Genomic DNA, 71,881 nt, shown 5'->3' with positions numbered 1-71,881 from the left:
CATTATTGGTGATAGTGGATTTGAAGCGGCTCTAGTAGTCCCGTGGTTTTTTACTTTCGCCTTGAGAGGTTTTCCACGCTAAAAATTATTGTGTCATATTTATTTTTATTTACCCTATTTGTTTGCATCCTCATTGGTTCATTCGGGTCGGGAAAAAGTTTAGCCAAACGAAGTTTAATTCCGCACTTTTTGTTTACCGTTCGTGACTATGTGGTCGTTTTTCCTAACATGTTAAGTCCCAAACTATATGTGGAAATAAAAGCATAACGTACAAATATAGGACACAAGCAAAAAGAAGACAAATCTACCATGTGGAATGCATGTTTTTATATTATTATTATTATTATTATTATTATATTTGAAAAATGCATGAGTATTGTTTTTTTGTAGTCAAGATAGCTACACACAACCCTAGAAGCCGAAGAGTCTCAATAATTAAACGAAAGTTTGAAATTCAAAAATGGATCAATAACATGATAGAATTTTTGTGAATTTAGTTACGATGGGTTAGTAGTGATTTCTTCGGTTTACTGGTTCGGTCAAGAGAGCGTCTTCAATGAAGATCTCCGGAAACACCTTCACAACCCAACAACCCCTTCTCTCTCCTTTCTTTTCCCTCACACCGCACACCATCGGTTTGCAACTACAATCTCTTTATTCTCTCGCTCTCATCCACCTAATAGCCACATACGATACAAACAAGAGACAAACTCCCCATTTGAGTTCTTCTGAGTTAATCAAAGTGATACAAATAAACCAATCATTTTGAGTTAATCAAACAAAAAATTAAATTCAAAACCGATTACAATAACGTGGCAAGCAAACGGGCAACAAGCTTTATAGACCGAACTCACTGGTTGATCCGGTGAGTCACTAAAACATTCAAACCGGTGAGTCACTAAAACATTCAATTTAACAACTAATCAGATTTTCATGATAATGTTTACTACACATGTTATCTTGTTAATTAAAAGGAAAAAAAACATTGTTATAAACAAGGAAATACTCAATGTTATAAAGTTTTATCTTGAATAAATTAAGTATGTATGTTTCACATATTCCCCTAAGCATTAATTCATATTTAAATTATGAGTTAATTGCGCAAATAGTGGATGTGATTTGATTCTAGTCACACATTAAGAGTCAAAGCTAAAGAGGTTCAAAATTCAAATCATATAACTCAAACCTCAAATTTAAGAGATTTGTGCTAAGACCTTAAACATATAACCTTTTTTAATAACTGAAATTCAACAAAAACATAACATGCCACTGAGGCACTGACCAACCTTGTTGGTTCTATACGTTCAACATAAACAAGGTAAAACGAGAAACGACAACCCAATATATGTATGAGATAAATGTAGATCTTTCAACTCAACTAGATTGAAAGTTAAACCCGTGTATTGATTTGTCTTTCACGCGTTTTTTTGTTTGTTTTTTTAGGTAAGTATTTAGTAACACATATAGATTCTATATGATTTGTGTATTCTCCTACATTATACGTGCCCTAATTTACATCGTACGTTCCTATTTCACAATCTTCTTAGGAAAGATATGCTATATGATTTTTGTCATAACTTGTACCAACATACCCCACAACACCATGTGCGTGATAGGTTTTTGACTATTTATGTTAATAATTGAACAAATCAAAATTCCATCTATGAATGAGTGAATTAAGGAACAAAAGTTTTTTCCATTCATTCAAAGAGAATTAAGAGTTGAGGGGTTTCGATCAAATCAAGCGTACTCAATTACGATCAAATCAAGCGTACTCAATTCAGCTTCATTGGTTATTAATAATGTCAAACTAACTAACTAACAAGTTGTTAGTTAGACAATCAATAACAATTCAGTCCTCAATTGCGTAACTATTACAATTAAGTCCATATACTATTGTATAAATAACAATTGCTGCCTAACGAGTTTTCAAAATTGGTTATATTATTGTTTTGTAACAAAAAAAAAAAAAAAAAAAAAAAAAAAAAGCAAAACTAAATATTCAACCTGAAACACTTTATCAAAGACTCAAACTTTTATGTCTCTTGACGGAAGGTTTCATGAAACCTATTTAGAATTAATAATTCACAATTTTTATTTTACTAAAGGAGCTTTAATTCGTAGTTTTTAACGATATATATATATATATATATATATATATATATATATATATATATATATATATATATATATATATATTGTTATGAATCTTGTTTAGGGTTGTTAATCGAGTCAACACGTTTGCGCTTTGAGTTAATAGAGTCGGGTTAGTTGGCTTTTTTTAAGAAAAAACTCACTCATAACCCGACCCTACTAAGGTGTGGGTTTATTGGGTTTCGGGTTAGCTGAGTTCCAAAATTCATCATCAAGAGAGTTATTTTACTTCTTGTGATTGCAATATCCGTTGTTTGCTTGCACAAATTCTTTTCTATAAGAGTTAAGTGCCATTTTAGTACCTGTGGTTCGGTCAACTACGCAACTTTAGTACCTAATCTTTATTTTGTACAAATGGCTACCTCAGTTTCAGAAAACTTGCATTTTTAGTACTTTTTTTCTAACTCCGTCTATTTTTTCCGTTAAGTCAGAGATAATTTGGTAACTTCGTTATTTTCTTTGTTTTTTTCTTTCTTTTAAACTCTTATATCTTGTAAACCTTAAATCCCCAAATTATAACATCAAAATCCGAATCCTAAATCCCCAAATATCGTAAAAATTCAAACCCTATGATGATATGGAGAACGGGTTTGAGGATTTAGGATTTGGATTTTGATGTTATAATTTGGGGATTTAAGGTTTACAAGATATAAGAGTTTAAAAGAAAAGAAAAAAACAAAGAAAATAACGAAGTTACCAAATTATCTCTGACTTAACGGAAAAATAGACGGAGTTAGAAAAAAAGTACTAAAAAATGCAAGTTTTCTGAAACTGAGGTAGCCATTTGTACAAAATAAAGATTAGGTACTAAAGTTGCGTAGTTGACCGAACCACAGGTACTAAAATGGCACTTAACTCTTTCTATAATAACTTTCTATTTATTTTAAGATTTAGTAGGTAGTATATTCTGAATCGCCACCGGAATATTCAAAATTCTTTTATATATATATAGAAAACAAGACAGTTCCAGTTATTTGCAATACATTTTTATAACTAGATAAATGAAGCTGTTATTTTTATTTTATCATTTTAACTTTTAAGTATAAGCATATATGTAAAACAATTAGTTAATTACATTTTTGTATCATTTTAACGTATTTCAGGTTAACCCGATTAACCCTATTAAGACTTTTTAACCATATTTAACCCAAACTTAAATAGCTTATTCGGGTTTAGCTTGAGCCAGGTAAAATTGTTAATCGTTTATACTTTATAATAAAATATATTACTTTATTAAACGACCAAAGTGGTAATAAGACAATAACAGTTAGATTCGGTTAGGTAATAAAGTTTTATCACCTACTTGCATTTGATTTTACTAAAAGAAGGTATGTATATGTAAGAATGAAGAAATAAGAGAATATTTGTGGAGCCAACGTGTCAAATTGTTGTGCCATGTCATCAATGGTGGGTGCCTCTAAGATTTCAAAGCCTAAATTGACGGGATTTGACCATTGAAGGAAGGGGGTGTTAGCCTGTTAGGGGAGAGATCGTGTAATTGACGTTTCTCGTATGTTTGTATTTACGAATTATATTTATATAATACAAACAAGTTTGGTGCCACATAGTTCCAATTTGGCAACTTTGCGACACCGTATTGATCCTTTTTGGTTTGTTTTAGTTTCGGTCCGTAACAAAAACCAACGGAATGTTTTTGTTTTAGTAATGATATCGTAATGAACATGATGGAAACCGATCGAATTCGAGTAAACTCAACAGGTTTTGTTTTAATTCTAGTATCGTAAAAAATGTAACGAAAATCGACAGAATGCTGATTTTGTTTGGTTTTCTTGTTTTAGTTCAGTATCGTCACGAATGTGACATAAACAAACTGAGTTTGCGTAGACTCATTGCCTCAATGCCCGGGATTAACAACGATCAGGTTTTACCAACGTCCGATTTTTACCGGCTGACGCCACCCCATTGGTCCACCTCAAATTTTATTTTATTCTTTTATTTTTGGTTTTAGTTTTGGTACAATAACACACGTAACCGGAAGCAACCGAATTCGCTTCGACTTACCGCCTCAACACTTGTGACCGACAACGCTTGGGTTTTACTATTGCCCTGGCGCAACGCGCCGGGTAAAACACTAGTTATAAATAATGAGCATACATGACCATGTAACTGTCTGATCGGGTTTTGCCTTTCTCATAGTCAAAACCGACTTCAAAATCTAAAATCTGTCATCTTTCTCCTCCCACGTCTCATACTTGTTAATTGATTTTTCTTTTATTACTAACTTTTTTTTTAACAAAAACGTTCATCATTCATCTCCATCTATTATATTATACCCTTTACCCTAAGCTAAAAAATCTATTATAGATTTTTAAACTATTAGAAGATGTTGTTATCCATGTAAGTATAGTTGTTTTGTTATCGTTGGATAATATTCCAACGGGTAGTTTTACAACTAGAAATTGTTTTTTTAACTATCAAAACTAATAATATGACGCATATGTTAGAGTGTACTAGTAGTGTGGTGTTGTATGTGGCAATATATGTAAACGTAAGATCTAGGCCGCACATTGTAGTCAAAAGCTCTTTAAGACTGCGTAAGCTTCACATCACTCACTTACCCTCTCTTTTTCCACCTCAATCCTTCATCCTCTTTCACACTCGTTAGCACGTTAACTAGAAGCACCTTTAATGCCCAAGAGGGTGTTTAAGGTCCATTAACATGCCTCATCAACTCTAACGCACTCATGAGAGTATATAGCAAGATTAAATGTATAAATGAGGTCTTTATTTAAATAAGTTTATATATGATTTATTTATATTTTTGTTATGATTCAGATTTCTACTTTAGGTTTATTGAGTTTACCTAAAAAAATCATAATATTCAATCCAGATTTATATAAGCATGTTTTAAATTCTAAAGCATGATTATATAATCATATATATATATTTGCCTTTTGAAAATTATATCGAATCTTTGGATTCATTGTATGGTTTATGTGGATAATTACCAGAGGTTTTCCTGTCAATAACTTATAAAAATTGATTTTCTTTATAAAAGTCGCCGCTTTTATAAATTTGTTTTGAGTGAGTATATTACTTTGTAAAATCCCCTAAAATCCTTTAAAAAACTAAGGTATAAAGTATAAACATCTATTTGTCTTAATTTGTACGAATAAAAGTCTGTGGTCGACCCATGATCGAATCATAGGATCAATTGGTCATGGTTCGTCTGTTACTAGGCTTTCTTTCTTAGTTTGCGTAGTAGCACAGTTGTTATCATGGATGAGACGTTGATCGAGCAGCTACTTAGAATTAATTTTTGGGTTTTTATTGGGTGTGGTGGTTGGTTGATCCATCATCTACCGTGTATAATGTTGTTGATAATACTAGATTTTGTTAGGGCCTCATATGGTCGGTATTAACCTCAATAGTTATGATTACATATTGTAATTTGTTTTGTATGACATTAATCATGTTTTAGTAATTTTGATAACAAATGGTTGGTCAGAAGGATGGGCTCACTTGACTAATCAGTGATCCCTCCGTGGGCCAGCCTAACATTCTAACACAAATGTCCTTGAAATAGGGGATTAGTTGATCGGAATGCTTGGACCGGAGTAGGACATTTCAAACACATCCGGTTTGCTAGCTTCTTAAATACTATTCTTTTAATTCGGGACTTGGCATGAATTCTAAGGTTCCTTGTTCTAGCTGTAAAGCGGAAGAAGAGGGAAGGCACAACCCCACAAGTAACCACGTTTCCGATCCGAAAGGAATTACAAATTTAAAAATAACAAAACGTTCATATAATATTTGTAAAAAAAAATATTATAATTTATCACTCATGGAGCCACAATGGGGCTTGGCCGCACAGTGGGTATGCTTGTTACTTATCCCGGTTAACTTACGCTAATATAATAAAATCGTTAAGTTGTTAAACCGGTATATATCATATCTAAGGAACATCTTTATCGTTATAAAAAGTTTAAAATAAACTAACAATTATTATAATAAAAAAAGTTAAAGCTAATTTAAATTGCCAAACTATACCATTTTAGCTAGTTTGATTCCCGTCTTTTGAAATAATAGTTAGAGGGTTGTAGCTAAACTTTTTTGTTTGTAATTTTGTGACGAGAAACGTAATTATCAATTCTGAGTACTACATCATAGAGATTAAATAAGAACATACCCCATAAGAAGCATTAAAAGAAATTAATTATTTTTGTGTTTGCTTATTACTTTAGATATAAAGATATTTTTTTATCATGTCTCCTATCAAAGAAATGTTTCTATTACATATAGAAATTATAGTCAACTTCATTGGAATATTGACATGGTGTTGTAAAATATACCACAAAATAAAATGCCTAGACGTGTGCTATACAACAAAATACATAGCGTAAGTACTTAATTTAAGTAGCATACATAAATTAAATTTCATATAGCATTAAACAAATCACTTGAATAAACCCATTACACAAGAACTTGACAACAAAGATACATTTTATAAAGTAATACTAATACAATTCCACATTTTAAAATATATAAACAAAATTTAATAAAGTCATAAGATGAATTCTAATAGTATGGCAAAAATAATACTCTTTTAAGTCTTTCTTCGTAGCAATGCCTTTAAAACACTCACGTTCTTGTGTTACATGACAACGACATTGTTGTTTGGCCGGTTCGATATGACCAAGAGTATTTTGTTTCATCCATAATCCATAAGTTACGATTTTATATATCTTGATATTCCCATAAATGGGACCCGATGAAGTATACCCAAAACCAAAAAAAGGATGTATGAATCGTGTCATTTTAGATAATTTCTTTAGGCGGCGTCATTGTCAGGCAACGATATGGACCCTGATGGGGTCAAAGGTAGGGAAAATGTTTAGCCTATAGAGAAAGAATTTAAAATGTCATTTTTAAATAGCCGGCTTTATAAGTTTACGCGTTTATAAATAGAGATAGAAGCCACAAATAATAATTTTCTTTCTAGCACGTATAAAGTCGTTATATTAACTACACCCTGTATGATGTGAACATGACAAAGTTGCATCAAAGAGGTTATTGTGCTACTAACAGGACAGGTGCTTTTAGTTGTTTAGGGAGAAAATCCATGTGAAACAACAAATAAGTGAACAAAACATGACATGAGTGATTAAGACTACACTATCCTTTCAGGGGGATTGGTTTTTACTCTTCATTGATAACCTTTAGTCGGCAAGAAAAGTGTACTTGTCAATGCGCAGACATCGGTGTTTTGTCGTCTAAATAATTGTTAGGGTCACTTGATTTTAATAATCCAAACTTTCACTTATTGACCGAGCTTAATCCCAACTTATGAAATGTTTACAGATAGTCCCAACTTTGAACATATATTCATCCAGCAATCCCGTACGTGTTTTTCTTGTCATCAAAAGGCTAATAGGGTTACTTATGAAATGTTTACAAGTATTCTCAGCTTTGAATATATTTTCATCCAGCAATCCCGTACGTATTTTCCTTGTCACAAAAAGGCTAATAGAGTTACTTTCAATTAGTATGGTATTGCTGAAGGAAAATACGTTCAAAGTTGGGACATTCTATAAACATTTTTTAAGTTTGGATTAATCACATGCAATAGGTAAATGTTTGGATCACTACAATCCAATAACCCTAATTGTTAAGTTAAGATATTAATTGACAAAAGAGAGCCAATGTGATAAAATACAAAACAATAATGTTTTAATGGCTTGTCACTTGTTCAATTAAAGTTGTGTGTTAATATGGATTTGGGGGCTGTTTGGTTCATTCATATCTGAATGAGTCAGGTCTGAATGAACATCTGTCCCATTCAGCAATAACACCAAGTCTGAATGATTCAAACCTAATTTTAACCATTCAGATGTTTTTTTGTTTGGAACCAAACAGTCTGAAGTCTGAATGAATCAGATGTTTACATCTGAATGGTTCCATTCAGATGTAAACAAACAACCCCTTAGTCTTTATGCTCATAAACCATGTCAATCTGTAGTCAAGGTCAGGTTCTTATTCTTCTAACATACCATGATTGAAAAACCAGACTAGATCAATGACTACGAAACTAAAAACCAACTTCTTGTCGCTACTAACTGATATCAATCCGTTTGTTTTATGTTTTTATTCCGTTAAGGTTATGCTTAAAAGTTACTTTAATCGGTTAAACTAATAATGTGTTTGAACAATATAAACACTAACAAATAAATTAATCAATTTGGTTTCAAAACTTAAGATGCATATCCAAGTCTTTTCCATATGCATTTTGTAAAATCTAATCAACATGAAAGACATATATTTATGCATGCATTTTAATGAAAGTGTGAAGGAATAGCAAGATTTATCCAATTTGGCTATTTTCCATGGAAAGTCTATCAAGAAACCACTAACTTTGATTCCTGCAATGGAATGATTAGAAATCACTAACCATTTCTTGAGTGGTTTCATATCATTTAGTGTGCAAATCCTTTTTTGTAAACTATTGTTGTGACACATGGATATATAAATATGCAAATATTGTATTTTAGTTTCATTTGTGGACCCCTTTGGCAGTTGAAATAGAAAAAAAAATAATACATAATATTTTATTAATGCATAAAAACTAAAAAGAATATTCATCAGATGAATTCTAAGTGTTAAACCCATTTTCTTCATGTACTAATAGCATGATTTGAATAGAATAATGCTACCTAAACACTATGATTAAGTCTATTACTCAAGTCTGTCTCACATACATGACATCATGTGTGACATAGGAAGTAACTATAATATAACCACCCTTAGGCTTCAAGTCAAAGATAGCAAAGGTAAAAACAATCATTTAGGCCACAATTCTCGTAAGCATGATTTCCCAACTTAAATGGAGTAATCATTCTCTTATGAATGCAGTATTGATAACTAGAAGCAATTAGTTATTCATAGTGTTTTGTTAAGAGAGGAGATAAAGATTAGGCTATGCCGCCTACGTGATCCTTTGGGCTAATTATAAATTAAGCCCAACTTCAAAGCGTCAAAACTCTCTTACGGTAAACAATCAAAGACCCCAAGATTAGTCGGAAGCTTGGGACGATCCCAAGTGGCCAAATTTAGGATGGTGAGATGTTCTAACAACATTGTTGTTGAACTTGTTTACACATGAAGAACATGTTTTTAACATAAAAACATAGTGTGTTCATCATCTGCAAGTGCTAAATATGTCATCAGACCACTAAGTGAATCTGACACAATCCTCACCTTAAAAGTCCACTTGTTCACAAGCATACAATGATGGCAAAAACCTCAAAAGATAAGTTCATACTCTCACAACTATCAGCCTGGACCGGACCCACAAACGGTCCACTACTGAGACCATTTCTTGCTATTATTTGACATCCTTTAACGATCGACTTTTTAAATGTCAAACACACACATGAACGAAGCACTCGGTTACAAAAACAAAAGGGGTCAGATGGTTTAGTGACTGTTTGGGGGAACTTTAGAGGTCCACCACTCACTAAGTCACTATAGTTGAATTAGAGTGTGTAATCTAGCAAACATACACATATGACATATTTGTATAGGCCCATTTGAAGGGTGCGCAAATGGACTCATAAATCATAATAATGACATACAACAAATACATGTGAACAAAATGACTTCTAAAATAAAATGTTTGATCCATTACTATTTACTATATATTACCCAACCAAATGACACTTTTAAAATAAAATGGTTTCAATCTTGTCCTATTGACGGGTTGAAATGTCCAATTTGAACACAACCCATATTTTTATTCGTATTAAAAGCATCAACCCTAACACGTACACAATTAAAGTCGTGTAACCTGAGCACACCCGTTTAACTCATTTATCTAAACATGTAAAACGGTTTGTCGGGCGATGACTAAGTTGTAAGCGTGTTAATTAAGTTGGTTGGTTGTAAAAAATTGGGTTAACGAGTAGCAGTCGCCTCACTTCACTATTCTAAACGGGTTCAACATATCAAACCAAGCACGACCCTTTATTTTACAGGTTAGATATGCCAACCTGTAAATCTGATTATTTTCATGTCGTGTTTCCACTTGTGTCAGAAATAGCCACCCTAACGCTAACAATAAACCCGAACCACGAGTTCCTTTGATTTAGCATAATACCCCAAGTTGTGCATCATCAACAACATGCCAATGCACACCCTTTCACAATGACTACTGAATCTAGATATAACATGACTAGGATACAACATCTAAACATACAAATTTTGCTAATCATACATATACACTACCTAAACTAAACACACCTACAACATTTTTAGTCCTGATATTTAACTTGGAAACATTCCTACCCGTACCTTTCGCATAACCGTTGTTTCTGAACTTAGAAGGAACCGATACAGACAAAAACCACACCTGCAGTATAAGATGATGCATTTTATTGGTGACGCCTTTGTGGAGGTACAGCAACACTAACTTGAATGTTTCTGCCATCAAGATCCTGCACAAAAAGCATTATTATGATTCAGCAAACCAAAAAAAAATCAAAAATGAAAAAAATGGTCATAAAATAAACTAGGGGGCCCACTTACAACACCATCAAGTGATTTAACCGCGTTGTAAACCTCATCTGCACAACTATAAGTCACAAAACCGAAACCCCTTGATCTACCGCTATCTTTATCATAGAACACTTTCGCTTGCATAACATTTCCATGCTCCCAAAATAAAGTTTCAAGGGTTTCATTGTCAACATTCCATGAAAGGTTTCCAACATAAACCAAATTGTTGGTGATATGATTATTCTCACTTATTTCATGATCTCTCGGCTTTTTGATGAACGGTTTCTTTCTTGGTGGTGGTCCGTAATTGACCTTAAGTTGTCTCCCATCAAGCTCCTATGGTTTCGAAAGGATCTAACACATTAACATTTTTAACACCATAGAATTTATTTTCAACATCCAACGATAGTTATACTGCATCAAAGAACTTACATAGCCATCAAACTTCTTTGCAGCAGCTTCAGCTTCTTGAACCGATGACATTTTTACAAAAGCAAATCCTCTGCTTCTTCTGTTCAGTTTGTCATATACAACCTGCAAGATATTATTTCAGTTTGTCATATCAGAGACGAAAATGATGGGATTAACAGATATAACAGAATCAGAATTGTCTTCTAATGAACATAACGAGCAATTTTAACCCAGTATAAAAAAAACAAATAAAGATAATCAGATATGAAAATAACTACCTAAACTGACTCTATGGGGTGTAAACTAGTCCTGAGCTTTTCATAATTATATGCACTTATCTATCATTATAATATTTATTTATAGTGTAACTAGTTTGAGGCCCGTGTATTACATGGGTAATTGTGGAAAATTTTAAACTTTGACCATCAAGTGAAATACAATCAACAAATTGATCATATATTAATACAATTACAATTAAATTAAAATTACAGAAATTACATAACTAAGATTACACAAATATGTTACAAATAGGTAAAAACTTACTTTTACACTACATTTGTTATTGTATTAGCAGGTATACATTGTTTTATCAAAAATCAAAATCTTTAGTTCATGTCTGCTTATAACTCTTAATAAAGTACCATATAGGTGTGGTTATAACTCTTGATATAGCCATATATAGTTATCCATGTGACAAAAAAACGTTCTCCAAGTACATACCAACTCTAGATAAATGATAATATATATCCATAATACTAATAAAAAAATATATTTATACACATAAAATATCATAGCTTTTAATCAATTAATATAATGTCATTTGAAAACATCTGCTCATGTTTATCCAAAAATAACATTATTATCCCAAAAACCATATACATGAACTTTGATGATATAATCATCCCTATAATCTTTATAATTTGAAATTGATTGATCATGATAAATTTGTTGTCATTAATATTCTGTGTAAGACAAATTTTTAATTGACTTTATATGTTACAATTAAAAATTGTATAATCAAGCAACATAAAAACTGAAAATTTAAATATAACAAAATGATTTGTTTATTTCATATGAATGTAATTGCCAGGAAAACGAAAAATACATACTAACATTAAAACCATGTTCAAATAATAGTGATTATTCTGAGTTAGAAGAATATTGGAAGATTTAAAGTTGCATAAAGTGAAGGTAGTGATTCTTATTTATAATCGTTGAAAGTAGGGCTGTCACTTTTGCCTGTAATATGAAACCCAACCCAAGAAAACCCGTACCTGAACCCAAACTAACCCGACCCGAGAAACTCAAACCCAAAAATATACTAACCCGAACCTGAACCGAAGTAATTCGGGTTGGTTCTTGGGTCAGAATTCTAGGTTTCATGTCAACCCGAAAACTTTTAGTTTTAAAATCATATGTATTTTTAGGTATTAAAGGCTAAGCCTTAGCCGCTGACGTTATCAGGATTTAGTCCAAGTCGATTGTTCTCATTCTACATATTATGAATCGAATGTTTATTGTTTATTATTTTGAATATAAACCATAATAAACACTTTAATTAAGACTTCAAAATTCATTAATCGTCTCTTGTCAATCCATATGGAGAATACTTATTATATGTAGTAATGGATTTTGTTGGAATAAACTTATAATTATTATGTCATATATTGAAATGACTTAAAAGATAAGGACTATATATAAAAATTGGTTGAGAAAAATGTGAGGAGGGCTATAGTATTGACAAGTGGCAAAAATTGTAGGCTTTTATTAAAATAGATAGATATTCATTACCTAATTATTTTGATCATGACTTTATAAAGAATAATAATAGTTATTATATAAATACATTAAAAGCTCGTTGATTAAATGAGCCTCAATAAAAGGTCAAACGATTCGAGTTTTAAGCAAGCCGATCTCACATAGCTCATTTGCGGCTCGTTTACATGCCTAAAATTAATGCATTATCCTGTACCAACAACAATTCATGTGTTTAAACTAGAGGTGTAAACAAGCAGAGCCGAGCTCAACTAGACCCGAACTAAATGAGTTTTAATAGTGGATGCTTGAATAAGCAAAGTTGGAAATAAGTAAAAATTGGGTTTTTTACATTCGTTATAACAAATTGGGGTAAATAAATGAAACTAAGTTTAAAATCAATGAGCATAATAATAATAATAATAATAATAATAATAATAATAATAATAATAATAATAATAATAATAATAATAATACAACCTCAGCGGAGTGAACGTTTCCGGATTGTTGAAACAAGAGAGCAAGCGCGGCGTTATCGACGTGAAGAAACACTAACTGGACCCCGGGCAGATTGCTGATAACCTAGGGGTTGGATAGCTGTTTCCCACGAGGGGTTAGACCCTTGGAAGATGGTTCTTCTGATAACCTGCAAAACAGACACCGTGAGCTCGTCACTGAGAAGGGGGGGGGGGTTCCTCCTTGTGACCACCCTCCGGCGTGAGAATCAGACTAGATTGCTCTTTAAATATATAAGTATATTAAGAGATTGCTAGAGCAGATATCAGGTATATTATGATGATAATATGATAATGTAATGTTATTGGATAATACCAGATAAGATCAGATGGTCATACCATTTGGGGTATTTATAGCCGAAGGTAGGTTTCCAAGGAGGTATGGCCGGCTGCAACAGTGTTCCTGTTCACCAACAGTAGCCTACGCACGTGCCCTGCTGGTAGTTGGTGGGTAGGCAGTGGCTGATAGTGACCAGGCCTGCTGCACACTATTCCCTTTCCACCAACTGCCGGCTACGCACGTGGTATGACAGTAGTTGGTGAGTAGGCAGCGGCTAATAGTGATACAGTACAGGAGCATGCTGCTCGCCATACTGTATCAGTGAGCTGTCGTATCTCTGATCAGATCTTTCGCCCATACCTCGTCAGGTATAGTAAAAGATCCTTCAGTATACGGACTGGCTTGGCGGGAGTATTCCCCCTCCCGCCTCTGTGCGGGATTACTCCCGGCTTGGCTCATTCCTTCAGGTGACACTGAAGGATCGAGAGCTAAGTGCCTTGTGCGTGTAGCCATGCTGCGCGGGTGGCCTTCCCTAATGGCTTGTATCCGAGGCTGCGGGAACAGGCGGAGTCCTTCACCATTGGGAGGCATTTCCTGCGGGACCAGCTTGCGTACTGCGCGTAAGGACGTCACGTCTCTGAGCATGGTTGGTCCTGCGGGTGCAGTTGGTCTCTGCGCAGACGTCCCTGTTTAAGGTGAGTCTTGCGGGTCCAACTGGGCTCTGCTGGGACCTACCTCTTCAAGTCCCCCCAGTCCAATGTTCTTCTCATGCGTGTTTAATAAAGTGAGGTGAACTTTTGGACTTAAGCAAAGGGTTTTGAAAAGGGTTTTGTAAGGTTTTCCATGGGGATTCTTTCCGCGGAAGTCCTTGTCACTTGTAGAAATGCCCGAGTTTCCTGCTTGATCTTTGGGTATGATGCGGGTAGGTCTGTAACCTCCTCGCAAGTCAGGAGCATTGAGTTCCAGTTGTATGGATTTTCCATGAGGTTTTGGTAGGTTTGAACATAGTGATCAATTATGTTTAGACCACCAATTCCGTCCTGGAGCTTCAAACAACGTAGTTCCCGACGTTCCTGTTATGCGGGGATGTTATTTCCGTTTCCGCAAGCATTGCCCAGAAGATCCTTGGTTTCAATTCTCAGCGGAGCGCTAGGTATGTGAAGGGTTTTGCCTTAACACTGTACCTGCGCTCGTCTTACGGTTACTTTACTTCCAAGGTATTCCTGGCGTCAATTCCCTGCGGGTGCTAGGTATGTGAAGGGTTTTGCCTTAACACTGTACCCGCATCCGTCTCACGGTTACTTGTTCACCAAGGTTTACTTGGCTTCAATTCCCTGCGGGTGCTAGGTATGTGAAGGGTTTTGCCTTTACACTGTACCCGCATCCGTCTTATGGTTGCTTGTTTGCCAAGGTTTTCTTGGCTTCAATTCCCTGCGGGTGCTAGGTATGTGAAGGGTTTCGCCTTAACACTGTACCCGCATCCGTCTTACGGTTACTTGTTTGCCAAGGGGTAAGGGGTTTTTTCCCGCTTATTTTTTAATATTTTCGAATTTTGAATTTTGAAATTCGAAGAGTTGGTAAGGATAAGAATAATCCAAACATCTGAAACGTCGTGCGACAGTTTCTTCTGACTGTGTCAGGACGTGCAGGAAGTTATGGTGACGTGACAGAACATGGTCATTCCAGTCGCTTTTTCAGGCGCGTGGGCGTGATTTTTCGGGCGCGTGGCCGCGATATTACTGGCACACGTCCTTTCAACAGCTGTTGCCAGCCTGCTTTTTGCCACGTGTCATAGTTTCATTGCACCTTTGATTTCTCTCTCCTCCGCATTAAATTCACCGCATTAATTGCGATTACTATATAAAGGGGAAGAGGGTTATTTGCAATTCATACTTTCACCTTTCTTCTTCTTCTTCTTAGTGATTTCCGGCAAATACTCCCCTTTTTCAGGCAAGCATTTTCCCGAAATCACTTCTCTTTCTGCAAAAAATGTCTTCTCATGATGCCGACGATCAGAAGACTGCTGGTGAGTGCCAGTGTTCTCTTCCTGTCGATCTGTACCAGTATATCGTCAGGAAGTTCATGCTCGAGTCTCTCGAGCCTGAGTTTCCTGAACCCCACCATACTGTGTACGATGCCCCTAGTGGCAAGATCGGGGTTTATGCTGCATTCTTTGTCTACGGGAACCTTAGGTTCCCGTTGACAAAGTTTGTGAATCGTGTCCTTGAGAGGCACGGCGTTCATTTGACCGAGCTGCACCCCATGGCGATCGCCAAGATTCGTCATTTTGAGTGGGTGTGCCGGATTCTGGGCATCGAGCCCCATGTGGACCGCCTGATGACCTTCTACACTTGGAGGTGCATCCAGGGGTGGTACAGTCTTACAACCCGGATTAAGGGTTTAAAGATTTGTACCACCGAGCGGAGTCTTCGCTCGTGGAGAAGAGAGTTCTTCTTCATATCCGCTCGCGCCATCCCCATTGCTATGAAGTTCAAGAACGGCCAGGCACTTCAGAGCCTTCACGCCCCCAACTACGAGGAGGCGGAATGGTTCTCGAAGATATCCCGGGTCCAATCCCCGGTTTTCCGTTTTCCGGAGTCAGCGATGGTAATGCTGGGGATGAGCCGAGTGTGGAAGGCGGCGAATGCGCAGAAGGTTCCGATCGTCCTTGAATATGGTTCGAACTCTGTCCCTTATGGTATGTCTTGTTTCTTTTTGTTGATTTTGACTTTTTTCTAACTTTCCTGTTTTTTTCAGAGGGGAACGACCTACAGTCGCTCCTGAATCCGCGGGAGGAAGATGGTCCCGCACGGATGGGTACTCGTGCTCTGGACGAGAACGAGTTGCCCATCCTAGAGCAAACTGCGAGTCGGTTCGTGGAGGTTTACCCGCCGGGCCAAGAGATCCTGAGCCACCGACGGCCAGGTAAGCCTATCTTCTACCCTGAACCCCTCAATGCTGTGCCTGCTGCTGGAGTTCTTGACATTTCTTCTTCTGAGGAATCCGCAGAAGGTCCTCCTTTGGTGCGCAAGAAAAAGGCTGTTGCCGGTGTGAAGGGGAAGGAGAAGGCCTCAACAGCTGATCCGGTTGTTCTATCTGACTCGGGGTCAGATAGTGAAGAGGTGGCGGGGAAGCCCGGTGGTGAGAAGACCACTGCTCCGGAGGCTACGACCGTTACCTCCGGAGAATCAACGAAGACGACGGTGGCCGGTACCAAGAGGCCGGCTCCATCGGGTTCCTCCCCGCCCGTCCGTACGTTCAAGGTCAAGAGAACCCGTAAGTATAATCAAAATGCCTTCGTAGATGTCACTTTATAATTTTATCTAACACTTTCTTCTTTATGCAGGCGTGGATGTTGACGCATTCCGGGGTGAACCGCAGGGGAGTATCTCCCCGCCAATGACGGTAGGCTCGGTCAGCCTTCCTGAGGCGTCGACCCAGGCGCCTACGCCTGCATCCGCTGGTCCAGTTCGTTCCTTCGAGCCAACTGTTCCGGCCGAGATGACGTCACCACCGGCCGTGAGTGCGATTTTTACAGCATCCTTCACGGAGCCGGCGGTTACTGCTGCTGCTAAGGAGGCGGCGACTGCGGCGGCGACAACGGCGACCACGGCGGCTGCCACCATGCCCGCGCCATCGGTACCGACAGCCGGACCATCAGGTACGCGCAGGGCTTCCCGCCGATCTTTGCCACCTTCCCATCTGCCTGACCTGTTGGATGGATTTCCTTTAGGTTCAGGTGATGGGTTTGGCGGATATCGGCCTGCCATTGACCCTACAGGTGCGTAGGGTTCTTCTTTTTCCTTGTATTTTTTTTTATCATCTTTTCCTTACTGTCTTTGTTTCTTTTGCAGTGTCGGATTCCAATGAAGTGTATGTTCCACGATGGAACATCCGCCGAGGAACAACCCTTCGCACCCCTGGGGAGTGCGTGGACTGTGCTCGCCACGCTGCTCCTCATGGTGCGTTGGGGGAAGCCATGGCTAGCTACCAGGAGGGTAGGCTAACCAATGAGCTTCGGGTTCTCCAGGCCCGGATGCAGCCCCGCGTCGAGCTGCTTTGTCGTGAAAACGACAAGTTAAAAGCAGCTCACGCCAAGCAAATATCTGAAACGCGGGCTCTGCGGGAGGAGAACCAACTGTTGGCCGCGGCTGCTGCCAACAAAGAGAAGGCCTTCAAGGCCCTCGAGGTTGAAGTTCAGGCGCGACTCGAGGCCCGCTCTAAGGCTGCCCAAGCTGTTAATGAACAGCTTCGGCTAGCTAAGGAGACTGCGCGAAACGCAACCGAGAGGGCTGCCAAGGCTGAAGCTGTTGCTGAGCCTCTTCGCGAGGAGAATGAGCAGCTTAAATGCAAATTAAAGGCTCTTCAGCATGCTCATGACGCCTTGGCAATGGAAGATGCCAAGAAGCTGCAGGAGATTCTTGACCAGAGGGGGGTGCTTGACCAAACCGAGCGGAAGCTTAAGGGCGTCGAAGAGGCTGCCGCAAAGGAAGTATTACTTGCCAATCTGAACCGAAGCGAAGCCGAACGCGCCCGTGATGAAGTGCAAGCTACCCTCCAATGGCTACTTCGAGAAGCGTTGCCTCAGGTACTTTTAACTGTCTTCACGCTTTCTTTTGTAAGAAAAAGGTTCTAATACTTGTATATTTTTTTTTTCTGTAGGTTGTGCGTCGGGTCTTTTCGGAGACCTCTTACGATGATGCAATGACCGCAGCCCTCAACGCTTCTCATGAGGATGGGGAAAAGGCCGGCTTCATGCTTGGTCTAGGGTTTGTTGAGAAAGGCGTCCCGCCTTCCAACTTCCCTTTGTTCGATGTGGATACCGAAGCCATTTATGACCAAGCATTGAACCAATACGCCGCCTTCCCGCATCCAGTGGTGGAGAAGGTGGACGAAGTAGCTGCTGCTGATGATGGGTTAGCTGTCCTCAAAGCGTTCCTCGAACCACCCCGTTCTTCTGACGGAGCGGGTCCAAGTGGAAGCGGCCCTGAAGCTTGATCTTGAAGATCCCTGCTTAGACTTGTATAGTTTTTCTTTTAGGCGGGTAGTTACCCAGCCATTCTTGTAATAGATTGTGAAATATTAATCTTTTTGCATATAAGATTGTTATTTCCTTCCTTGGGTTCCTTGCTTTATAAACTTATGACTTGCATACTTAGTTTGAATTAGCAATTTTCCAAGTGTTTAGAATAAGAACCTTTGAACGTGGTTGATGATGGGTTAAAGTTTCGCCTCCTCCTTCATGATTGTGCGGGTAAAACCGTCACTTGCACTTGGTAGGATGGCTAATCTTTAACCTCTATCTGACCTGCGTGTAGGTTTTTCTTTTCGAAATTTCTAAGGCATTAAGTTAAACCTTTGAACGTGGTTGATAATGGACTAAAGTTTTCGCTTCCTCTCTCGTGATTGTGCGGGTAGAACCGTCACTTGCACTTAGTAGGATGGCAAAACTTTACCCTTATCTGACCTGCGTGTAGGTTTTCCTCACCTTTTGAGGATAAGTTAACCTTTGAACGTGGTTGATAATAGGTAAGTTTTGCTTCCTCTTTCGTGATTGTGCGGGTAGAACCGTCACTTGCACTTAGTAGGATGGCAAAACTTTACCCTTATCTGACCTGCGTGTAGGTTTTCCTCATCCTTTTTAGGATTTTTGTTTTGAACCGTTCGACGCGCAATTGTCAATAGGTTAATGCAGTTTCCTTTAATGATTCGTGCGGATAAACCGGCACTTTCATTTAATGGGATAATTGAACTTCCCTTCAACTGACATGCGTGAAGGTTTGCAACGTTATTGGGTTCGTGCGGGTAGGACCGCCTTCCCACGCAACGACTTCGCGTAATGTGAATGCCGTTACCAGTGTTGCATAGTTTAACCGTTCGACGCGCGGTTGTTGATAGGTTTTTATTCAGTTTCCTTTAATGATTCATGCGGATAAACCGACACTTTCATTTTTGGGTGCTGAAATTTTTTTTCCCCTTCAACTGACCTGCGTGAAGGTTTGCCACGTTATTGGGTTCGTGCGGGTAAGACCGCCTTCCCATGCAATGACTTGACGTAATTATGCGGTGAAAACCGGCATATTAGTTCAGAAAAGTGTAAATGTAAAATCATCAGCTTCGATGTTCTTAAAGAGAATCATTTCCATTAGAAGTGGCTCTTTGGCCTTTTCTTTACAGATTGGAATTGATTTACATGCAAACTGTGTAAATGAGCTCCCTTCCGTGTTGTTGGGATGGGAGCGCCATCGAGCCGATACGCACCTGGTTCGGGATCTCGTTCTTTGCGCAGCATGTAGTCTCGATTTTGAAGCTGGAATTGATTCGTGTTTTCCCCAGCTGGGGTTCTACACGCACCCGCCTGCTCAGCCTTTATTGCGCCACGAGGTGCGCGAGCGTCCCATCTCTGACAAATGCTTCGACCATGTCTTTTACATCTATGCATTCTTCAGTGTTGTGGCCCTTTGTCTTGTGAAAGTCACAGTATTTGCTTCGATCAGCATCGTGACGACGTCGAAATATTGGAGGCTTTGGCCATGGGAGCTCTTCAGTGGCGAATATCTCAGTGACGCTTTTGGTGAGAGGCGTCCATCTGGAGTTCCGGTGCGACTGTACATTATCCCTTCCGCCCAACCGATGTTGTAAGCCGGATGAGGTGTCAAAGTTTACCCTTGACTGCCAAATGCCTAGCTTTCGTTTTTTATTTAGTCGGGCGGTGAGGACGTTGTCTTCCCTCGTCCTCTGGGTGTAGAGGTTTGTGCTCTGTGGGAGATCTCTACCCAGTTGCTTCTCCGTTTCCGCATAGCGTTTTGCTGCTGTCATGATGGCATCCCATGTGGATGGCATGCCATCTTTACCCGTTAGGGTGCGGATGAGCTCTGGGTCATGCGCGCCCTGGATGAAGGCAGCGCGAACAAGATCTTCGCTGATATTGCCCAAACTTAGCTTCTTTGAGTTGAAGCGAGTGATGAAGTTTGGCAGAGATTCATCTTCCTCTCGTATACATTTGAGGATTGTCCATTGTTCCTCGGTATACTTCCATTGCTGGCTGAAGTGTTGGCTAAACTTCTGCTGGAAGTCTGCCCAGTCGTAGATGTGGTTGACCGGTAGGCGATCAAACCAAGCTCTAGCAGCCCCCACCAGCGTCATTTGGAACATGTAACACCACGTGGGTTCCGTCCAATTGCTAACGGTTGCCCCCGCTATGAACCTGTTCAAATGATCGTCTGGATCAGATAGGCCGTCATATGTGCCTATGTTAGGCATTTGTTTGGCACTCTTCGGGGCAATTGCTTCAGCAATGTCCCTTGCAAATTTGGACGTTCCTGCATTTGCAACGTTTGGTCTGAACGTTTTGGAGAAGTCTCGTGGACTTCCACCTGTGCTTTTCGGTTTGTAGGCTTGTCCAAAATGCCTTTTCGGTTGGGGTTCCATTTCCTTACGCTTCCCTTTTGCCCTATGGCGAGGGTTCGCGTCGGAGTCGGATTCCTCCGAGTCATCCTCCCAGTATTCGAATTCGTCGGCCTGTTGCACGGAACGCAAGCGTTCGTCCAACTCTGCCTGGAATTCCTTTTGTCGTGCCTCCGCCCATGCCTTGACTTCATCGAGAGTCTGGCGGGGGAGTCTTCGTTTCTCAAACTGGGTATCGGTGGATCCCAGTAGGCGGTCATTTACTGCACTTGCCCCTGCTTTAGTAAGTGGGGTAGTGTTCGTAAAATTTACTTCACTTGCTCCGGCTTCGGTAGCCGGAGTAGTGTTTGTAAAAACTGTGTTGCCGGTATTCCCCCCAATAGCTGGGGTTGTGGTTACCGGAATTTCTCTAACCATCTTTTGTAGAAAGTTTTGAAAAAACTGGAGAAAATTGTAGTTCTAGCTTTATGCACGGATGGCGCCAATGAAGAAACACTAACCGGACCCCGGGCAGATTGCTGATAACCTGGGGGTTGGATAGCTGTTTCCCACGAGGGGTTAGACCCTTGGAAGATGGTTCTTCTGATAACCTGCAAAACAGACACCGTGAGCTCGTCACTGAGAAGGGGGGGGGGTTCCTCCTTGTGACCACCCTCCGGCGTGAGAATCAGACTAGATTGCTCTTTAAATATATAAGTATATTAAGAGATTGCTAGAGCAGATATCAGGTATATTATGATGATAATATGATAATGTAATGTTATTGGATAATACCAGATAAGATCAGATGGTCATACCATTTGGGGTATTTATAGCCGAAGGTAGGTTTCCAAGGAGGTATGGCCGGCTGCAACAGTGTTCCTGTTCACCAACAGTAGCCTACGCACGTGCCCTGCTGGTAGTTGGTGGGTAGGCAGTGGCTGATAGTGACCAGGCCTGCTGCACACTATTCCCTTTCCACCAACTGCCGGCTACGCACGTGGTATGACAGTAGTTGGTGAGTAGGCAGCGGCTAATAGTGATACAGTACAGGAGCATGCTGCTCGCCATACTGTATCAGTGAGCTGTCGTATCTCTGATCAGATCTTTCGCCCATACCTCGTCAGGTATAGTAAAAGATCCTTCAGTATACGGACTGGCTTGGCGGGAGTATTCCCCCTCCCGCCTCTGTGCGGGATTACTCCCGGCTTGGCTCATTCCTTCAGGTGACACTGGGATCGAGAGCTAAGTGCCTTGTGCGTGTAGCCATGCTGCGCGGGTGGCCTTCCCTAATGGCTTGTATCCGAGGCTGCGGGAACAGGCGGAGTCCTTCACCATTGGGAGGCATTTCCTGCGGGACCAGCTTGCGTACTGCGCGTAAGGACGTCACGTCTCTGAGCATGGTTGGTCCTGCGGGTGCAGTTGGTCTCTGCGCAGACGTCCCTGTTTAAGGTGAGTCTTGCGGGTCCAACTGGGCTCTGCTGGGACCTACCTCTTCACGACGTGAAACGGCAAATTGCCGACAAAGAGTTTATTATTGAGGTCCAATTCCAATTCCAATTGTTGTTGGATTGGTGAAACGGCGACGTTTGTGGTGAACAATAATCGAGATGATGGTTTGAGGAGGAGGTTATTGGTGGAATTGAAGATATGACTTTTCAATGAAGGAAATTGAAAGGAAGCCATTACATTAATGAATGAGTTAGGGTTTATGGGGTGGGTTTTACAAAATGAGTGAAAATGTTATGAAGAATGAATGAATGAATGAATGAATAAAGATAAGGTGTCTGTAATTTATTACACTTTTAACTAATTTATCGGTAAATAAACACACAATTTTTTTTGTTTATTTAATTAAATGATCGAACATACATACGTTTTGTTTGCTCATTTATGCTTTAAACGTTCATTTGTGTACGTTTATTTTATATTTGTTTGATTATATTCGTTTATGTTTGTTTGTTCATGTTTATAAACTAATAGATCGTCTAGGTTGTGTAACTTTTTTTTTTGCTAATGCAACGTTTATGTTTACTATGCATCGCTTATTTATGTAACATTTTATTAATTTATTTATATTACATTTTATTATTTTTTGTTTTTAAATAAGATTTTAGCCTTCCCGTTCTGTAATTTCAAAGAAACTATACATACATAACGAACAAAAACTAGATACGATTAACCATTTAACTTTTAACTCTTTTAGAGGCCACTATCACTTGTTGGCAGTGACAGATCTTGACAAAAATCCACGGGCATTATAAAAAAATGGATTTGAAGGTTTCATATTATTTGTTAAAGAACATCTAATCATAAAACAAAGAACTAAAGAAGAAAAATACACTAGTTATGCACTTTATCAACAAAGCTAAGGTGGCTAAGACCACCCTTAAGCTCTTCACATATTTGTCCATGCCTGTTAGATATAAACACATCACTAATACATTTTATCGTGGCAATATTTTTTTCTATACTATTGACCTAAAGATACTTATTGTCACACACGTACATATATAAATCGATAACTCAAATTTAAACGTGTAACTAAAAGTTATACCACATAATTTAATTAATATGAAATGTAACTTTTTATTAAATTTGATATTTTCATATTGCAAATTATACATAGCTCACCGTTTAATTGAAAAAAATAATGCCAAATTTTGTGTATTAGTCAATAATAATCTCACCTTTAAAAATCAATGACAACATTCAAACATTTTGATCATTTTTCTCTCAGTGGACCTCCGTTAAAAAACACTTAATGTCGTTAAGTTTTTTCCGAATTTTAAATCGATATTTTAGGGCTTTTGATTATAATAATGATAAGAGTCGACTGGTGTAAATTTATCTTGCTTCATTTGTTGTTGGTGACGGATCTAGAAGAAAAATCCACGGATATTTGGACGTGGAGGTATCATAATACATTTTCAGGAATATTTAATACATAAAATGAATAAGAAAAAAAATGCACTAATTTTGCACTTTATCAACAAAGTTGAAGGTGGCTCATGCCATCCCTAAGCTCTTCATGGATTTGCCCCTGCTTGTTGGATGTACAAATCGATAACTAAAATTTAAACTTGTAACATATAATTTACTATAAAACGATTACAATAAAGTGGCAGGCAAACGGGCAACAAGCTGCGCCGCAACCCCCTTTTGAACAGCAAAGCCAATCCTGCTAAAAACGAAGCTTTGGGACCTAGAAGCTGAAGAGGTTCCGTGTACGACGCGCTGAACCCTACTCAAAAATTTCACAGCCTCTGGAGCCAGAAAACCAAATGTATCAAAGGCAAATGGTAGAAAGACATGTTGATTATCTAAACAAGCTTTCTCGTGTTTAACAACTTTGCCCGATTCAGCCTTCAACGCAGCCTGACCCACAACAAACCCACGGTCCCTGAGCCCAACAAGAGGAGACACTCCTGTAAGATCCACACAGGCGTGTTTCCCCCCTGCCCACCCGAACACAAGAATATCAGCTGGCCGTAAAGTAGACCTCCCTTCAATAGGATCCGTGAGAAAGTTAACAGGGGCCTCCTTTTTAGCAGAAATCCCTGCCCGTTTAAGAACATCACACAGAACATCCCTAACCAGATCATGTCTGTATTTAAAGCCAGGCAATTCTTTGCAATGCACCACATGGTCACCAAAAGAATCCAAACAGACCTTACGACAAATTGGGCAAGGTTCATCCGTCGGGAACATAGGGATCATTAACCGGTACTTAAGGACAGCCCGATACTCCAAACCCGACATACGTTGGCCTAATCCTTCAATGGGGATGGCCGTTAGAAAATCCTGAGCCCGAGGAGCCCGAAGGCATTCAAACACCGCCTTTTGGCGAGGGGATAGATCAAACTTCACTTCTAAACTCTTGACGATTTCACTAAATAAGGCACTCGCCACAACTTGTAACTAAAAGTTATACAACAATTCAACCCATTTGTAATATAAAATGTCTCTTTTTATTAAACCGGGACATTTTCGTATTACAAATCATATATAGCTCAACGTTTATTCATCTAGTACAATTGCATTTAATGTCTTTAATAACAAAATAGAAACTTGATAATGGTGTTATATGCATAAGGACCACAAATCAAAATGAAATGATGAAGAGAAATCATATATAGCTTGTCGTTTATTCATACATAAATCATACCTATAAAAACAGAATATAAGAAAATTAAGGTAAAGATGAGAAAAGACTATGCAAATGATATTTTTTATGATTAAAAATGACGAAAAATAGACCATGTAAAAAAAAGTAACTAGAGAAGCACGTCTAGATAATACTGTCTGTAATGAAAGTTGTAAATTTTAAGAAAAATAATAATGTCTCTCTCTCTTCATTCTTTCTTTTCCATATTTATTTTTTTATTATGTATAAATATGCGCATTAAAAAAAATTTTACAACTGCCAAATTTTTTATAAAAAATCTTAAACACATTGAACACTACATTAATTATACTTTACTTATAGTACTTAATTTCTTTTCCTTATTACTTTTCATTTTTTCTAAGTATAGAAATATGTACATTTGCATGGATTTGTGGTTTTTGGATTTTTTATATTTAATTAATTATTTTTTGTTAGACTATCCACAACGCTACAACTCATCTTCTCTCATGCCTAGTTACATGTACACACGCTTTTTACTAATTCTTTTATAAATACATTTTTACCCCTACTTCTACACGCTAACCATTTTATATATATATTAATTATTTGTGTATATGAGAAAAAATATATATATTACATATGGTGCACGTAGCTAGGACAGTGGCATGCGCAGCATGCAACTTTCGGGATAACGATTGATAGCTCTTTATACGCGTGTTGGAGACGGTCTAATAAACACTTTATTGTTAAAAAAGTTGGTTCAGCAATATGTGTTAACTATTGGTTAAACATTAGTGATTAGACCTTAGCATAACTCTGTCGGTTTTCTTTATTAACAAGTCTAACAAAGTTTTTGAACGAATAAAACAACAAACTTGTTATTAATTATAAAAAAGAAGGAGAGGACATGATACGATCCAGGTGACCCGACCCATAACTGACCCGAAGCTTGACCCGACAACAACTCGGCTGAATAAGAAGGAATAAGGAGTCAAGGCAGTTTAATTTGTTTTCCACGTTTCATTTAGATAATTATGTTATTTTCCATGTTGCATGCATTTAACTAGGTTAGTGGGAGTAACCACCTACACGTTTGTCTTTATGCTTAAGTTTAGATCATGGTTAGTTAGTTTCAATCTTCCTATATATATTGTATTGTTTATGCATTAAAGAATATATCAGAGAAAATTTGTCCCAATCTTCTTTCTTCTTTCTTCTTTCTTGGAGTTTTGCCTACTCAACAAGCAACCCATCAGGACAAGTACTAAGTTAATTAGAAAAAAAGTTAAGAAAATACTTCGCCACATACAATATACAATTTATACAAAAGTAGTAATATATTTGTTGGTATCAGTCACTATTCAGTTATTATGATTATTTATAAACATATAACTATGACTAAATATAAATATCGGTTATAGGAAATAACTCAACCATCAAAAATCTCAAATTGTTCGACTAATTTTATTACTATTTTTTGATATTCATTGTTTGTGATTACTCTTAACCGACTTGATGACGAAAAAACAGGTGTTAATGAATTTATGATTCTGTTTTTGTAATTAAAACTGACGTTTACGTTAAAAAAAAATTACAAGTCCGTGTACAATACGTTCACGTTTACAGTAAAGCAAAGCACGAAATGCTTACACGTGTCCATACATACGTGTCGTTGCGGTCACCGTGTTCTTGTATATATGCTTTTATTAGTATAACAATTACCTAATTATGTCATTGTTAGTATGATACATTTTTAAATATGTCAATATTTACCTAAATATATCATTCTTTATTCAGTTTTCCTAAATATGTCGCTAATAAGCTTTAGCTTAACTGGTATTGAAGGATAAAAAAAGATTTAAGTTGGAAATTGCAAAGTCTCAAATTTGGATTATATTCCAACAATGTTTTACTATAGTGGGCTTTCAATGAGTTTTTCCTAAAACATGAGACAATGAGTTTCGGCTACTCAACGTTGTCTCGATCACGAACATATGAGAACAAATTTTGTCATTGGTTTACCCACCTAAAGACGGAATAATTGGTTGGTCATTAAAAAAAACACTTAAATATGTCAACACTTGCTGTTAAAAAAACTTATCTTTTTTACTGGTTTTCAATTGGACTTCTCTGACTTTAAGATAGCTATATGATCCCCTGCTATAATAATAATAATAATAATCATTATTATTATTCACACACTCACACATCTACATATAGATACACATATTGTATACACACTCTCTCTCTCTCTCATCTTGAAAAGATCGTTCTTTTAGACCCTATCAGATCTACCTTCAGCTTTCAATCACAGCCCTTAAACAAGAACAGCAATCAAGATTCAAGAACCAAAGGTAAACCCTAAAGTTCAAAGCTTTATGCTATAATCATCAAAGTTTGACTTTCTATTGGATTTCCTTCATGGGTTTTTCTGGGTTTGCAAGAATAGATAGATAAACAAATCTTTATCAGATCCCAGTTTATAAAGCTGAATGCTTTGGATTTCTAGGGTTTTGACTTTGTTTCTTGAATTTGGGGTTTATGGTGATGATGAAGATCTTAGTTGGGTGTTAAGTTGATTGGATCTGCTTGTTTGAAGCTTGTGTTAATGTAATTGCATATGAATCGAATCGAATTCGGGTTCATGAAGTTAATTTGAAATGGTTAAAAACTTAAAATTTTAAATATGCTAAGATGAAATTTGATGTTTATTATTGTTATCACCAATAGTATGTTGAGAACTACGAGAGCTGTATTAACCGATGAACTTTTTATTATATAAATTGACGATAATTTAGGGCTAATTTTTAAAAAATACGGTAAGGATTAACAAACTACCAATAGCTTTGCAATTTGTGGGATTCACTGGGTACGATTGGTGTTTTTAAAAAACACTGTAGTGATTGTCTTTTTGTTGAAAAGCATATACACATGTGCACCACATGCACATATATATGCACATGTCTACAAATTTTTGTACTTTTTAAAGAAAGTTTAGTGATAATTGTTTTTCACTTTTCCTCTTTTCAAGTGACATGTAAACATGTGCTTATGCGGTTCTCAACATATTACTGGTTCTGAAAAGAAAGTGCTCTTCAGCTAAAGTTTCACCTTTCCCAAATGTGGGAATCTAAAAGTTAAATGGTTGGTCAAAATTGTATATACTTGCTCCAATTAAACCTAAAATCTTTATGTGTTTACTTTGTTAGATTCTAAATTAATGACTTTTACATGTGTTTTTAATGTTTTTTTCCTTTTTGTTTTGTAGTTTCACTTGACTTGTTGGATTCGGGAAGACACGGTCATGTCAAATTTGGATATTTAGTTTTCAAAGCTGACATGAAGTTGGTTATGATTGTGACCACGAGTGTCAAAATCTTGTTATGCCAACATTTATCATGTAATTGAAAGTTGAGACCACCAGATCAAATCTCAACCGTTCAATAATTAGCGTTTTTACAGTTATTTCTGAAATGGAGAGGGAAAAATCCCAACCGAACATGACACACAGGCTGCTTACAGCTGTTTTACCGGTTGTTTTTATTGCAATTACATATGTTGATCCAGGAAAATGGGTTGCAACAATCGAGGGTGGGGCCCGTTTTGGTTGTGATCTTGTTGTACTTATGTTTGTTTTTAGTTTGGCTGCTGTTCTATGTCAATACCTTTCCGCTTCTATTGCTGTGGTCACCGGAAGAGATCTTGCACAGGTACATTTTTTGGTTTTTGTTCTATAAAGTTAATTGATAGATAAATTGGTTGAAAATGATATTTTTGTGGAAATAGAGACTTGTGTTGTGAAGCTGTTGAAAAATATTAAAGTAGCTGTTGTGTGTGAAGTAAAAAGGCTGTGCAATATTTTCTTGTAACATAGTCAAAGTCAGAGTCAAACCGTTAGTTATAGGCTTGTAAATGTGTTTGTTCGTTTAACTATAACCAAACAACCAATTGGACATGATGTAAACAACATGGTTGTCTTGTTCATGTTCGTATATGTTTGTTCATTAGCAGTATAAATGAACAGTTCATGAACACACACAAACGAGCATAACTGAACATAGATGAACGAACATAACTGAGCTAAAACTAGTTAAAAGTAATGTGTTGCGCTTAAAATTTATTAAAAAAAAATTTTAATTGGCCAAAAACAAAACTTAAAATGAATATATTAATGTACGGACTTAAACTGACGGGCACAAATGAATGTAAACAAACAAACATAAACAAACATATAATTGAACGAACAAAATTTTTTGTCATGTTCGTTTATGTATTATATAATGAACTTCGTGTCAGACAGTTCACAATCTGTTCAGTGTTCACTGAACGTTCGGTTCTTTTACAGGTCTAATTAGTCAAGTAGCAAGTCGGTTAATTCAGTTGCAACTATTTCTGTTATTGGTAGTTAGTTTCTTAGTAACAGTTATAGACCTCATGTGTAACATTTTAAGCTAACCAATTCGTGCTCTATTGCTATATGCTTATGCAGATTTGTAGTACTGAGTATGATGCAGTCACATGTGTATTATTGGGAATTCAAGCCGAACTATCTATGATCGCTTTGGACCTTACAATGGTAAATTTAATCCCTTTTAGTTACACATTTAATTTAACAAATATATTGATCACACTAATTTAACAACTCTCATATTTTGCAAGATTTTGGGAACTGCGCATGCGCTTAATCTCACATTTGGCATCGGTCTCTTCACTTGTGTCGTTTTGACTTCTCTTGATGCTTTCTTATGTCCAGTTTTCTCTAGTTACTTGGTAAGCTAAAGTATATTATTATTCTTAATATTATTCCAGTTTCTTTTACACATTTTCTATAATACTGATATGTTATATTGTTTTATAGAAGAATGGGAAAGCAAAGTTCATATGCATGTGGTTAGCAACCACTGCTTTGTTTTCTTACTTCTTTGGGGTCATTACAAGTCAACGGGACACGTCTTTATCAATGGGCGGGCTGCTAAATTTAAGCGGAGAAAGTGCGTTTGCATTAATGGGTCTTCTCGGTGCAAGTATCATGCCTCATAACTTTTATCTGCATTCGTCTATTGTGCAGGTATAATATATTTAATTTTTTATTTTCATATTAAAGTCGGGTTTTTGATTGTTTATATGAATCTTTGCAGCAACATCAGGGACCGGCACATGTTTCAAAGGGGGCTTTATGCAATGACCATCTGTTCGCCATTTTTTGCGTTTTCAGTGGCATTTTCGTCATTAATTGCATTCTCATGAACTCCGCAGCAAATGTATTTTATAGCACGGGCCTTGATTTGTCTACTTTTCAGGATGCGTTGTCTCTAATGGACCAGGTTAAATAATTATCTTTTATGTCGATTTTGTGTATATAAAATTATTATAATTTGGTTTTTAAAATCAATTTCAGGTATTTAGGAGCCTAATGGCGCCTTTTGCTTTAGTTATCGTTCTGGTTCTTTCGTATCACACAACCGCGCTGACGTGGAAGTTCAGTGGTCAATCGGTCCTCCTCAACTTTTTCAAAATCGACATTCCTGGCTGGAGTCATCACTCAACAATCAGATTCATATCCTTAATTCCAGCACTTACGTACGCGTGGCATTCGGGGGCCGAAGGTGCATACCAACTTATGCTGTGTACTCAAATCACGGTGGCGGTTTTGCTCCCGTCATCAGTGGTCCCGCTTTTCCGTGTCGCTTCATCGAGATCGATAATGGGTGTGAACAAAATTTCACAATATGTCGAGTATATAGTTTGGGTTACTTATGTCGGGATTCTCGGGTTGGTGATTGTGTTTGTGGTTGAGATGATGTTTGGAACCAGTGATTGGGCTAGTAATTTGAGGTGGACGATGTGGGGCCCGTATGTTTTTATTCTCACGACTGCGAGTTTGTCCATCTTACTTATGCTTTGGCTCGTGGTAACCCCTTTGAAATCTGCAAGTTTCGTACCCAGTTTTCAAAAGTGGGATGATAATAATAGTATTCAAGATATCGTTCCCGAATCATCATTTATTGAAGAAAAACAAGAAAACCCGAGAGAAATTCAAGAAATGGTCACACACGAGAGTGGTATTGATTCGGCCCGTGATTTTAATTTGCCAGATGACATTTTAGACTATGATAGCGGGCCTCGTTTGACCACCATTGAAGAAAACTCTTCTTATATCACACCGTCTTCATTGCAGCAGCCTGATGACTCACCAACAATTGTGGAAAGTGTTCCGAGCCCAGTTTTGAAAAGTGAAGTAGATGATTCGGTTGAAAAGACGGTGAGAATAGATGGAAACCCGCATTTGGTGAAAGAGCCCGATTGGGAACCCAAAGAGCCACCGAAAACAGTACCAGTATCGGGAACAGGAACTGAAACGAATCAATCTCCAACCTCTAACGGGCCAGGTTCATTCAGGAGTCTTGGCGTGAAAAACGATGACATTTTGAGTGGGCCCGCGAGTCTTTCAAAGCTAGGTGGGTTAGGGCGGGCCGCCAGACGTCAGTTGGCTACAACACTAGATGATTTCTGGAAGCTTCTTTTTGATTTACATGGGGAAATGACACAAGATGCCAGACTTAACAAACTCGATAAGTTGCTCGGGATTGATTCTAAAGTAAACTTAAAGGCTAGCCCGGTCGTTACAAATATGACCAGCCCGGTAATCGATCCGGTTTATGGGGTGCAACGCGGGTCAACTTCTTTGTTGACCAGCTACCAACAGTTACTAGATGCGTATACAGCTAATCCAGGTCTAAATGTGATGGATCCTGAGAAACGATACCATAGTTTGCGGTTACCGCATACTTCTGGCCCGTACACGGATCAGCCCGCTACGGTTCACGGGTATCAAATCAAGTCATATATAAACCAAACCATGCAAAATTCTGATTACTTTCAAAGCCAAATCGAACCACTATCTCCTAAGTCACCACCACTCGTTTCATCAAACTACAAATCTCCGGTCTCCGTGACGAAAACCATGCAAAATGGGCCACGACCTGCGAAGCCACCTGGTTTTCCGGATCCAGTCGTGTCCAGAAACAGCTCGATGCAACCCGAACGAGCTTATCGCAATATTCAGCCCGTGGGCCCTGTTGAGAACGTGCACGAGAAGAAGTATTACAGCATGCCTGATATATCGGGCCTCCTTCCGAATCGGGAATCCAAGATCGTACCCGAACGGGACGGTGGTTCGAGATATGGAACTCTCGGGCAGTCGGTTTACCAAGGCCCGCTATACCGATCCGGGACAATTTCCGGTTACGGTGGTTTATCTTATTCTAATTTATCCCAGGATGCAGCTGCTTACCACCCGGTTTCAAGTTACGGGTCACGGTTAGGGTCGGGGTCCGGGTCAGACACGTGGTCCATGTGGTCAAAACAACCGTTAGAACAGTTCGGTGTGGCTGAAAAGGTCAACCCGAGGCCCAATATCGTGGATTCCGAAGGGAATCTTTTGAAGTCTTTTAGGCTTTGTGTTGTTAAACTTTTGAAACTTGAAGGGTCTGAATGGCTATTTAAGCAAAATGGGGGGTTAGATGAGGATCTTGTGGACCGTGTGGCAGCTCGGGAAAGGTTTCTGTATGAAATTGAGGTGAATCGGGTGGCCCGTGGTGGCGGAACAAAAGTTGATGAAAATGAGTATAATAAGTATCTTGTAACATCGGTTCCTAATTGCGGTGAGGATTGTGTTTGGAGAATTGAGGTTATAAAAAGTTTTGGTGTTTGGTGTATGCATAGGATTCTCGAGCTCTCGCTTATGGAAAGTAGGCCCGAGCTTTGGGGAAAGTATACATACGTTCTTAATCGTCTTCAGGTAATTATTATTTTTTGGTTGCTTTTGTCCTTGTTTAGTGAGGTCGCTGTTTTGATCCGTTTATAAGTAAATGGGTCGATTCTGGCGATAAGTGAACAAGTCGTGGTCCAACCCTACACGAAACAGAACACGACACACATACTCGTGGGTTAACACGAACACAACCCAGTTGACCCCAAAAGTTTTTTGTTTTTATCGTGTTCTCGTATTAATACTTTAAATTTACATTTTTTTAGTTAAGTTTTAGCACAATATACCCAATTAATTTAATTTGTTACATAAAACATAAAAAAAAATTGTGTTAAAACACGTCAACCCGTGAACTCGCCGGGTTGACATGAACACGACTTGTTTAGCTAAACGGTGTCGCGGGTTTGACCTTAAACTGACCCAACCCCATTTATCGGAAACCAGCAAATTTGTGTTAGGTTTGTGTTGCGTTTTCGTGTAGTATCAGAAATTCACACGCCTACAATTAACTTAAAAAGTAGACGGGTGAAACAAAGTCTCCCAAAGTGTACTTATGCTACATAAATTCTCTATAATCGTTAAATTAAAAACTAGATTATTATTGAAACAATGTCGTTTTCATAATCATATTTAATGCGCTAGTTATTTATAAAAATTAAAAAAGACAGCTTTCTGGACATAAATTGTTTTAGGCCCGACCCACCTGACCCCACCCGTACTAGAGTAAATTTGAATTATAATTTCACTTGTGTAGGGAATAATAGAACCAGCATTTTCAAAACCGCGTGTGCCAGCAAGCCCGTGTTTCTGCCTTCAAGTTCCGGACTCATGCCAACAGAGATCATCACCACCCAAATCCCTCACCAGTTTGCCACCTCCAGCAAAACCAAGCCGAGGGAAATGCACTACCGCCGCTAGTCTCCTGGACATAGTAAAAAACGTCGAAACCGCCATCTCATGCAGAAAGGGCCGGCCCGGGACCGCAGCCGGGGACGTGGCATTCCCCAAAGGAAAAGAAAACCTGGCATCTGTTCTTAAACGATACAAACGTCGGTTGCTTGCTGTGGCTCCAGACGGGCTTAGCCGAAGCCCGTAGGGCTCCGGCTTGTTGTTGACTATTTAAATGAATTTTTTTTTGGTTATCTGATATTTATAAGCAACTTGTCTTTCTTAGCTTCCGGGTTTTAATTTTTGTGTTCGGTTACATCAGTTATGGTGACGGCGGTGGTGATGGCGATGACGGCAACGACGGTGTTTCGGGCTTGGAAGAACAAGAAATGTTCGGAAACGATGTCGTTATGTTGTGTAAATATTTCTAAGCTGGCGACAAGATGGTCTACTATCAAGATGAGATGTTGGTTGTGTTTGTTTTGGTTTACTTTTTTTCACATAGAAACAAATATAAACTAAAAATATTTGGGTTGTGTTTTAATTTATAAGCTCTAGTGTCACATATTTGTTTGGTTACTTTTTGATTAAGTTCTAGTGCCACATATATGTAAAGCAAATAAGCCATGTTGTTTTGAGGCCCAAAACATAAAATTTAAGTGCATTACGTTTCCTGTGTCTGTTTTGCTAAACGGGTCGTGTTTGTAAAGGGAAGTTTAACACAAACATGTACACAAACCCGAACATGAAACTTAACCCGACAGCTGGCACAAGCATGACCCGTCTAACTCTTAATTTTGATTCCTTAATCTTGCATCTAATATTTGAAAACTGTTTAGATTATAAAAGTTGATGCCAATGTCGACATCAAATAACTAATCATTTAAGTTATGACAAGATTAAACGGGCCTATAACACAAACGCAACCGGTTTAGCTAAATACGTTTGTGGGTTTGCACGAAATTGGCCCTGATCCATTTACATTAAACTCAAACCTGTATATTTCATGTCATGTCAAACACACACATATATACACCCGTTGATATGAGTATTCTACCGTTTATATGTTCTTTTATGGTTTTCGTTAAAGTTCAATTATGTTTTCGTTTAATTGATAATGATGTTCTATAAAAATTTAATTACGTCATTGCGATTTATTTTATTTTTAGTAAATGAAATTTTTATTTATTATAAAGAAAATGTGTTCATTATGGCTTAAAATATTTGTATATCGATTTCAGATATTATTTTACAAGGAAAAAGATAGAAAGAAAGTAACGAAGGGAATTTAAGTTTGGTGTGTATTTGTCACTAACACTTTGGTAACTTTGCTAAAAGAAATCCAAACCCAATTTCACCTAAAGTTTTATAAATGCATACCTTTTTTTGAAAGATTTTTTTGTGTGAATTTAGTTAACTGTTCCCTAGTAATTCTCATAAAAATGTTATATCAAACCGGCTACTTTCTAAAGTTAGACTTAAAACCTGCTACTTTTACTATACGAGAAAGACAAATTATTTAACTCTTTAGTTTATAGTCATAGTAAAATGGACGTCCCAAGGCTATGTGTAGTGTAGGGGCTACAATTGGGGACGAATTGTGACACGTGGCGCCCAGTCAGCATGGAGTAAAAATTTGTTTTTTGGGTGTAATGGTGTAGGGGCTACAAGTTGGGCCCACAGTGTGTTATTTTATTATTTTCTTTTTATAACTAAACTAATTAAATAAAAACCAATTTATTTAAATAATTAAATAAAAATGCATTAAAATTAAAAGAAATACAAAAAAAACATACCTAAAAAAAATATATAACTAAAAATATTAAAAAACATAACTAAAGAAAAAAATAAAAAAAACATAACTAAAAAAAAGAAACTAATATTTGTAATATTCGCGCATTTTTTCACGTCGGCGTTGAAACAATAATGCGGCATCCTCGTGAAACCCCTCCGCTTTGAGGGATTCGTAGTCGTCTTTCATTTGTTTTAATTCGAACGTCTGGTTCAGCTTTTCTTGTTGTTTGTTGGATGCTCGAAGGTCGGCTCCAATTACGGTGGCATTTGTTTCCAAACGACCGACCAACTCGTTTATTTCAACGGGCTCCGTATTTAATCGTGTTGACGACGAACCTTCCCCCTTATTTTTCCTCGATCTCCCGCGTGGTCAAGGCAACTCCTCTACCTCATGTCGGGTATATTAAAATCTTCGGCCAAATTAACTGTGTCGTTCAGGAAGAAGCTACGAGCATCGGAGGGTGTGTTTGGTGTGCTCGGATTTGTCGACGACGATGTCTTCGACCTTTTTGAGGGTCGGGATGAGCCGGCTCGTCGGGCGACGGAACGGTTGGTGCCCCGGCCCATTTCGCGCAACCGGGTAGTTTTTTCCAACAATTCAAATACTTGAACGGTTTCCCGGGGCGCTCAACAGTTTGGCCATGAGCTCGAAAGTCGCTCAAGGCTTGAGTTATAATGTCGCCGTCGTTATGGCCGCTACGCCAGCCAGGCCCCTGCAACCGATTAAATATGCCGGCAAATTTTTGACAATCGGCGTTAAACCCCTTCCAGTGGGCTTGAACCGCTTCTTTTCCCCGGTAGTCTTCGGGTTTATTGGTTATCTCGAGCCAAACTTTAAATACTTTCTTCCAAAACACCCGGGTGGCTTGAAAGTTAGTTACAAATTAAAATTATTTGTCACAATTAGTATACATTTTAATAAACACTAAATACATTTTTAATAAATACTTAATATTAAAAAACCTACCGACGTTGGGATCCTCCGAAATGACGAACCAAGCCCTTGCAAGGGCCACCTCCTCCTCCTCCTCGCTCCAATGCTTGTATGAATCACGTTGCGCCATCGACTCCCCCGGTTGTTTTTTTTTTGTGTTTACGGGTTGGGTTTTTGCTTGAACTGGAGGCCTGTGACGTTTGCGTATCCGGTACCGTCACCGGCTCCGACTCCGGTGGTGTAGACCCGAACGTCGGCATTGTGTTTTGGGGGCTGAGATAGTTGGTGTATATGTTTAGATTCGGGTCGGAAAATTGATACGGATAGCTCGGTTGGTTCAGGTTCCTCGGGTTCCATTGTAAGTTCGGTTGGTTCGGTTGGCTCAATTGAGAACCATACGTTTGACCAAAACCAAGGAATTGGTAGTTCGGTTGGTTCGGTTGGCTCGATTGCGAACCATACGCTTGACCGAAACCAGGGAGTTGGTAGTTCGGTTGGTTCGGGTTGTTTATAGGATTCATTTTGTTTACTTTTTGTAAGAAATTGGGTATGACTTGTGTATAAAATGGAGAAGAAGGGTGTATGTTTATATATATATATATATATATTGTTTAATTTTATTTTTTTTTAAGTTGACCATTTGACAATGGTCATTTTATTATAATATTATTATTTATCTTCTTCATCCGGCGACAATATTACCTCGCCCCCGCCCCTTTTCACCCAATTATTGTAAGGCCCCGTTCCCGGTAGCCCTACTTTAACGTCGGATTTACTCATAAACACAGTTCTACAAATCAAAGTTTATTAAAAATTTCACGGAATATAAAACATCAATAATTCGTTACAAAACATTAAATCCTTTTTTAAAACCAACTTAAAACATCATATTTTAAACACCATCGTTTCTTCCATCTTCAGATGCCAGCCGTTCAATCCATGCCATGTGTCATCCTCATATAACTCTACATTCAGCTCACCTGCGTGCATACTAAAAGTCAGCTACGCTGAGTGAGTTCTAGTTAATCAGGTAACGTACATTACATACACATATCATACATACTTACGTATCCGAAGATACATACTCATACTTAACTAGTTACTCTTCTGTTCTACATACACACTTACTACTATCACTTACCTCAGTACACGTAGAGTATGTTCATAGTCCACCGTCTATACCTATACTCAAGGTCGTGAACACGAAAAAGGTCCGCAGTCTTTACCTATGCTTACCTATTATGGTACGTGCAAGGTCCGCAGTCCTTCCCTATACCATCCTACATTAACAACACGTACAAGGTCCACAGTCCCTCCCTATGTTGCAACCTAATTCATAGCACGTACGAGGTCCACAGTCCTCCCCTATGCTTCCACAATACAATTACAGCACGTATAAGGTCCACAGTCCTTTCCTATGCTGACTCCTATCTAAATTATGTATAAGGTCCACAGTCTTTAACTACGTTCTCATCTATCATCTATAACACGTATAAGGCCCACAGTCCTTAACTACGCCATCACATGCCAAGTCTAAGCCCAACGGAAGTTAGAGGGATTTGCCATCCTAACTTACTGCGTCAGACGTAGAACTCACATACCATTCATATACCTGCATACACTTACTTCGCATATACAATAATTACATCATATCGTAAGAACACTCTAGGCGTTCTTCACATCATTCATTTAACAATCATACTCCTTGTCGGTACGTGCAATATCCGAAGATCGTTCACGCCCCGACAAGCATTCGTTCACAACGATCATACATCATCCATATATAACATTCATATCTTTATTTGCAACCTGACAGTACGCGCAATATCCGAAGATCGTTCGCGTACCGACAAGCAATCATTCATATATATCACACATATCACATATGGCATACACTTATCACTTAGAATAAATGTATTAACAAACACATCGAGTATGCACACAGCCCCGAAAACATAACAAGGAATGGGGCTAGAAACTCACTTGAACGCGGTTACGTTCACCGTTAATCGTAATCCCTTTCTTGAGTTGTGCACGGCTAGCTGTATAATATTTACATGTATCAATTAACTATTACTACTCATAACGTATTTTTATCTTTATATAACCCACAACGAACGGGGGTCCGGGGGTAGCGCCCCTGGCAGCGGGGTTCTAGGGGCGGCAGCCCCTAGCGGGGTCCAAGGGGCAGAGCCCCTGGCTGGGGTTAAGCTGCCAAGTCAGCATGGAAAAATTTCATTTTCATTAACTGTCTTAACACATTTTCCATTAACATTTTAATTTATTCCCTAAGTTGGGCTTATTTGTTAAGCTTAAGATAATGGGCTTAGCATCCAGTGGACTTAGCTAAATCTGGCCCATCTGTTCATTAAGTAACTGGGCCTAACTGGCCAGGCCCAAATTCCACCTCGAGCCACTAACTGGCCGATAACTCAAGGACAGAGAACTCAGCCAAGAACTCGTGACCGAGAACACTTGGGACCGAGATCATTGACCGAAATCATCAACTTTGACCGAGAACTTGTATGTTGACCGAGAACCATTGTTCCTGGCCGAGAACTCTCATGGCCGAGAACCCCCTTGGCCGAGAACTCTCGTTGACCGAGATCTCCTAATGACCAGGTTCTCATGTTGACCGAAAACTCATGTCTGATGTTTTTAACTCGGATTTTCCTAACCATACACCCAGTCCAGGCTCGAGAAATGATTAATCAGTCTAAAAATCACATTTTTAACTTCCTATTTCCAGTTTCCTTAACCATTTTACACCTGTTAACATCCCATTATCAAGATCTATTCCATTTCTAGCATAAAGCTTGGATCTTTACACTTTTAACACGTTTTAGGCGAGATCTAGGGTTTCCTTCATGGACCGTATCTAGCCATGAGTATATTACGTCCATTTTAATCATCAAGTTGTTAACTTTATATTTTATCTAGATCCGATCTAGTCTATGTTCAAGTTTCACGGCTATCCGTTCATAAAAACGTAAGCTTTAAGATCAAGGACATACCTTTATACGGCTAATAGGCTACGGCTTGACTTGTTTATCAACCTTTATCTTTTATCTAGCTTGTGTAATCAATATCTATTGGTATTCGGCTTGGATTTGGTCTTGGATCTCTCTCGGCCGTAAATAGGGAAGGGTTTTTGTGTGTTATGGAGATGTAGAGAGAGAATAAAATGGATAAGATGGATGGAAATGGAAAGATTTAGGGTTTAAGGGGTATTTATACTCCCTTAAACCCATGGACCTAAGGCTCATCTTTCCTTTTTAGTCCATGATTAATTCTCTAATTAGTCTACATCTCTTTCCCTCTTGTATTATTTTATAAAATATTATTATTAGAAATTCGGGATGTTACAATTATCGCCGGGGGGGGGGGGGGAGCGGTGTTCCACCCAATTATCGCCCCTTCTCGCCTCAAATTAGCGCCCACTACACTTGGCCTAATGGTTTGAAAACATTTAAGAGACTTTCAATCTTATTTTAAGAACTCATTTTGGCCTACTTTTTAATTCAATATATTAAGTTTTGGCTGAGTTATACAAACACCAAAAGTCCATATCAATGTGTATCATATCTATCTATCTATACTCTCTAATAAAATACTATAAGTTTTGTCACTTGTCACTCCTACATTAAACTTCACCATTTTTAACAAATTTATAATTGTAAAATAATAGTAACCATTTTTAAAATTTATGTTTCAAAATTTGTTTATTTAATATTTACTTTCTATTTTTTTTCAAACATTTGATATTTATAATTATCTTTTACTTTAAAATTTTTTTAAAGACTAATGTACAACAACTGTATTAATAGTGTTTAACGGGTTTATTGTTTTTTGGTACTGACAATTTTTTAAATATTGTATTTTCAAGAATTACTCGTGTAATACACGGGCCTCAAACTAGTGAGTCATATAATGCTAATCTAAGCTTTTTACATCATAGTTGGCGTATGATTGAGCGAAAATTGCCATACAATCTGTATGACTTTGGTAGTAATCACATCAATCATTTCTTTATAAGCGATATATATTATACGTGTTATATGATTTACCCCTCATATGACTAATATGACAAATTTTCTTTTGTCATACGACCCATGTGATAATTTTATTATGTATAATTTTATTATGTTATACGTTTCTTACGGACCATACAAGTTGTATGACTTTGTAGTGGTCGAAACGGTTATTTCTTTTCAATCAAACATATCATAAGGGTTGCACGATATACCCCCCATACGACTCATATGATCATTTTTCACATGTCATGATACGAATGAACATTTTCACATGTCATGCGACTCGTATAACTAGTTTCCTTATTACCTGTCATATCACATGCCAATGTATAGATGCTATAAAAGAAGTATTTGTATAGGTCAAAACCCAAAGAATAATCTACATGTTATGTTTAACATAAAAATATAATTTAAATCATAAAATTTTGGTTGAATATAAACATATAAATCTTGATTTTATTATTTTGTGCATTTAAGTCAAGACAATAATAAACAACCTAAGCAAAATATAAATTTATCAAAGTTGAGCTCTTCCCACCTCTACAAAAAGTGTACAACCTTTGTAAACCTTTTACATCCAACCAAAACACACACACACATTCACTAAACTTACAATATTAACTCCCAAGATATATGGCACATTCAAGCTCTTCTTCTTGCCTTTCCTACTTGCAGTCACACTTTTAGGCATCGGTGATCTCCTCGCCGACAGCCCTTTGCCTAACTTTCCGACACCTAATTACATTCCATTCCCATCTCTTAGCCCTCCAGTGTTACACGACCATCATCACCGCAAACACCACCACCAAGGCGAACATTGCCACCATTTACTCAAATCCCACGATCACCACCCCCAGCCGCCATCAAGAAACCTTCTGGACTTCCTCATTCAACCGTCACTAGCCCCTAACTAACCACTAAGGCAATGTGCCATGCATGTTGGTAGATCTTTGCTATCTAGTTAGAGATTTGTGACATGTTGATTGAGTCACATAATTTGACTAAGAATAATATGGGCTTCTAATTTGAATTATTTAATGTTTGGTTTAATAGATTGAATGTTAATGTAATAATGTTTCCATCTATTAATAAATCAATATGATGCTTTTCAAACGAAATATCATTCTTAAAAAGCGGCCTCTAATTGTTCTTGATTAATTAAAAATTATTAGACTGTTTACAACGTAACAATTACAATTCATTCTTCTTACATGTACATTTTTCTTCCAACACCATCGATTCATCATATACATCATACCCGCATACAAATACAACGCACATTTTAACATTTCGTATACATTTTGTGAGAAAAAGAAAAAGGAATATGACTCCTATCAAATCTAGGGGTGTCGGTAAAAAAACAAATCTAGGGGTGCAGATGAGTAACTACACCTCTCATGTACAAGTTTACAAACATCATATGACTCCCTATAAAATCTAGGAATGCAAACGAGCTGAGACGCTCGTGAGTCACTCGAGATCGGATCAGTAAAAAACTCGAAACCAGCCGAGCCTTATTGAGCCCGAACCTTAAAGACAACTCGTTTAGTTATCGAGTCTGAGATCTAGCCTTGTACAAGAAGACCGTTTAGGCTCATCGACCTTTAACAAGCCTAAGGTATTTTTAAATTTGAACTATTCTGGACTTTTATGTATTAACTTCACACTACACAAGGAGCTTAAGCTTGAGCCGAGCTTTGGCTCATTTAGGGACACAAGCTCGAACCAAGATTTGACTCGTTTAAGATTGTTTTTTTCAAAACATGTGAATAATTACAATGTTAATAAGTTAATTAATACATAATAAATAAGCTAAGTCCTAGCTGAATTCGAGCTAGAAAAGACAACTCACAAGCTAAGCTCAAACTCAAGCTCTAATAAAGACGTTAGGCTCGGTTCGACTCAACTATTTACACCCATAAAAAAATTTGGTATTCTGAGTTTTCCTTGACAAAATGAATTTGTTTTATACAACTTGTTTAATCAAGCTTAGCAAATCTAACTAGTAATTACACAAATACCCTTTGAATAATAATAACATTTGGCTACAGTTGACCAATAATAACAGACAATAGTTATAGTTTTTCCAATAATAATAATAATAATAATATTGAGTATTATTCAACACAAACCCTTTTGTTTCCCCAATAAACCAATAATGCAATAGTAATAATAATATTATTCCTTGTTCTTCTTCTCCCAATTTCTTTCCTGTAACCCTAATTTCATAATTTCCGATCATCTTTCCTTCCGGCCAATTATTCAATGGCTCTTCAGATCGCCAAACGCCTCCTCCGCAGCCACAGCGCCACCACCTTCGGACTCTATCGGAACTATTCGTCCACGTCATCCAATCTGATTCAAGCCACTCTGTTTCCTGGCGACGGTATCGGTCCTGAGATCGCCGAGTCTGTTAAACAGGTCCGCTTTTCTTATTATTACGGTTACGGTCTTCATGCTTGATGCTCAGAGTGTTGTTGTTAGCTGATTTGTGTGTTATGCCTGCGGTTGTTGATTTTATTGTTATATGATGAATTGTGAATTCTTTGTATTATGAGATCTGGACTCTCCAAGTATTGAATTTTTTATGGAGTTATGGAACTGCTATAGCTAGTGTTTAACTTATTACTCAAATTACTAAAATTCTTCGGCCAGTAAGCGAACTGTACAATGAATCATCAATGAACATGAGCACCATGTTCAACTCATTTAGCCAATTATATTTTATAGTTTTTAAATTAACGAATAAATATCATAATTATGAGTCATAATGAATTTCAATGTGATCGTTGGATGAATCATGCTCTTAATGTTTTGTATTTGCCCGTTCATTTATGCTTGTTTGTGTTTGTTTACGTTTATGTCTGTACATTTATGTTCTTTAACTGTTTGTTTTGATTTTTAACAAACGAAAATAAACGGACACGAACGTGTTTGTTTTCAAACGGATGGACACCGAAACAATTATTTGCTCGGATAATTGTTTGTGTTCGTTTGGTTCGTTCACAGGCCTAACTAAAATTGAGGTACTTGGGTGCTGCTTAGAGTGGTTCTTTTATATAAAACATAACTAGAGTTAATGATGAGAACTGTAGATTGTTATCAAATATGATGTTAGAGAATGGTTGGAGGTTTATTGATTTAAGTTTTTGAATGGAGATACTTAAGAGAGTGCGGTGAATCTTAATTATTTGTTTTCTTCACATTTTATAGGTATTTAATGCTGCAGAGGTTCCAATTGAATGGGAAGAACATTATGTCGGGACAGAAGTTGATCCCAGGACCCAAAGTTTTCTCACATGGGAAAGTCTAGAGTCGGTAAGAAGAAACAAGGTGGGCTTAAAAGGCCCAATGGCTACACCAATTGGAAAAGGACATCGGTCCTTAAACCTTACTTTAAGGAAAGAACTCAACCTGTATGCAAATGTCAGACCATGCTACAGTTTACCTGGTTACAAGACTCGTTATGACGATGTGAATCTTGTTACTATCCGTGAAAACACTGAAGGAGAGTACAGTGGTCTTGAACATCAGGTAACGTTAATCCATTTCATTACAAATGGGTCGATTTGGGTTGTGCCTTTTGTCCAACGGGTCAAGTTGACTTTTATTCTTTGGCATTAGGTGGTGCGGGGAGTTGTTGAAAGTCTTAAAATCATTACCCGTCAAGCGAGTTTAAGGGTGGCTGAATATGCGTTTTATTATGCTAAAACACACGGAAGGGAGAGAGTATCTGCAGTACACAAAGCCAACATCATGCAGAAAACCGATGGTCTATTTTTGAAGGTTTGTTATTATTATTATTATTATTATTATTATTATTATTATTATTATGTTTTTGTTTTCTTCACTTTGAAAGCTTATTCCCTGTGGCAGTAAACTGTATACTGATTGTTTTCTGTCATATGCAGTGTTGTCGTGAAGTTGCTGAGAAGTACCCTGAGATAAAGTATGAGGAAGTTGTCATTGACAATTGCTGTATGATGGTGAGAAATCTTAGCTTCTTATTTATATATTATATTTTATCTTTTAAACAATGTTATTGACAATTAATGTATTTTACTTTCAATATACAGCTAGTGAAGAATCCCACACTATTTGATGTTTTGGTAATGCCTAATCTTTATGGTGACATCATCAGTGATCTTTGTGCTGGGCTAATTGGAGGACTTGGGTTAACACCAAGGTATATGCCTTTTCTTTGTTTTTACGTTTAATTTTTTTTCTCTGTATTTCTTAAAACTTTTTTGGAATCTAAATGCATGACATCATCATTGCCAGCTTAAACATTGGAGAGGGTGGTATTGCTCTTGCTGAGGCTGTTCATGGTTCAGCTCCTGATATTGCCGGAAAGGTTAGCATTGATAATATTTCATCATTAAAGTCTTGTATTTTCATTCAGCTTTTTTTACTTCTTATAACTGAACTTTGGAAGGCGGGAACGTGAGAATTACAAAATTAGATGTTAATTTACATGGGATTAGGTCTGTTCATATGTGAATATAAGTTGAAAGCTATTAAGTTACCTTTTAATTCACAAGTGATGTGATTTGTTCACTTGTGAAAATCATCACGCGTGAACTGGTCAAATTACATATGAATTGAAAGGAATATTTGTAGTTAATTTTATTGTGGTTATCATTTGACTCACCGCTAATATTCACCTATGAATGAACTCATTGCATGTGAATTAATTTGGAGTTTTGTACTATTCACGGTTTTTGTCTTCCAAGTCGTTCTCATTTGAACCTTTCACGAATCTCTCTCTCTCTCTCTCTCTCACACACACACACACACTCAATCACACACACACATACATATCATGTACCTAAGATTTTAACTGAAATAACCTGGCTGAATTCACACTTGACTTCTTCTCTGTCTGGTTTAAGTCCCTAAACTTATTAAATCTGAGTTCTTTATATAAAGTTTAGGGCCTCGGTTATGCGAAAACGACTTGTTATCGTCATGCAAAAAGGACATTTGTTAAAAAAATGTCTGAGTGGGCCTTTTGTTGAGCATTGTAAGTTAAGAGATTTAATTATGTAAGTTTGAAGTCCAGGGACCCAAGTGTGAATTCAGTAGAAGTTCATAGGGTTTACAAGAAGCAAATGGCAAGTAAATGTAAGATATCATTTAATTTTACTGATGTATGCAATGTATGTAACCATTGAATGATTAACTTTAAAATATACTAAATTAGATGTTCCATACGTTGTCGGTAAAAAGTAAAAGCACATGTTCTCTTTCAGTTAACTCTTTTAACAATTATGTTGGGACGCTGGTCTATAACATTCCTATGTATTCATATTTATGTGCATTTATTTGCTGTTAAAAATATTTTTTTGGGCTTGTTTGACAACGTTTTATCTTAATCATAACCATAATGTATGATTTATGCAGAATTTGGCAAACCCGACCGCCTTATTACTAAGTGCTGTATCAATGCTTCACCATTTGGACTTGAATGAAAAAGCCGATAAAATCCAAGAAGCTGTTTTGAAGACGATTGCGGAAGGGAAGTACCGAACTGGTGATCTAGGTGGCAAGTCAACAACCACAGAATTTACAAAAGCGATCATCGATCATCTTTGAGTATTTAAAAATGCTGGAATTTGCATATAAAGTTTGATTTCATTTTTCTTACACTAATTTTCCATTCATGTACTATTTAAGTTGTGGGAAGGGGATTAGACCACAAGAAGATTTTTTGTTTCGTGATTTCGGTAAGGGTATAAAGACTGCTCAAAAGTGAGGTTATGCAGTTGACATGCTTTTATTGGTTGGTTATTATTTGTAACTTATGAATAAATCTCATCACTATGAGCTTTGAGGTTATCCTCAACTTTTTCCTAACTGTTTTCTGAAATTACTTTTGATGATAGTTTGTCATCAATTTACACTTTTAATTTATGCTTAGGGGTGCAAACGAGTCTAGTTGATCTCGGGCTCAGCATGCCATGTTTACACCCCTAGTTATGCTTTTTGCAGTAGATGGTTCTTTACGTATACATAGCAGGAAACAAACAGAAACAACTAAACCTTTGGGAATCACATTCTCGTCATTGATTTGTTTAATGAATTGTTTTTACGTGGTGACAATTTTGTGACTTAACTAAAGAAAAAAACACGCCATGTTAGAACTTGATTTATCAATGAATACACTGATTCACCATAGTTTATAGACATCACATCGTATTCAATTGTGTACACTTGTATAATTATTCACTAATAAATATGTCATATGATAGATTTTCTGATTGTATGTGCATGAGTTGATGCTATATTTATCATGGTTATGGTGAAAGGACAAAGTGGTTAATGAATTGGTTAATCACAATAACTTGTGCAAGAGGTTTACAAACATGTCTGTATATCTTAAGAAGTGAACTATGTGTTTTTGAGAATAGAAAAAATCAAGGTTGTGTTATGTAAGGTTTTTGAGATAAGACTCTTTTAAGTGTTTGCGTGAGAGCGAGTCATGTGTTGGCAAAGTTGGTCCAAATTAATTGGCAGAGTTACAATCTATTTTGGGTGCAAAAAGGCCTCACGTAGACAAGAAATTAGAGACATAACGAGACCAAGACTATTACGACACTGAAGTACAATGTTTATGAGAATGTTTATAAAAATGATGGTTTTATAAACATAGGTTTCATAGAAAATGTTGAAAGAAAAGTAAGTTCTTGTTAAAAGTCATGTTACATGTTTTGTAAAGGGCAAGTGATGTTCTTCTATGAATGTTTGCATGTGTTATGTGAAATGTTCGTTTTAATAAGGTCAACGTTATAGAAGTTTTAACCATAGATTCAGAGGTTCGTGTTTCAGGGTGAGTTATATTAGACAATAAACAAGACATCTTTGGGCTATCTAACATAAGGAAGAAGCTTTAGGGCATGCTAAGTTTTAGTTTTCATTATTTAAACTTGACTTGAATCAATAGTCAAACCATGGTCAAAGATTTAAGAGATCCTGAAGCCATTAAACAAAAGATAAAACTGGCATGCAACTGTGTTTCTTGCAGATCAAATTACACCAATTTCATCAGTCATGGCCTTAAGTTGTACATATCTTCCTGAACCAAAAAAACCAACTTTATCTGACTTCATCTGACATTGTTTCTTGAGTTCCATTGGCCCGACTGATATCATGCATCATTGTTGCAAGCTGATCAACACACATCAAATTAGTCTCGGTTTTTCATGTTTAATAACCAATACTTAAAACACCCTCTATAAATCGAACCGCACAATAAAACCAACTACATACAATATCTGACCCACACAATAAAATGTAAAGATTCAATAAGCTGTTTAATCTGCTGTTTATAATGTGTTTCACAAAGACAGACAATAGGATACTATGATCTTTTATCTAAAGAAAATAAAGAACCAAAATCTAGCGGTCCAAATAAACTGAGATCGCAGGGCCCTTTAATAACATGAACAAAGAAACGAGTCCCTATGGAACAAACACCGAGAATCCTAGAAGAAATATTGCTTCAAAACTCATCACACATCATCGTTGCAAGCTGATAAACAAGGATATAATTCATAAATTGATCATCAGTTCATCATCCAAAATATATAAGTGAAGTGTAATAAGTTCAAAATCTTGAATAAACCGATCATGAACAGATTATAAGCTCAAATCAACATAAAGTCAACACGTCTATAACTGTGAGGCTTTGTTTCAAAAGTTAACATTTCATTATTGATTACTGATGGACCTAAATGTTCCCTATTCATAAAAAACTTCACAATATCCATCTTTGCTTCTTGATCTTCATCTAGTCTTGTCAACGCCTACAAATATGAAGCATGTTCCACTTTAACAAAGGAAGACACAACAGAAAGAAAATAAAAAGTAAAAAATGAAAGTCTATTTGCGACAACAAATATTTTACAACGGTGTAAAATACGACATGGATATCCTCACAAGTAGATGAAATGGCAAAAGACAATAGATAGGGAAATCAAAACAAAATCGAATACAAAAATTGTACAAAGCATGGTCTAAAAAGAAAAATCCTATTGGGCCAGGCTGGTACCAGCTTTGCGATCCTGTGCCCAAGCTTTTTTCCACCATTTTATTGATTTTCTTAAAAATGATGCACTGATGTGAAATTAATTTATTTCAAACATAAAAATAAAAATTGGTTTAAAACTATAACATAAAATGTGAAAAATAAACTTGAAGTTAAAACATCATCATCATCATCATCATCATCGTACTCAGTATATCCCACCAATAGCAAAGCTATGGTAGGGTCTGAGGAGGGTAAGATGTAGGCAGCCTTACCTCTACCCCATAGGGATAGAGAGGCTGCTTCCGGTGAGACCCCCGGCTCGATAGTAGTTTTGCATCAAGCCTTGGACATAAGGCACATAGCACTCAATCATCGGGACACCGGCTGATCGGTGCATGTACCCTTATCTTTCAGCTATCAACGCCGCTACATGATGCCTGATTAACCGTCCGTCACTTTTAACGTTATTTTCACGAGATTAGTAAAATAACGTCAAAATTAGTGCAATTTCACTTTTGCCCACCCGAGGGTTCACACATATATACATCATATGTGCGCACCGCAAGCAGGGCTATTGAAGTTAAAACACAAATCATAAAATTACCTTTTAGCAAAAATCTCAAATATAACTTTTATGTAAAAACTTTAAAAAACAAAAGAAAGGGGTTGTTCAGGATAAGTAGCAGGATTTATTTCAAAACTTTCCAAGCCTAGTAGTTACTGAGTAAGAACCGACTTTCTCGGGTTTCGGACCTAGAACCAGACGTGGGCTGGACCAGGTTTTTGGATTTGACTCAAATTGAACTTTGAGGATTAACCACGCTTCGAGAGGCAGAGCCCTATCAAGGTTTTCTCAGACGTGCTTAGGGCTGCTCTAGAGACTAGGCCCATTTGTGCAAAACTCTATTTCCTACGTTTAATAAAGGAAGACATTTCCTATGTCTGGATATTACCAACCCGTAAGAATACATGATCAAAGTAAGTTTTGAGTAAAAAGATTTGTTCAATGTAACTCAAAACAATTAAATTGAAGACTTATCAGAATGTTGTAACTTGTAGTCCTAAAACATAGAAAGATAAGGGTTGGGCCTCCTAATATAAGAAGATGGATGTGTACTGGATTGTGCCTAATGGGCTGGACACCTGGACCTCATCCGGGCACACGCATATGAATAGGGAGCATTTAGGTCCATCAGTGGGAACATTTAGGTCCATCAGTGCGCCTTGCGCCTTCAACAACTTTGAATCCATCACATATCAAAGTTTTATCTAAATGCCTACTGGTACAAAAATGCATACAAATCATATTCAATGTAGCACCAATCAATCCAAGAAATATTATTATTGGAACCAAAAAAATGCGGGAAACCAGAGAACCATGTGTTTTACATGTAAAAAGTTAATATAAAGTTCAATTTTACACGTAAAAAACTCACTTTTACATAATTATTTTCGAAGCTTTTTGCATATAAACACATGTAGAATCCGTTTCAATAATAAAAAAGGAATCACAAAAATGAGTTTTTTTTAATTGAAACGCCTTCCACGTGTGTTTATATGCAAAAACTCTGAATAATAACTACGCAATTATGAAATTTTTACATGTAAAAATGATTTCTTTTTTTGAGGTTTTTACATGTAAAACTCATGGTCCCCGGTTCTCAACTTTTTTGTGGTTCCCCAACGAACCTCCCTCGTTGACACATTAAACAACACATATATCAAATTCTAAACAATATTAATTATACACACTCATCAACACAATATCTACAAAACGGCATTGAACTATTACCTTCAGGAAGCCAACCATAACCGTTTTTAGAAACCGTGAGCATGGAGGTCATCAAGGCAGATGCAGTAGCAGTGTGAAAAGGTTGCAGTGATTCCAAACAAGCACTCACTTCCACAGGACAACTGCAATAAACACATCCACAAATCAAAACCCTCAATGATCACATAACTAGAAACTTAAACATAAACTTGGTTCAACCGCTTTCAATTGCAAAAGCGAGTACGAATTCAAATCATTTCAAACATAAAGCACGGATTTTTCCAGAGGTGCTTATGAGCTACTTAAAATCGGATCGAAAAAAAGCCCGAAACCAGCCAACCCAAGCCTTAAATTAAGCTCGTTTAATTAACAAGCCCAAGCTTGAGCCTTGTATAGGAATTATCTTGTGTACTTTTAAGTTTTACTTGTTTTGGACTTCTATTTAATGATTGATTTCACATTGCACATTTGAGTTCGAGCCTAGCTTTGACTCATTTAATGTATTACATGTCTCAAAATACATAAATACAATTTAAAACATAACAAAATTAATTAAAGAATAAATGGGACACACCCGAGCTTTAAAAAAAAGACTCAAAAGCTGAACTCGGGTTTTAGAAAAAGAGCTCAAAACGAACGAGCTGAGTTCGAGACTACTCGTTTATTCTCGGTATTTGGTACCGATTGGAAAAATGTATAATTTTTTTAGGCATTGGTATTTTCGGTACGGGATATATTAATATTAATATAAATGTGAGAGAGTTCATGTAACTGTTACCGGAATATTCGACTAGACAGAGAATTCCGACAAGAAGGAATAGAAAACGAAGATCGACCGGTTTTGGATTGTGAAGCTACACGCGCCGCCGCGTTACGAACGGAGCTTGATCGGAAAACGGATCGAGCCGCCGCAGCTGCAGTTGCCATTTTGGTGCGGATGGATGTAAGGGTTTTGACTTTTTGACCCGTGGTAGTGGAAACAAGCACGCCGAGCCCGTTCACGAGCTACTTGAATTCGAATTGATAAAGCTTTTTCAAGGCTCGAATAAAGCTTATTTGGGTATCGGGCCAGAGCTTGAGACTTGTATTGAAAACTCGTTTAGGCTTTAATGACACCTTTGTATATTTGACGTCTACCTTTTATATTAATTTAACAATAATGAAGTAACACGGCCGAGCTTATACTCATTTAAAGCTTTTCTTAAAACAGATAAAATGTAATTAAAAATGTATATAAATTAATAAATTAAATAATAAACCTTGATAGAGCCCTTAAATCTTATACACACATTTACAACTTTAATATTACTGTCAACTGGTTAAACATAATTGAAAAATAGATTAAACGGGTTGTATTCAGGTTACATGATTGTAAGTATTTGTGGTTTATGGTTGATGTCTTTTGCATGAATAAAAATTAAACCTTATTATTGCCAACCGATTAAACATGCTTAGAAAAATGGATTAAACGGGTTGTATACGGGTTACATGCTACTAAGTGTTTGTGGTTTAGGGTTGATGTTTTTGTGTTTGTGGTTTAGGGTTGATGTTTTTAACACGAATAGAAGTATATGTTATGTTCATTTTAAAGAATTCAACCCAATCGTAGTGACACCAAGACACCCTATCAAATATGTTAATTCAATTTTTTTTTCAATGTTGCGTGTGGAATGTTACGCAAGAAAAATATATTTTGCTCCACACAACCAAATGAAGATTAATGACTTCGCTTGATATTCTTGGTGTAACTTTAATTTTACAATATAAATTCATGTAACTTGGCTTTGGCTGGGATTTCTATTTGCTAAACCTTTATTTTATTTTTTAATGAAATACCGTCTGTTCAAAGAAAAAGGAACGTTAAATAATACTCTCTAGCAGATAGCACAACTCAAGAAAGCAACGTAATAAAGTTTTGTAGAAATACCAAAAGTAACCTTCAATTACTAATTACTCGTATGTAACGATGTCACGACCCAGAACCAACCATCGAATCGAACCCATCTAGTTAAGTCTTAATATTTTATTAAAATTACAAATTCACACCAAAATATAAAGCAGTTTCATTTAAAATCCCTGTATATATAACTATATATAATCCACAAAAGTTGATGCATGCATGAATAGTTCCAACTACTAGCATTACATCCATAACAACACACAATAACTAGGGCCACTGCCATTATAATATCTGTCAAATGACAGTTAGGCCACATCTCTATAAACTAGATAAAGTCAACTCTTTGATTCTGCTTCTATACAGGGCACTGTTTGTCAACTGTTTGGGTAGTTGACAGAGTGGGCAACGATTCACCAGAGTTGAGTCGGTTATGGAGTGATGGAAACAATGACGGGTTTGACCTTAGATGAGGGGCAGGAAAGCGTTCTCGTTCTGGCCTGGCTAAGGTGGTGGGTCCGCTGCTCAAACATGGGTTCCTAGGCTGAACCGGCGCAGTTGCAGGGATTGTAACAACATTTAACGCACTAGTTTCTGTAAACAAAACAATAATCACATGATGTTCTTTTAAGCAAATTAAGTTATCTTGAAATAGTATTTAGATACCTTTCTGTGCTCTGTTCAAAGCAGGAGTGGCCTGCAAATTTTTTGCCAAAATCTCAGCAAGGAGTTTATTGGCTTTAACAAGCCGCTGATAGTTTTCAAGAATAATATCTTCATTTTTCGAACGCGTCTTTGAGTTATGAATCAATCCGCCGTACCTCTTTTGGACCTCTGAAATCTCCTTTTCACGTTCAGCTACAGTCCATCAACTAATAATATAACTAAAAGAAAACAAAAACCTTTTCTTCATGTGATTTCGCGAGTTACCCTCGCTCCTTTCGAATTCTTTCAACTTCCTTTTCAAGAGTATGCGGTGACTGTTGTTCAATTGACTTTGCTGACCATTTGTTCCAACTTCTTTTTCAAGAGTATGTGGTGGTGGCTGTTCGGGTTGACTTTGTTGACCTCCATTTGTTCCAACTTTTTCAAGAGTATGCGGTGGCGGTTGTTCGGGTTGACTTTGCTGACCTCCATTTGTTCCAACTTTTTCAAGAGTATGTCGTGGCAGCTGTTCGGGTTGACTTTGTTGACCTCCATTTGTTCCAACTTTTTCAAGAGTATGCGGTGGCGGTTGTTCAGGTTGACTTTACTGACCTCCAATTGTTCCAACTTTTTCAAGAGTATGTGGTGGCGGCTGTTTGGGTTGACTTTGCTGACCTCCATTTGTTCCAACTTTTTCAAGAGTATGCGGTGGCGGTTGTTCAGGTTGACTTTGCTGACCTCCATTTGTTCCGACTTCTTTCTCAAGAGTATGCGGTGGCAGTTGTTCGGGTTGACTTTGTTGACCTCCATTTGTTCCAGGATTCAAAGCAATTGAATCAGAAATACTTGAAGGTGTCGCATTCTCACATGCTTGATGAAATAACAATAAAATGATCAAAAACATATAGCATTAAGGTTAGTTAATAATATAACTGTCATACCTGCCGGTTTTCTTCCAACATCCTTGAGATACTTTCTTTTACTCCTCTGCTTTGATCTTACAAAAAAGGGAGTAGTTGCAGCATTTTCACCTTCAATACAGTTTTGGTTTGGCTTTCTAACTCTTCTAGATAACTTTTTACGAGACTTTTCCGGTCCAGTTTCACTTTCTTTGACCAAATTACTCCAAAAATCAGAAGGCGAGTTAGCAACCAAGTATTCAACAGCAGAAGCACTTTCCTTTGTGTGAGATTCCGTTTCACCAAATAACTTGATACATTTAGAGTAAGCTCCATTTTGCATCTGTGCATTTGATATGATAGAGCGGTCTGTGGGGCCCGGTTTGACATTCGTGTTCCTCAACAGGGATGACAGCTCGTGAAGCAAATCGTCTAAAAATGCCTGAGGTCCGGAGTCAGTGCTATGGACCTTACTGAATAAGTAGGGTGCACCCCATGCTAACAACTGGTGGCAAACACTTGAGCTAATATAACTGTCAACAACTGTACCTACCTTAGAAAGAATCAATGCTTTCTCTTCAACCGTGAATGGCAAATACAACCGGAAAACGTTTACCCGCTCACAAGGTGAATCAATGGTGATCTTATTAAGGGCTTTTATGTCATTCGAAGGGTTGCGGTCACTGTTGAATATTATCACCACATCCACACGCGAAAGTCTAATGCTTGAATGACAAGCACGGTAATCACATAAACAAACGAACCATTCACTGTCTGCATTGTTGAACGTTTCTAAACATTCTTTTTTATTCCCAGGCAAATATACATATGAATTCTCCCCAAATCTTTGATGAACGTCATCCAAAATATGTCCGGTTGATATCTTTTCAGAATTAACCGCTGACTGTCAAATCAACAAAAACAATTCTTTAAATAAGTAAAATGACATAGAGTGCGTATATGACAAAAAGTAAGTTGATGAATTTAGTTACCTGAAACAGAACAAGCGCTTTCAAACCGCATTGTTTAATCTCTAACAGGAGCTTGTCAAAAACATGCAGTTTGCCACTGACATTTATATCAGCAGCCAACGGATCAGCAGTCAAAGAGGCTTCTTTTGCAGAATTAGGCAAAGTAGGGTCCGCAAGATATGGGTGATCACAACACTGCAAAAATAAATAAATAATCAAATTAATATGTATCTACCAAACAGATTATGGGAAACCAGAAACACCTAATGTTTAAACCTTTTGGATCTGTGTGATGATATCATTGAGTGAAGATTTTCTTGGTAACGCAGAGAGTGTGTCTGTATTTGAAGATAGAATTGCGCAATATTGTTCGATCTGCATAGAAGAGAGATGAGCCGGGACCCAGTACTCACTGAACTTGCACTCGCTGCTACCTGTTGGGTATGAAATTAACGACTATCAGTAAATGACATTAATTATTTTAATGTAGATATACAAGAACAGATTACACACCAGATTCGATTTTGTCATCTATAGCAGACTGATCTCCAGAACATAATCTACAAACAAACAACTCTAGAAATCATGAATAATAAAGATTAATGTATGCAGATTTAGGTGCTGTTTGTTTTTTAAGACAAAAAATGTCTGCAATCTGATTTCATCTGATTTAATGTCTGCAACTGAAGATGTGGTCTGAAGGTCTGCAATCTTAAAATATAATACTGTTTGTTTTATAAACTGGATATCGTCTGCATAAGCTGAAAAGTAGTTAGATATCATATATATTATAGTAGGTAAAAGTCATTTAACGTTTGTAGACTGCTAATATACTTGGTAGTGGTGTACGAACTATGGAAGTGGGTGGTGGTAGACAATTGTGGTAGGCGGTGAACGGTGGGTGGTGGTGATGGACGGTTGTGGTGGTGGGTGGTGGACCGTGATGGTGGCCGACAATGGGTGGTGGTGGTGATGAACGGTGGTGGTGGGTGGTGGATGGTTCTGGCGGGTGGTGGTGGATGGTGGTGGCGGCGGACGGTGGGTGGTGGTGGCGACGGACGGTGGGTGGTGGCGGTGGATGGTGGTGGTAGTGGACGGTGGTTGTGGCCGACGGGGGTGGTGGTGGTGGTGGGTGGTTAACGGTGGTGGTGGTGAGTGGTTGACAGTGGTGTTGGGTGGTGGTGGTGGTGGCGGCGGCAGACGGTGGGTGGTGGCGGCGGGCGGTGGCGGCGGGCGGCGGACGGTGGGTGGTGGTGGACAGTGGGTGGTGGTGGTGTTGGACATTGGGTGTTGGTACTTGGTATGATGTTAAAAAGTGTGAAGATGTGTGAAGATGGTGAAAAAAGCTTATTTTTTAAGACCATAAAAGCAGTTTTCAGATCTTTTTTTAATTTAAAAACAAACAGTCTTCAAGAGCTTATGTCTGCGCGCCCGCAGACATATGCTCCTTGAAGACCTTATAAGCAAAAACAAACACAACCTTAATCTCATGAAGAAATATGTCATTAACTAAATCACCTCCGTTTTTGCCCTTTCTCTGGTATAAGCGGCTTGTCAGGCTCATAACCATCCCGACCATGATTATGTATTCCGGTCGAGACCTCTTCAGCTAACTCATTGTTGCCTGTTGCGTGTGTAATTAATGATTCTCAGTAAATATACAAATATATTAGGTGGAAATGTACTAAATGACCATTAATCACGAATCCAAGAAAATAAACTATTTTAATGTAAATCTAAAGAAACCGGATACACACCAGACTGGATCTTGTATTTGGTAGCAGGCTGATCTTCACATCCTTGTTCAGAACATAATCTACAAACAAACAACTTAATAATCTTGAATCATTAAAGATTAACGTATGAAGAAATATGTCATAACTAAATTACCTCTGTTTTTTATGAGAACAAGATTCGGCAGCAGGTGTTTTATTCTTCACATTCGTCTTTTTAAACAACATTTTATAAAAATGTGCATTTCGTTTCTTCATCTTCAAACTTTCTTTCTCCAAATTCTTGATATCGGTATCCTCATGTTCTTGAGGCGTGGGTCGTTCTCTACTCTTTTTCATCTTAGTACGTTTCAGAATCAAATCTACATAAGTAAAACAAGAATGATCATTTTCAAAGTTGGCTGAATATCAACAGTGTTTCATGATCATAATATAATTATACTACCCAAGTTAATTAGTGAGCACATTACATTGTTACAAACCCTAGGTTTCTTTCTATCCATAAACACTAAATTAACACATACAGACAAATAATAAGTATGTATTAAGCATACATGTGTAATCTCACACAAAGTTGATAAAACAGGGATATATTTGTAATTCACCATCAAGTCATCAACTTGCACATATAACTAGGGTTGTAAATGAACCGAACCGAACAAGACCTTGTTCATGTTCACGAACAGCCAAGCAAACGAAATTTCTTGTTCGTGTTAGTTCATTAAGGAAATGAAGTTGTTTGTGAACGGTTCACGAACACAAACAATGTTTTATTTGACTTGGCTAACCGATAATGGTATTCCGGCTACCAAGTTTGTAGTGGTGTTCTTTTAACACTCGTAATTACATGTTAAATTTACATAACATAAGACTCGTATATATTTTCCTTTTACAATTAGTAATTTTGCTTAAATCTATATGATAAGATTACATTACACCGTTACAAACCCTAGGTTTCTTTATATGTAATATATTCAATACTACCCAAGTTAATCATGGATTACATTACACCGTTACAAACAAACCCTAGGTTTCTTTCTATACATAAACACCAAATTAACACATACAAAGAATAAGTATGTACTCAGTATACATGTGTAAACAAACTCACACAAAAGTTGATCAAACAGGGGTATATTTGTAATTCACCATCAAGTCATCTTCAACTTCCACAAATACGTGAATAACTAGGTTTGTTAATGAACCGAACTGAACAAGACCTTATTCATGTTCGTCCGTTAAGATTTTAGCAGACAAGTCAACGGTTCACGAGCAGCAAACCGAACAGAATTTCTTGTTCGTGTCGTTCATCAAGCAAATTTAACATGCGTGTCAACACTTCAGGAACACAAATGAACACAAACAATGTTTTATATGATTTGGCTAACCAAGAATGGCCAGCGTTTGCATATTCATATCATACATTAACTTTACATAAAAATTAATCACATATGACTCGTTTATATTTTTTCTTTACAATTAATAACTTCTCTTAAATCTATATTAACGAACAAACAAAGATTACCGAACGCAAACGAACACAATATCAAAAGCTCACGAACACGCCCCCTGTCCGTCTGCGTTCATATAGTTAATCAAACGAACTTATGTTCGGGTTCACAATCAGAAACCCTAACTTTCATTCTACACATTTTCAAATATTATCACAATTTAGCCTAAAAAATTAAAATTAACAACACACACACACAGATATATATATAAGAAGAAATTAAAATGAATACCCAATTCTCCAGTGATACGATTAGAATCGAAATTAGGGCTTCTGTCAACAGCAAACAGAGCTCATGAAAATTTACAAATGCATGCTGTAAAATCGACTGCTGCAACACTCACTCATATCAAGTTGACGGATGCTTCTTGTGGATTTTTATTTTAGGGTTTTTAATATCTTGGACTGATTCTTTGCTTGAAATATTAGGCCTCCGTTATACTCTAATCAGTACAAAGGATAAAATCACATTGTGTTAAAAAGACCCATAGGTTATGCATTTAACGAGTTAAAAGAAACAATATATTTACTATGTATTAATTACTAATTGATTTGTTATTTTAGTTATGTATTAATATGAGAGAGATGAAGTTAAATTGGTTAAACTATTTCCTTTAGATGACATGGAGTGAAAGAGAAAAAATGAGTGATGTAATGCTTACGTGAAATTAAGATAAGTTAGAGTATACCTCAAGCCCTTATTATTATTATTATTATTATTATTATTATTATGCCATTTTTGAAGTAATCATACAACACAATTAATTGATTTGCGTTTGTTGTTTTCATGTACCATTAATAGCAAAAGTATTAATATCTATGCTCAGGGTATGTACAACTTCTTCTGCTTGACTTACTCATGCAAATTGTGATATATATATATATATGATTATGAAAATCAAAACTTTGTTCTTTTACTTATCAAGACTTAACTCGTGCCTCGTATGAAAAGCTAGGTTAGTATTTTTTTTAACCTTTTTTTTCTTAGGACTTTTATGTATTAATTTTATATTTTACAATCGAGCTCGAGTTAAGATTTAGGTCGTTTAAGGTTAATATGAGTCTGTGCTTTAGAAAAATAGCTGAGCTCAAACCCGAGACCTCATAAGTCAATATGAGCCGAGTTTGAGCGTAGCCGAGCTCGAACTCGACTCATTTACACCCGCTAATTAATTTATAGGAACGTATACTATATACTATAACATTTTGAATTTCTACAGTACTAAATTATGATTGGCCTACCTTTCTTTTTCCACCCTCCTTTAGTGTTTATATTGAATTTATAGTTAGTTATACCCTATCTAAGCCTTAATTACATTTTAACTTCTAAACATTAATATAGTTAACATACGGTACATGAACTTTTATATATATATTTTTTTCTTAATCACGTTTTTAACCAATTTTTGTTTGGCTACAACTGAAAGAAATCATTCTTATGTTTAATATAAGTCATTTTTAACTGATTTATGTTTGCTTGTACACTGTAATATTTTATGTTTTTAATTCTAAACTTTAATAGAGTTATCATACAACCTTAAAGTTTATTAAAGTTTTTTATTTTCATGTAATCCTTTTGAAATTCATTTTATGTTTAGCATTTATTAATTACAACTAAGTTTTACTTTAGATATGATTACCAGTGTATTTTGCTTAATTTTACTTTTGTTTAGGTTAAAGTATGCATGATTTATATTGAACCCAACCCCGCAGTGAAACGTGAGCTTCTAGCTATACAATTAATGTAGATTTCGTAACTAATATGTGATTTAAATACACTAAATATTATATACGATATTTTTTAAGAATTCTCAAGAAAACTTAGATGTTGCCCCTTTCCCGTTAATTATTTTATGTTAGTTATAAAGAATTTTAAGTTTTTTACTAAGTTAATTATATTATGGATTTAGTTAATTTGTGAATAAAAGTAATTTCTAAGAAAAGTTAGTAGTCTCAGTTTTACGTATAGAGTGAACTAGTGAAATTCACGCGCTAAGTGTGTGAGAATTGGGTCGGTATCAGTTCGGTACGCCATAGTACATGTACTCTCTATAACAACCAAAAAGAAGAGGGCCAAATATCCAAAAGGATTTACATCGATTGAAACCATTAAAATGAATACCGGTATTGATACATATTATAACACTTAAACTTGGGAAGTCGAACAAAGCGAAATTTAGATAAACATATTTGAATCCATGTTTTGAATATTTGAAGTTGACCTAAAAACGAACCAAACAACTTGGTTTAGTAAGATGCAACTCTATGAATTATGAATAAAACACTATGTTCAAAACTGTATAAAACATTATATGTTAAAATCATAAAGGGAAAACGATTGACTTGTTCAATTTTAAAGAGAACATTGTTGAATTTAGATAAAAATAAGCACGTTGTAATAATATGTTTGAAATTTATAAATCATTATAATTATAACATAATATTAGAATAACGAAAGGGTAAAAAATGCAACGGCTTTAACAACATACACGCTTGTGATTCGACCACTTATACATACTTGATTTTAAGTGAAATTTATATGAAGGGTAGATAAAAAATAAGCAACCATAACGACATACTCGGAATTTTATAAAACACCGTATTTTAAAAGTTATAAATAGAGGCAAAAGAAAATATATTCAAGCGTTACTATAATTATAAAATAATATGTTTGTGTTCCGTTCACCTGTACATAGTATTTGCGACTCAGTTTTAACTTTTAAATAAAATTTTTATCACAACGTATATAAAAAAAAGCACGACACAAGTGCATAGTCGGAATTCTATAAAGTATTGTATTTTAGAAGTTATTATAAAAATAACATAATATATACTGCATATAAAATTTTTAATGTTATTCATTAGTTAACATAAATCAAATAAAAAAATAATAAAAAACACTATATAACACAAACCTTAAAGTAATCAAACATATTCTCCATCTCTTCCTCATTCTTAACCGCCGCCACCACCACCACCACCACCATTCTCCATCTTCACCAACCTCCATTCTCTTCATATTCAACCTCCATTCTCTTTATCTTCATGTAACGATTCCGACGAAATCAGGTAGACCCTAACCGGCATGTACTATTTACATTATAGTTATTATTGAATGCACGATTTATTGATGTGATTATACGAGGATATATGATTCTCAAAATTGATTATACTTGATTAGATAACTTATCGTATTCAATATACGATTAATCGATTGATAGTTATTGAAACCCGATCGAATCGAGGGTCCAGTTATAGATGATATCTATAATATTTAGTGATTCTTAATAAGCATTAATGCTTCGGGATAAGTAAAGTACGGCACAGAAAAAGAATTTCGATTTAACGATACGTCGGTACGTTAAACGAAATATGAATACCAAACCGAGCAAGATACCATCATTCAAGCTGAAAAAGATGCGCAAATAATATTATTATGGTGTTTTAAGTAAACAAGGGTTATGGTTTAAACTTTTAAATGTATTAAACCGGTTTAAATGAAATGCATTTTTAAAAGCCGAATTAAACGTCTAAACGAAAAACGAACCGAACTGAGTTGATCCAAAACGTTATCCACAATTGGAAATCCAAACTTGTGGACTAGAATGAAGGAGGTGGGCCCCACCCACCACCTCCAAACTCACGGCCATAAGTGGATAATTCCACCATAATTTTTCATTTTCTCAAGTAAATAACCAATCTCCATCATCTCTCTAGAAATCCAAAGATTTTGAAGACAAAGCAAGGTAAAAATCGAGTTATTTACGTTTTCATCTTCGTTTCTTGAGTTTATTTGCAAGAAAATGAGGTTTCAAGTGAAAAAAAAGGGTGAAAACCCGAGATGAAAACCGATTCTTGCATGGTCAAGTGATGTATACGGGTTATACAAGGGATCTTGGTCCAAGAAAGGAGTTAAACGAACCAAAAACGAATTTTTACGGTTTAAACTTTAATTTTGAAACAATAACCGAAACTATAGTGTAAGAGGCTTGATGGTGAGTGTAACTTGCTTGGTATTGTGGTATGTTGGTTGTAGGTTCTGTATTTAGTGGTAGATAAGGCGGAAAGACGAGTTTGTAGCTTGTAGTGGCGGAGAACAAAAGGTATATTCGGTTTATGTTCGGTTATGAGTTTTTGGACAGATTGTGAACGGGTTAGAGTTAGGTCATGAAATTTTACAAAAGTGTTAAATACATGAAAATATGAGTTCTGTGAAAATTTGGTAATTTTTGGACAAAGGATGAATATTTGGTAAATTTAATGCTCGGTTTTGGCTAAAAATGGTGAAAAATATTTAAATATCATGATAAATTCTGGAAAATCCAAGATAAGCTTTTTATAATATGTAAAAGTCACACACAAAATTTTAGGTCAGTTGGAGAAGTCTAAGTAGGTTTTTCGGTTAAACGAGTTCTAGGGTTTTCTAGCTCGGTTTTAGTGAAAATGGCATGTAAAAAGAGATTTTGGTTCTGGAAAATTACAGGGGACTATGTGGATGGCAGGGGTCATCCAGGAAAATTTTGGGATTTTTCTAAGGTCGTTTGGTATTTACGACATATTTAGTTTTTAAATGGTGTTTAAAAATAGATAAATAAATTTTAAATATAAAAATTAATTCTGGAAATGTTTTTATAAAATTCCCCACTGTCAAAAAGTGATTTGTGCAAAATTTCAAGATCCGAGATTAAACGGATAATTATTTGTGCAAAAAAAAAAAAAACTTTTAAAGTTTAAAACGCGTAAACCGGTAAAGTTCGCCTAAACGAGCTGACTGGTGTATAAAAACCCTAAAAATGAACTATTTTCATATAACTGAGTTAAACAGGTAAAAATAAATCATCCGAAAATAATTTGGATGATTTGGGTAATTTTATCCGATTTAACAGTTTCCGGTACATTAAAGACGGAAACGGGTCCCGCGGCCAATCGGGGTGTCTAAGCCGAGCTCTAATTTCACAACTTTAATTAAATTATCAGTCAACAACTATTTTCGGGTCGTGTGTGACCAAACTCATTTTTGAAACGTAAAAACGGATAACCGTGCTAGGCACGCAAAACGGGGAAAACGAACTAATAGTAATTTTGACTGTTGAACTCTAAACGATATCACAATCTGAGTCCGGAGAAGTGTTTCTGGGTTAACATTGCCCCCGGAACGGGTACAGTACTGGGTTAACAGTGTCCCCAGATATACCGGTTAACACGGTTAAAGTTATATTAATAGTGATTGTATAGTAACGAACTTAGGGATCGTATTACAGACCCGGACTAGTAGCTTGCGTACTGTGTTACCTACTTGCTTGCGATAAGGTGAGTTTCACGAGCCCCTTTTTCTGAATTCTTTTTTTAAATATTTTCTCGGGGCGGAAAGCATGTTACTATTAAAATGTTTAAGTACATACTGAATGCATGGATTTGCGTGTATTTATATATATTTTATTGTACGGGAATCGTACGGAAATGTACTAAGATGGTGATTGTCTGAGTTGCTAACATTGTAAGGCCCCGCAACACGAGTGATTAGCTAAAAGCCGGTAGAGTGTGAATAGTATTATTGGTCTGACAAACCCAACTGGTCCGACATGGATTTGCTGATGTTTCCCAGCCAGTTGCACATGTCTATTTTGTTGTTATTTATTTTGCTATGTAATGTTAGGCATAGCGGTTTGGGGCAGGTTCGTGGGCGGAGTATGCCACGGGGTTGTATGTGGATAGTCAGAGGTTTCACTTGTGAGCTCAGCATAATTACATCGCTAATATATGATTATTATAATGATTTGTCACTGTTTATTTAAAATAGTGAAACTCACAAACTATTCGTAGTTGACCCGTTTTCTTTACATGCTTTCTAGGTACCCTCAAACTGGAATAATTGCTACATGCTTGACGATGCGTGCTTTTTTTTGTGGAAGCTTAATGATCTTTTTGTATTAAATATGTTAATGTACTGTTGGTAAAACTTATGTGCTAACGCCTAGACGGTAACTAAACTCGGAACAATGTAATATGGTGTAAATTAATGTAGTAGTGTTTTCTTTATAAGCAATGCTGTTGATATCAGACGTGTCTGTTGCACCCCGTTTATGTTTCCGCTGCGGTTACGGGGTGTTACACTTCAACCATTATCATTAACTCAACCACCTTCTTCCATAAACCATCTCCCATCTTCACCATCTTTGGAGAAAGAGAAAAAGGAAAAAAAAATTGTATAAGGTGGCCCGTCACATGAGTGACCTATCTCAGACTGGTCGTGAGAAAAGGCAGAGGGTGGTGTTTTGCGGAGATCACTCAGTGAAGGTGTGGTCACGTCGAATCACGGAGTGAGGGGGGGGGGGGTGAGCCACACTAGATGGCCTAACAGTCAAGTGGTTGGTGTTGTGGAAAGGAACAACACATGAATTCAAGTCCATGGTGGCAAATATATGTGTCTTGTCTTAAGGTTACTACAAGCTTCTCTTTCCACTCATTTTATTGCCACATTTTTTCTAAGTTGTAGTTCTCGATCTCCCTAGTTGTGGAAAATCAACCACCATGAAGAGTTTAATAGGTGATGTGTCGAATGCAAGTTATCAGTTTGAGACTTCATTCATAAGGTTTAACATTGCCACAAAGAAATATTTTGTGATTGAGTCGGGTGGTGATGTACAAAATGTCATCTACGGAGTATGCGAATGAGGCGATACTCATTATCGATGATTGTTCATATTTCAACACTACATATCTTAGGGAAAACATTCATGAACAAGCATTGATTGCCATGGCATTAGGGGTTAGGCAGAAAAAGACCGACATGAAAATATGAAGAATGATGTCAACATTTATCTTAGCTCTATCGGGTTCAAAGGTGTACGATATCTTCCAATATCAACATTGGAGAGTCAAAATGTATGTCAGACAACATCGAAAATAGAATAGTATGACGGATTAGCACTTGTTGAGGAACTTGATAGGATGTGTCAGTTTCATTAAAATGAGAGACATTTAAGATTTTTTGTCGAGACAATTACGAAGGACGATGGTGAGTGTGGATTTATCTATGGTCGGATCCACTCCGACAGTTTGGTTCTAGGTTCTGGTTTGAGTTTTTGCCCGAGTGGTTGGTCAACTACCTTGGAAAGTATTAAAGTTGACAATAAATTGGTTGACACAACAAAAGCCGGGGAGATTGTATATATAATAGTTCGACGCTAAGCTAATTTATGTGAAAAAGTTAAGGCTGGTTTTTGTTGCAAGTGTTTCGAATGGGCATGCTACAATCAACATTGACCATCAATGTCAAGCACTTGTGAAAGATGTGCCATATAAGTTTGATCGGAAGACTGGGAAAACGATAATAAATCAAGGCGGGCCACTAAGATCTAGTGAGTATGGGCTTGTAGTTTTGGCTGTATACACTCCGGTCGTGGTGGAGAATGTGTTTGAAAACCCGTCGATGAGGGGTGTGGTGTTATATGATGTGAAACAATACAAAGTGGTTGGAGTTGGTGTAGTAACTGAAGTTAGGAGACACGTTTGTAAGACATCACCTGTTCGTTCTGAAAATTTTAAGAGAGCAACAAATGAAGGTCGATGGGATGATGCAGAAGTTTTTTCCGTGGGAGCAATAACCCCTTTAAGGGTGGTAGCAGCAGTGAGTGGGGATTCTACAACACCTGTTGGATGTTCTGCAACAACGGTTGAAGGTTCTGCAATCAAGAAATCCCGTAACAAGAAAAAGAAGAACAAGAGTAAAAAAGAAGAGTAATTGATCTTAAAGTTCATAAGGTTTTGTTGATGAGCATAAAGCTCAAGTTTTGATCCGCTTGTTTAGCTATAATATAATAATGTTGTTTCGCACATCTTTAAACCTTCATGTTCATACTAGTTATATTAATGTCATATATTCGTAGCAAGTTATAACAGCATATATGAAATTGATATATTTCTAAAATATGTGTATTATTTGTAACAGTTTTCTAAAACCACAACCCTTATCTAATACGCTAATTGAACGACCAATAAAATCTTTTTTTTATTTATTTAGAAATCATTCTTATGTGTAATATTATTATTATATGTCATTTTTTAAGTATCAAAGAACACAATTGTTTTGTGTTTTCATGTACCATCAATAGCAAAAGTATTAATGCTCAGAACAATATACAACTTTTTCTGCGTGATTTACTCATATGTAAATTGTGAAATATATATATGAAAATGAAATCTTCGTCTTTTAGTTATCGAGTCCGAACTCGAGTCTTGTATGAAAAGCTCGTTTATCCTCGTCAAGCTTTAGCGAGTCTTTGTGTATTTTTAATATTTTTAAGTTTTTTTTCTCTTTTGGGCTTTTATCTATTAATTTTACATTGCACAACTGAGCTCGAGTTGAGATTTAGCTCGTTTAAGGGAATACACGAGCTCAAGCCAAGCTTAGGCTTATTTAAGGTTTTTTTCTTTTTCAAAATATATAAATTAATTACTAAATAATAAGCTCGAAACGAGCTGAGCTTGAGCCCAAGCTCAAGCATAGTCAAGTCCATACTCGACTCGTTTACACAACTAATTAATATTAGAAAATTACTAGTTTTTACCCAGCGCGTTGTGCTAGGCTGGCTAAATCTGTTTATGTATCCATCATGTTGCACCGGTAGTGTCTAATGCAGGTTTGGTTGATGTGGGCTATATTCGTAAAGATACCAATACTAAATTATAAAAATTATTTTGTCAACTTTGAAAATAGTAATGACGCTCGTATAAGTCATATAAAAAATTAACATATTAAAAATGTCGTAACGATAACGGAACTGATTTTCTCACATGAGTTGCATGAAGAATTTGGTTGGTAAAACCTGGGTGTTGCAACAGCGAGTCAACGCGAATTTAGTCGGTGTCTGCTGCATCTATTTCGGCAACATAACTAAACCTAAAAAACAAATTCGTCAAATAAAAAAAATGTAGCTACATTCGTGTAACGTATTATTAACAAAAATTAACATATTTAAAATAATGTTTATTAGGTCGGTAAAACCAGAGTGTTGCGATGGCAAGTTAACGCGTATTCGGTTGGTATCGATTACATTCGTAACGATACAATAACTAAACCCAGAAAATAGAAACGTCAATTTAACATATATAAAAATTAAAATATTTAAAACGACGTTTATTTGGTTGGTAAAACTATGGTACCGTATAAACAACGTCGGAAAAGCCTAAACGTTAGAACTAAAAAAATTATCAAATTAACATGTAAAAAAATAAATACTAAAATCGACGTTTATTCGGTCGGTAACCTGAGTGTTGTCGGTCCTGGGCGTTTTGACATTTTGAGTCGACTCAAATTCAGTTGGCTTCGATTGCATTCGTGATGATACCAGAATTAAAACTAAAAGGTCGGTAAAACCTTGTCGTTGGTAAAACCAAAGCGTTGTTAGCCGACGACAAGTTGATGCAAATAACATTTAAGTTATCAAATTTAAAATCAAACAAAAAAAATAAAAATTGAAAAACAAAAAAATATCATTTCTTAGGACCAATCATTGACAACCAAATGGACCAATCACTGTCATACGTCACCAAACTTCTTATTTCTTTTATATAAAATAACATATAATAATATGCTATAATGTAATAAATCGTGATTGGCCTACCTTTTTTTTTGTCTTTTAGTGTTTGTTAAATTTATATTTATACGCCTTAATTACGTTTTAACTTCTAAACTTTAATATAGTTAATATACGGCTCATGAACTTTTATATATTTTTTTTGGTGATCACATTTTTAACTGATTTATGTTTGCTCATAAACTGTAATAATTTACCTTTGAAGTTTAGTAAAGTTTTTTTTTTCTTTTTTAAACAAAGACATTTTTTTATACATGTAATTCTTTTGAAATTCATTTTATGTTTAGCTTATATTAATTATAACTAAGTTTTACTTTATATATGTTTATCTGATAATGTATTTTGCTTATTTTTATAATTATTTAGGTTAAAGTGTGCATGATTTACATTGAAACCAACCCGACACGAAACATGAGCTTCAATTCGAGCTACAAAATTAATGTAAATTTGTAACTATTGCGTGATTTAAATCCACTAAGTAATTATATTTGCGCTATTTTTAAAAAGTTCTCAAGAAAACATAGATGATGCCATCTACTACGTTAATTATTTTATATGTAACGAGTTATAAAGGATTTTAAGTTTTTTACTAAGTTAATTATGAATTTAGTTAATTGTGAATAAAAGTAGATTTTAAAAAAAGTTAATGGTCCCAATTTTACATATAGAGTGAACCAGTGAGATTCACCCACTAAGTGTTTGGGAATTGGGTCATTATTAGTGTGGTATACCATAGTATCGCTACCCGCTATAACAACTAAGAAGAAAAAAAAAAGACAAATATTCAAATGGATTTACATCGATCGAAACCATCAAAATGAATACCGGCACCGATACATATTATAACATTTGGGAAGTCGAACAAAGCGAATTTTAGATAAACATATATGAATCCATGTTTCGTATATTTGAAGGTGACCTTTAAATGAACAAAACAACTTGGTTTAATAAGATGCAACTCTATGAATTATGAATCAAACACTATGTTCAAAACTATACAAAACAATATATGTTAAAAATTATAAAGGGATAACGATTTACATGTTCAATTTTGAATATAACTTTTGTTGAATTTTAGATAAAAATAAGCATGTCGTAATGATATATATATATATAAATATAAATCATTATATCGTATTATTAGAATAACGAAAGGGTAAACTATGTAGCGGCTTTGACAACATATGCGTTTGTGCTTCGGTCACTTATACTAACTATTCACAACTTGTTTTTAAGTGAAATTTATATAAAGGTGTAGATAAAAAATAAGCAACCATAACGATGTACTCAGAATTTTATAAAACGTTGTATTTTAAAAAGTTAAAGACAAAAAATATATTCAAACGCTATTATAATTATAAAATAATACGTTTGTGTTTTGTTCACTTGTAGATGGTATTTGCGACTCAGTTTAAACTTTTAAGTAAAATCTATATCACAAGCATGACACAAGTGCATAGTCTAAAGTCTATAAAGTATTGTATTTTTTAGAAGTTGTAACAGAAAAATAGAATATATAATCAAATTATACCGTATATAAAACTTTTAATGTTATTCATTAGTTAAAATAAATCAAATAAATAAATTAAAAAAACACTATATAACACAAACCCTAAAAAAATCAAAGATATTCTCCATCTCTTTCTCATTCACCACCACCACCACCACCACCATTCTCCATCTTCATCATCTTCCTCAACCTCCATTCTCTTCATCTTCAACCATTATCATCAACCCAACCACCTTCTTCCAAAAACATTTAAAGGGGTGAGGGGGAGTGAGCCACACTAGATGGCCTTATAGTCAACTGGCATGTTGGCAGATATACGTGTTTTGTCGTGAGGTTACTATAACCTTCTCTTCCCTTCATTTTATTGCCACATTTTTTCCAAGTTATAGTTCTTGGTCTCCTTAATTATGGAAAATCAATCACTATTAAGAGTTTAATATGCAATATGTCGGATGTAAGTTATCAGTTTGAGACTTCATTCAAAAGGTTTAGCACTTCCATAAAGAAATATTATGTGATTGAGTTGGGTGGTGATGTGCAAAATGCCATATGTGAAGTATCTGTGGCGAATGGGGCGAAATTATCGCTGGTTCATATTTCAACACTACGTATCTTAGGGAAAACATTCATGAACAAGCATCGCTTGCTATGGCGTTAATGGTTAGACGCTTTATATGATGTTTTATGTAATTAAATAATTAGATGGCTTTCTAAGCCAAAAGTTATAACAGAGAAAATTAATATAGTTTTCTAATTAAACTGTAAGTGCTAATATGAGAAAACAATAAAAAAAACTTTTTGGGTCAAACGGGTCTTGTATGCCAATATTGGAGAGTCATAATATATGCCAGACAACATCGAAAATCAAATGGTATGACAGAGCAGCACTTGTTGAAGATCTTGATAGGATGTGTCAGTTGCATAAGAACGAGAGACATTTAAGGTTTGTTGCCGAGACAATTACCTAGGAGGATGGTGAGTGTGGATTTACCCATGGCCGCGTCCACTCTGGTAGTTTGGTTCTAGGTTCTAGTTTGAGTTTCTGCCCGAGTGGATGCTCAACTACCTTGGAAAATCTTAAAGTTGACAATAACTTAGTTGACACAGTAGAAGCCGAGGATTACCCGCCTTATTTGCTGTGTTAACAAGGTATCTTTCAACCAAATTAATTTATCTACATCACAAACTTTAATATTACAAGTTGGTCATATATTAAAATTTGGTAATAGTTTGGTTGCTATTAGTTCATTCGGTTATTTTGCTTTTACTATTCCTGATTTGTCTTTTTGTAGATGGATCAAGTTACATATAGAAAAGACTGTTATGAAAAGATAAGGAAGGATGTCAACAATTATTTAAGATCTTTCGGGATCATAGAACTACGACATTTTCCAGTATCAGCATTAGAGAAACAAAACGTATGCCGGACATCATCAAAAATCGATTGGTATGACGGATCGACACTCGTTGAGCAACTTGATAAATGTTGATAATAATATGGTTGACACAGCTTCTGCTGTGGAGATTGTGGAGATAATGGTTCAGACCCCATCTGATTTAAGTGAAAATGTTAAGTCTGGTTTTGTGGCGAGCGTTTCTAATGGAATGCTACAACCGGCATTATGTATCACAGTCAAGTTGCTAGTTTTAGACTTGGAGGTTAAGGCTAAAGGGTTTATGCATTACTTATGCGGTGTTCACAACTGTAAGTTTGAAGCAGTTGTGACAATTGTACCTTGTAAATTTGATCGAAAGACTAGGCAAACAATAGTTAATCAAGGCGGGCCACTAAGAGCGGGTGAGTATGGACTTGTCGTTTTGGCCGTGTATACTCCTGTTGTAGTTGAGAACGTGTTTGAACACCCTTCGATGGGACGAGTGGTGTTACAATATGTGAAACATAACAAGCTGGTTGGAGTTGGTGTGGTAACTGGTGTTGAGAGGGACACATGTAAGACGGTGGGCTGATGCAGAAATTTTGTCTAGAGGAGCAACAACCCCTTTAAGGGTGGTAGCAGTGGCTGGAGGAGTAGCAGCAGTGGATGAGGGGGTGGCAACAGCAGTGGCTGGGGGGGGGGGGGGTAGCAATAATGGCGGAGGGAGTGGCAGTGCCAGTTAAAGGAGGCTCTGTAGTCAACAAATCTCGCAGTAAAAAACAAGAACAAGAAAAAGAAGAAGAGTAAAAAATAAGTAAAGTAAAAAGATGAGAGTTTTGAGGTATTGATGATAAATATAAGATGAGTATAGTATAAATATGAAGATAAAAGAGTAAAAAATAAGAAGAATAAAAAGAGGAGGAGCTTGAGGTTTTAATGATGAATATAGGATTAGTATATTATAAATTTGAAGGCTTTGGGATGTGAAACATTGTTATATTACGAGAAGATTAAAAGTTTTGGGATGCGTGAAACATTATTATTAGCGGATGATTATCTTTACATTGTTATCAAAGTCTTTTTTGGAAAAACAAAGTTTTATTGGAACAATAAAGATTATATAAACCTTAAATGCTTGTATTTATTTATTTATTGAAAAATAATAAATTTGACATAAATGTAAAGTAATGAACTTTTCTCACCACATCGCTCGTGTGATTAGAAAACTGGACCAACTGTCACGTAAAGATCCAAACGTGGCGGTTTAAAATCACCATCTTAAAAGAAGTAAATTTTTGTCTTTTTATGTTTTTTAATTATTTAATTTTTGATGTTTTTCTTTAAATATTATAAGATTCTTATGTTTTTTAGCTAAAAAA

At 36.6% G+C, this 71,881-nt stretch overlaps 5 protein-coding genes across 8 annotated transcripts; 2 read left to right on the top strand and 3 right to left on the bottom strand.

Moving 5' to 3' along the window:
* Window positions 1-10,238: 10,238 nt before the first annotated feature.
* Window positions 10,239-13,370, bottom strand: LOC143545362 (29 kDa ribonucleoprotein A, chloroplastic-like). Its single transcript, XM_077037269.1, has 4 exons — window positions 13,312-13,370; window positions 11,098-11,199; window positions 10,696-11,001; window positions 10,239-10,604 (listed from the first exon to the last, which is right to left on the bottom strand). Exons 2-4 carry the CDS (start codon window positions 11,146-11,148, stop codon window positions 10,542-10,544), a joined length of 420 nt encoding a protein of 139 aa, XP_076893384.1. The 5' UTR covers window positions 11,149-11,199; window positions 13,312-13,370; the 3' UTR covers window positions 10,239-10,541.
* Window positions 13,371-27,318: 13,948 nt separating this feature from the next.
* Window positions 27,319-34,197, top strand: LOC143545375 (ethylene-insensitive protein 2.2-like). 2 transcript variants are annotated; one of them, XM_077037286.1, is made up of 8 exons: window positions 27,319-27,495; window positions 28,410-28,851; window positions 29,631-29,717; window positions 29,801-29,911; window positions 30,003-30,209; window positions 30,280-30,465; window positions 30,540-32,942; window positions 33,667-34,197. In XM_077037286.1, exons 2-8 carry the CDS (start codon window positions 28,615-28,617, stop codon window positions 34,006-34,008), a joined length of 3,573 nt encoding a protein of 1,190 aa, XP_076893401.1. In that variant the 5' UTR covers window positions 27,319-27,495; window positions 28,410-28,614; the 3' UTR covers window positions 34,009-34,197. The 2 variants fall into 2 exon arrangements, with proteins under 2 accessions (XP_076893401.1, XP_076893400.1); XM_077037285.1 differs by having other exon boundaries at window positions 30,000-30,209.
* An 8,523-nt stretch (window positions 34,198-42,720) lies between these two features.
* Window positions 42,721-46,497, top strand: LOC143545374 (isocitrate dehydrogenase [NAD] catalytic subunit 5, mitochondrial-like). Its single transcript, XM_077037284.1, has 7 exons — window positions 42,721-42,983; window positions 43,776-44,096; window positions 44,187-44,348; window positions 44,474-44,548; window positions 44,639-44,748; window positions 44,844-44,916; window positions 45,966-46,497. The coding sequence occupies exons 1-7, from the start codon at window positions 42,828-42,830 to the stop codon at window positions 46,155-46,157; spliced, it is 1,089 nt and encodes a 362-aa protein (XP_076893399.1). The 5' UTR covers window positions 42,721-42,827; the 3' UTR covers window positions 46,158-46,497.
* A 964-nt stretch (window positions 46,498-47,461) lies between these two features.
* Window positions 47,462-51,322, bottom strand: LOC143545360 (protein NUCLEAR FUSION DEFECTIVE 6, mitochondrial-like). Of its 3 annotated transcripts, none has more exons than XM_077037267.1 (3): window positions 51,141-51,322; window positions 50,384-50,505; window positions 47,462-47,729 (listed from the first exon to the last, which is right to left on the bottom strand). In XM_077037267.1, the coding sequence occupies exons 1-3, from the start codon at window positions 51,287-51,289 to the stop codon at window positions 47,710-47,712; spliced, it is 291 nt and encodes a 96-aa protein (XP_076893382.1). In that variant the 5' UTR covers window positions 51,290-51,322; the 3' UTR covers window positions 47,462-47,709. The 3 variants fall into 3 exon arrangements, with proteins under 3 accessions (XP_076893382.1, XP_076893383.1, XP_076893381.1); XM_077037268.1 differs by lacking the exon at window positions 47,462-47,729 and adding an exon at window positions 47,997-48,093; XM_077037266.1 differs by lacking the exon at window positions 47,462-47,729 and adding an exon at window positions 48,154-48,367.
* A 2,186-nt stretch (window positions 51,323-53,508) lies between these two features.
* Window positions 53,509-58,409, bottom strand: LOC143545384 (helicase protein MOM1-like). The gene is made up of 9 exons (XM_077037297.1): window positions 58,250-58,409; window positions 56,665-56,869; window positions 56,532-56,590; window positions 56,293-56,398; window positions 55,288-55,334; window positions 55,051-55,208; window positions 54,796-54,969; window positions 53,846-54,707; window positions 53,509-53,774 (listed from the first exon to the last, which is right to left on the bottom strand). The coding sequence occupies exons 2-9, from the start codon at window positions 56,844-56,846 to the stop codon at window positions 53,509-53,511; spliced, it is 1,854 nt and encodes a 617-aa protein (XP_076893412.1). The 5' UTR covers window positions 56,847-56,869; window positions 58,250-58,409.
* Between the last annotated feature and the right edge of the window lie 13,472 nt (window positions 58,410-71,881).

This window comes from Bidens hawaiensis, unplaced genomic scaffold (assembly GCF_021521415.1).
Source record: "Bidens hawaiensis isolate Kalapana, Puna unplaced genomic scaffold, B.hawaiensis_p1.1 tig00013942_1, whole genome shotgun sequence".
In the NCBI taxonomy this organism is placed as follows: Eukaryota; Viridiplantae; Streptophyta; class Magnoliopsida; order Asterales; family Asteraceae; genus Bidens; species Bidens hawaiensis.
This window is presented reverse-complemented; position numbering and strand designations above follow the sequence as displayed.

Bases quoted from the DNA above. Each gene is read 5' to 3' on its own strand.
- LOC143545375 (XM_077037285.1), top strand. From the start codon at position 28,615: ATGGAGAGGGAAAAATCCCAACCGAACATGACACACAGGCTGCTTACA. The intron at 29,718-29,800 runs GTAAATTTAATC...ATATTTTGCAAG, and splicing joins TCGCTTTGGACCTTACAATG to ATTTTGGGAACTGCGCATGC. The intron at 30,210-30,279 runs GTATAATATATT...GAATCTTTGCAG, and splicing joins TGCATTCGTCTATTGTGCAG to CAACATCAGGGACCGGCACA.
- LOC143545384 (XM_077037297.1), bottom strand. From the start codon at position 56,846: ATGAAAAAGAGTAGAGAACGACCCACGCCTCAAGAACATGAGGATACC. The intron at 56,591-56,664 runs GTAATTTAGTTA...GTTTGTTTGTAG, and splicing joins TGTTCTCATAAAAAACAGAG to ATTATGTTCTGAACAAGGAT. The intron at 54,970-55,050 runs GTTTAAACATTA...TTATTTTTGCAG, and splicing joins TCATCACACAGATCCAAAAG to TGTTGTGATCACCCATATCT.
- LOC143545374 (XM_077037284.1), top strand. From the start codon at position 42,828: ATGGCTCTTCAGATCGCCAAACGCCTCCTCCGCAGCCACAGCGCCACC. The intron at 44,349-44,473 runs GTTTGTTATTAT...TGTCATATGCAG, and splicing joins CCGATGGTCTATTTTTGAAG to TGTTGTCGTGAAGTTGCTGA. The intron at 44,749-44,843 runs GTATATGCCTTT...CATCATTGCCAG, and splicing joins GGACTTGGGTTAACACCAAG to CTTAAACATTGGAGAGGGTG.
- LOC143545360 (XM_077037267.1), bottom strand. From the start codon at position 51,289: ATGGCAACTGCAGCTGCGGCGGCTCGATCCGTTTTCCGATCAAGCTCC. The intron at 50,506-51,140 runs GTAACAGTTACA...TGTTTATTGCAG, and splicing joins CTGTCTAGTCGAATATTCCG to TTGTCCTGTGGAAGTGAGTG. The intron at 47,730-50,383 runs GTAATAGTTCAA...TGTGTTGATCAG, and splicing joins TTATGGTTGGCTTCCTGAAG to CTTGCAACAATGATGCATGA.
- LOC143545362 (XM_077037269.1), bottom strand. From the start codon at position 11,148: ATGTCATCGGTTCAAGAAGCTGAAGCTGCTGCAAAGAAGTTTGATGGC. The intron at 11,002-11,097 runs GTAAGTTCTTTG...TCGAAACCATAG, and splicing joins CAAAGAAGTTTGATGGCTAT to GAGCTTGATGGGAGACAACT. The intron at 10,605-10,695 runs GTAAGTGGGCCC...CTTTTTGTGCAG, and splicing joins TTAAATCACTTGATGGTGTT to GATCTTGATGGCAGAAACAT.